General features: G+C 47.2%; 3 long non-coding RNA genes across 5 annotated transcripts; all 3 read left to right on the top strand.

Moving 5' to 3' along the window:
• The first annotated feature begins 30748 nt into the window (after positions 1–30748).
• Positions 30749–33670, top strand: LOC139831108 (uncharacterized). The gene is made up of 2 exons (XR_011745642.1): positions 30749–32162; positions 33435–33670. It is a non-coding gene; the product is annotated as an uncharacterized lncRNA (long non-coding RNA).
• Positions 33671–34779: 1109 nt separating this feature from the next.
• LOC127315630 (uncharacterized) lies at positions 34780–38476 on the top strand. 3 transcript variants are annotated; one of them, XR_011745632.1, is made up of 7 exons: positions 34780–35134; positions 35224–35460; positions 35551–35668; positions 35898–36015; positions 36246–36363; positions 36851–36935; positions 38240–38476. It is a non-coding gene; the product is annotated as an uncharacterized lncRNA (long non-coding RNA). The 3 variants fall into 3 exon arrangements; XR_007860146.2 differs by having other exon boundaries at positions 36872–38476; XR_007860145.2 differs by having other exon boundaries at positions 36851–38476.
• A 1408-nt stretch (positions 38477–39884) lies between these two features.
• On the top strand, positions 39885–42277 carry LOC139831107 (uncharacterized). Its single transcript, XR_011745625.1, has 2 exons — positions 39885–40736; positions 42042–42277. It is a non-coding gene; the product is annotated as an uncharacterized lncRNA (long non-coding RNA).
• Positions 42278–72089: the final 29812 nt, after the last annotated feature.

The following is a 72089-nucleotide window of genomic DNA, read 5'->3' as shown; positions in this document are numbered from 1 at the left end:
AAAGTAGGAGGCTGTGCTGAACTTCTGTAAATAGTTCATGTGTACTTCTATAGACATGCCTTGGACTCGCATATGTTTCTGTTGTACCACTCTGAGGGATGTAATACGAGTGGAACGGTGTTTCACTTGTGCTATGTCAATGATACGTCTCCGACGTATCGATAATTATTGATGATATCTACATGTTTTATGCACACTTTATGTCATATTTATGCATTTTCTGGAACTAACCTATTAACGAGATGCCGAAGAGCCAGTTGCTGTTTTCTGCTGTTTTTGGTTTCAGAAATCCTAGTAAGGAAATATTCTCGGAATTGGACGAAATCAACGCCCAGGGTCCTATTTTGCCACGAAGCTTCCAGAAGACCGAAGAGTCAACGAAGTGGGGCCATGAGGTGGCCAGGAGGGTGGCCGGCGCGGCCCCACCCTTGGCCGCGCCGACCTGTCTCCTGGGCCCCTCGCGACGCCCCCTGACCTACCCTTCCGCCTACAAATAGCCTTCGTCGCGAAACCCCCAGTACCGAGAGCCACGATACGGAAAACCTTCTAGAGACGCCGCCGCCGCCAATCCCATCTCGGGGGATTCAGGAGATCGCCTCCGGCACCCTGCCGGAGAGGGGAATCATCTCCCGGAGGACTCTACGCCGCCATGGTCGCCTCCGGAGTGATGAGTGAGTAGTCTACCCCTGGACTATGGGTCCATAGCAGTAGCTAGATGGTTGTCTTCTCCTCACTGTGCTTAATTTTTCGGGTCTTGTGAGCTGCCGAACATGATCAAGATCATCTATCTGTAATGCTATATGTTGTGTTTGTTGGGATCCGATGGATAGAGAATACTATGTTATGTTGATTATCAATTTATGTCTATGTGTTGTTTATGATCTTGCATGCTCTCCATTATTAGTAGATGCTCTGGCCAAGTTGATGCTAGTAACTCCAAGAGGGAGTATTTATGCTCGATAGTGGGTTCATGTCTCCGTGAATCTGGGGGAGTGAGAGAAACCTCTAAGATTATGGATGTGTTGTTGCCACTAGGGATAAAACATTGATGCTATGTCCGAGGATGTAGTTATTGATTACATTACGCGCAATACTTAATGCAATTGTCTGTTGTTAGAAACTTAATACTGGAAGGGGTTCGTGTCGTCGTGGCGAACGAGCAGATGCCATAGGATGGCTTAGATTGGGGCCGAATGGACGCTAGAGGATTCGGGGGAGGGTTTGCGACTAGATGGGACGAACTTCCGGATGCTTTCCTCAAGAACTCAACCAAGGGCCGGTATGCAAGAAGAGAGACAAGAGGAAGAACTCTTTACTAGATCGCTAGCTTCATTGATCTCAACATGGTTACAAGTGCTTGAATACGAGTTCTATCGTCTAATCCCTTCTGTGGAGGCGCGCCTGTATGAGGCAGTACCCCCTCTCCTTATATAGGGGAGAGGGTGGCTTACAGAACAAGGAACCCTAATGGCATCTTTGACTGGACAAACTACTTTACAAAGCTACTTTATTCATAGATGACGCCGGGGTCCTCTTTAATCAGGAACGCTGACGTCCTCCGGCTTCTTTCAGCGTCATCTCTCTCTTTGGCGCCAGGGCTCTGATTAAAGCTACTTTGCTTAGCTCATCCTTGTCGTCTTGCTCTGAAGAGAATCTTTGACCGGTCCTGCCGACAGGCCCTTCTTTCCGGTATCTTCTTTACCGGGTTCCGGCATACCCCCTTGGGGATGCCGGCTTAGCTTCACTTAGCCCAAACTCCTACCTTTGTTTCCGGTAAGAATATTAAACCGATATCTTGATGGCTCAAACCATCCGGTTTGGCATGCCTTTGGCATACCGGGGGTTATCCCCCCAACATTAGTCCCCGAAGCTGGTATAGTCTGGCGGATTCTATCCTACAGACCATGCCAGGTTTTCATCTTTTTAGGATACCGGTTTAATCTCTCCGGCCTGAGCTTGGATCCGGCATCTTTGCCCTTTTATGTCTTTTCTCTCTTTGCAAGGCATCTTCCGGCATCTCTTTTCTCCGGTATCATTCGTATTTACTCTTTCCTCGGCGAAGTCGAGAATATTTTGGGCCCCGCGCCTGTCAGTGACATGCGCACTGTTAACTGTCGCGCCAGTGTCAGTTGTCACTTCGCTTCGACTCCCGCGCGCTCATTAAATGCACCACTACGGATCCCACTGGCCATTTTGGATCCCGTGTGTGCCTCCGTGTGGCTTCCCATTTTCTCGCGTGTACCTCCTCGCCACGTGGCGGCCCGTGGTGCGAACCGTCGCGGGCCGTGAGGCGAACCGCCGCGGCCCAGCGGTTTTCAGCCCACCTCCTCTCTTCTTTATAAGTACAACTGCCCTTTCTTCTTCCTCTTCTCGCATTCCCCAACCTTCGCGCACAGTGCTCCTCGCCTCTGCGCCTTCGCCGCTCTCCGTCCGCCGTCGTTTGCTCGAGCTCCGCCGCCCGGCGAACTCACGCCGTGCTTCCGCCGGACCCCGTCGTGCGGGAATCTTCTGCAGCACCTTCACCGCGCCCGCTGCATTCTTGCTTCTTCGCAACCTTCTTCGCCTCGCCGTCGACAGTGCTCGTCGGCGACCGTAGGTCCGCTCCCTCACCGGCGAACATCTTCCTCAGCGACTTCGCCGCTCAAGGTTAGTGTCAATCTCACTTTGCTCACCATCTGCTCACTTTCTAGATCTTGGGTCTACGGTGTTCTTATTTCCTCTTTTTCTTTGATTTTCTTCTTACTCGTAGATCTTCGCGCGGGGTTCAAGTGTGGGATTTCTGTTTTTTCGCCTCCCAAACCAATGTCTGGCGAGGAATCTTCCTCTGCTTCTTCTTCTTCCCTTTCCATTAGCCGTCGTAGACAATCCCCCGGTGAATCTACGGCTTCAGATCCGATGGATACCGATTCCGGCAACCAGCAGGAATCCGGTAGCCACCAAGAGTCCGGTGGCCATCTAGAATCCGGTAGCTTTAGCCAAGCATCCGGTAGCCACCTAGAAGCGAGTAGCTCTGGCCAAGCATCTAGTAGCTCTAGCCAATCATCCAGCGCGGAGCCTTCCCCAATCACTCGTGGAGCCTGGATGGGCTCCAATGTCACTGAATACGAGATCGATTGGTTATACCGGTCCCGCAGGATTCCGGAAGGAGTAACCTGCCGGATTCCCGATGACGAAATCGAACCGGATCCCCAGCCCGGTGAACATGTTGTTTTCCTTGCTCATTTTTAGCGTGGCTTCGGCCTTCCTGCCTCGCCTTTTTTCCGGGAGTTCTTAAATTTTTATGAACTCCAACCTCACCACCTTCCTGGCAATGCCATCTTCTACCTCTCTTGCTTTGCCACCTTCATGGAGGCCTACATTGGCATTCGTCCCACTCGTGAGACGTTTGCCCGCTTCTTTTGTCTGCGGATTAATTCCGTCCAGGGCAAGGAAATCCCTAAGCCCAAGCTGCCCGTGGAGTGCGGATCTTGCATCGTTGGCTCCCGCCAAGGGAGCACTTTCTTTAAGTTCAGCGGCCTTGAGTCTTGCCGTGCCTGGCAAGGAACTTTCTTCTACGTGAAGAACAATGGCCGCGCAAATCTTATTGATCTTCCTCCATTCCAAGTGGGGCCACCCAGTAGAGCCAATTGGAGCTATAACCCGAAGACGGATCATGCCGAAACCAACCGGGTGGTACGCTTCATGGCCTCTTTGAAGAAGGAGACCAACATCTGCTCGGATGATATCATCCGCACCTTTATTTCGCGCCGGGTGCTTCCTCTGAAGCGCCGTGTGCATAGGATGAGCGAGATGTACGGCCCTGGCGATCCTACCAAGATCACAGGCCGTCCCCTTAGCAAGAAGGATGTTGTTCGCAAGGCTAAGCAGATTTGCCAAACTGCTATGCCGTTTGAATGGGAATGGGGCCTCCTTCCCCTCAGCACTACTAACCCTCCGACCCAAGAAGTAAGAGATTACGCAATTGGGGTTGTTTTTGCCGGTAACTTTCTGCTCTTGTTAACCCTCTTTTTCCGTGTTTCAGGCCAAGGACCGCTTCCCCCTCATCCAAGCAGAGCGACGTGGGATTTGCGTGAAGCGCGCCCTTGATTCCTTCGACCCAGATCCTTACATCTTTTGGAAAGATCTGAAGATGGGCAAGACTCCGGCTGCGCGCCTTGGCCGGTCTCCACCGAAGCCAACCGGGTCCTCCGATGACCTGACCATGCTTGAGGTATTTTCTTTTCCGGTTTCTTATACTTACGTTATCGCCTTCTTGCGAATTTTTCCTTAGCTATGTTTAACTTATAGATCCACGAGCGCGCGCCGCCCCTGCGCGCTGAGGCCGGCCATGAGTTTGTGGACAAACTCATGGCCCAAGGCCAAAAGAACAAGCTGCCGTCATCTGATGCCGGTCCAAGCCAGGGCCCTCCCTCCAAGCGCTTCCGGACTGAGCCCTTGGGGGAGAAGGAAGTGGGCGTGCGCCGCTACGGGCGCAAGCAGATGCCGACTGCCTCCGGGTGAGTTTCTTACTTTCTTGCCTCTTTTCGCCAAGTTCTTTTTCCGGTTGCTTTTTTCCAACTATCCTTCTTTCTTTCTTTCAGCCCCGCGCTCAAGCTTGGCTCAAGGCCATCGGGCTCTGAAGGTTCCGCAAGGACCTCAACCCCTCCTCTTCGCTCAAGCCCGGCACCATCTGGTGCCGGCAACACCTCTGCCTCCCTTTCGGGGGGCACAACAAGTTCGGGGCGTGCGGCCCCTTCATCATCAGATCACCGCACGGAGGAGGATCTTTCCTTCCTCCCAGAGAACCAGGATATCGGCGCCAGCAACATCGGCGCCGAGGAAGAAGCTGCCGGGCGGGCGGAGCCTTCGGCTCCTCCCGTCCTCGAAAAGAAGACGACTTCCGCGCCGGAAACTTCCAACCCGGGTGACGCGCCCAGCGCTCCCCCTTCTCCACGAACCATCCTGATGCCACCGCCAGATGCTCCTCGCACCAAGCCCTCCAGGGCTGCTCCAACTGCGCCGCCTCCCAAGATCTCCAAGCTCATCAAGGGGAAGGCGACGGCCTCCAGCGCCCCTTCCGGCGGCCAGCAGCCTCTGGTGCTGCACGTCTCCAAGGCCGCCAGGGATACCGCCACGAAGGCCACCGGCCTGCTTGGCCGTATCACTGAGTTCCAGCGCAGGGGCCGGGACCTGGGGCATCTTCTGCCCTACGCCTAGAAGTGGAACGCCGCGGACATGACTCCGGCGACCCGCGGTTTGGGCAAGGACAGGCTGCCGGCGCCCGACCCTGTTGGGGACCGGTCTTCCGAGGAGCACTTCATGCGGCTCCGCAGCGCCGTGAAGGAGCTCGACAGCGCGTGGTACGATGCCACGAACAACTTGATGGTACGCTTTACTGACTCTTTCCAACTTTTACCGGTTTCCTTGCTTCCGGATTTTTTCTTTAGTTTCATGCCGGTTTCTCTCTTGTCTATCTTCCCAGACCCCGAGTTTTGTGGTGAGAGCGCAGCTTTTAGCACAAAACTTTAACTTTAAAACTTAGCGCGAAACCGGCACTGCCAGTCCCCGAGTTTCGGGTTAAGAACTCTGTTCTTAGCGCAAAACTTAACTTAGAAACGCTCGAAACTGGCACTGCCAGTCCCCGAGTTTCGGGTTAAGAACTCTGTTCTTAGCGCAAAACTTAACTTAGAAACGCGTGAAACCGGCACTGCCAGTCCCCGAGTTTCGGGTTAAGAACTCTGTTCTTAGCGCAAAACTTAACTTAGAAACGCGCGAAACCGGTACTGCTAGTCCCCGAGTTTCGGGTTAAGAACTCTGTTCTTAGCGCAAAACTTAACTTAGAAACGCGCGAAACCGGCACTGCCAGTCCCCGAGTTTCGGGTTAAGAACTCTGTTCTTAGCGCAAAACTTAACTTAGAAACGCGCGAAACCGGCACTGCCAGTCCCCGAGTTTCGGGTTAAGAACTCTGTTCTTAGCGCAAAGCTTAACTTACTTCTTTTTCTTGAACAGCTCACGGCTGACGCTCGGAAGGCCCTCTTTGAGGAGCTCCTATGGGAACACCGGGACCTCGCTGAGGCACACGACAAGTGCCAAGGTAATTTTGTACCACCGGCATCTTTTTACCGGAAACCTTTTTTCCTTCTAACACTTATAACTTTTGCTTAACAGTGATCCCGGAAGCTTCCATTGAGGCTCTCAAGGAGCAGCTCGCTGCTGCCCAACGTACAATTCTTTCCCTTCTCTTGTTAACTTGGTTTTCTTTTCATCTTTACCAGCACAATCTTGTTAACATCTTCTTTTCCGGGTTGCAGGGGAGAAGGACCAGCTCATCCGGCGGCATCAGGAAGAGCTGAGCGCCCAGAAAACCAGCTACCAGGAGCTCAAGTCCCAGCTCATCCAGCTGGGGCTTGATCATGCCAAGGCCCTCAAAGCCACTGAAGCTGATGCAGCGGCCAAGATGGATGAGGCGCTGGAAGATGCCGGCAACGCCAACTCGGTGTTGCTAGCTGAGCTGGAGGAGCTGGCCAAGGCCCAGAAGGTTGCCGAGGAGAAAGCTGCGCGGCTGGAGGAGGAGCAGAAGGAGTGCAACAGGCTGGTGTTGCAAACCGACACGCTTGCCTATCGTAAGTCCCTTGCCTTTGCGCTTTCTGACTACTGCCCGCAAGCCTTTTTTCTTCCGATCGCATTTTCTTCCAGTTGCATTTTTCCTTCCGGTTGCATTTTCTTCCGGATTCCTTTCCTTAGCCTTTTTCTTTCTTTGCACAGGCCTCTTTCTGGACTCTCAGAAGTATGCTGTCAAGAAGGTTGATGAGCGCCGCACTGCCCAGGGCCAAGCGAATCTTGCCGTGCCATGGACGCCCTATGACCATCTGGTCGCGCTGAATGCGCGGGTGTCTCACATGCGCGCCATAGATCGCAATTTATCTGACATTCCTGATGTAGCTACCCAGCTCTTCAGGACTCTGTGGCCTAGCGAGGAGGTGCCGGATACTTTCTCCCTTATCAGCGATCGTCTCAAGGGCGCCGGCAAGAGGATCCGCGAGTGGAGCTGAATCTGGATGCCCTTACCGGAGTGCGCGAAGGCGCGGAAACCGATCTGGACCCGATTCTCACCGCTAAGCGGCAGGATCGTGCGTACCACATCGCGGAGTACGCCGACATGCGCACCTTCATCCCTCCCCCTCCTGACGTCAAAGATTATCTTGATGAGGAGGAGGATGAAGCCGAGGAGGAGCCTCTGGACGACGCTGGTGCTGGCGATGCCCCTCCTGAAGCCCCCGCTGCCTGATTACCTGCTTTAAGATTTACCTTTGTCATGCTGTTTGGTCCTGCGCGTCTCGAGACAATGTTCTGTTAAATTCTGCCCCGGTATGCCGGGACTTATGATGTAAAACTTAAAGTCCGCTTTTGGTTGCTGCACAACATTTTATGCCGGTAAGTTATACCGGTAGCTAATTATTTTAAGTTTGTCTTAGCATATTTGCTTTTGGTTTTGCTTTTATCCTGCACTGCAAAGATTTCCAAATTGTTTCCGCATCCAATTCGATGCACACTTGGTTCTTTTACCTTGGCTCTGCCTGCCTTCTCTGGGCGTTCTTTGGCGTATGAGCACAAGGTTCTTTCACCAAACAAGCATTTTCTTGAACTTAGAAATAACTTCGAAATTTTGCAAAAAACCGGTTTAACCGGGGTTAGTTAAATTTTCCGGATTGTTCTTTCCTGTTCTCCCTCTTCGTAGTTCATGTGCTTATCCCCTACCGGTTTATCTTGCTTGCCATGAAGCCGGGTTGCGGACAGCAGCAGAGTCGAAGACTCCGGTAGGATTTAGCACACTACTAAACCGGAAAGAAAAAACGTTCAATAAGCAACCGGTGAACTGAAAAAATAAACAAGTTACATGCAACTTAAGTTGGGGTAGTCCCCGAGATTTATTCAAGGTTCCAACATCTTTTATTCATAGCATGTAAGGTACAAAAAGGAACTTCTTACACCACAACTTCAAGAGTAGAAAGGACGCAACAGAGCTACGTTCCATGGACGCTTGCTCTCCTCTCCGGACCTGTCCGCCTTTCCTTTTTTCCACTCTTGTGCATCAATCAAGTAGTATGCATCATTGTGAAGCACCTTGCTTACAATGAAGGGACCTTCCCATGGTGGTAAGAGCTTATGCCGGCCTTCAGTGCGCTGCACTAGTCGTAGCACCAGATCTCCTTCCCGGAAAACTCTCGGGTTAACCTTCCGGCTATGATAGCGTCTGAGGTTTTGCTGGTAAATGGCTGTTCTTGCCAAAGCCAGCTCTCTTGCTTCTTCTAGCAAGTCCACATCATTTTCTCTGGCCTCTTTGACCTCTTGCTCGGTATAGAGTTGTACCCTTGGTGAATCATGAATGATGTCAGTTGGTATGACCGCTTCTGCTCCATAAACCATGAAGAACGGAGTGTATCCGGTAGACCGGTTTGGAGTTGTTCTTATACTCCACAGTACTGATGGTAGCTCATCGAGCCAACATCCCGGTGATTTTTCCACCGCATCAAGGAGTCTTGGTTTGATACCGGAAAGTACCAAAGCGTTCATTCTTTCCACTTGGCCATTGCCTTGTGGGTGTGCCACTGAGCACAAATCCAACCGGATGTTGTTGTCCTCACAGAACCTTTTGAACTCACCTTGAGCAAAATTGGTTCCATTGTCAGTGATGATGTTGTGCGGGTATCCATACCGCAAAATGACATCTTTCAAGAACTTCACCGCTGTGCGCCCATCACATTTTGCGATAGGTTTCACTTCTAGCCATTTGGTGAATTTGTCCACCATAACCAAGATGTGAGTCATGCTGCTCCTTGCAGTTTTGAATGGGCCAACCATATCGAGGCACCAAACGGCAAACGGCCATGTTAATGGTATTGTTTTTAAACCAGACGCTGGGGTATGATTTTGCTTGGCGTACCTCTGGCACCCGTTGCACTTTCTTACCAAATCCTCAGCGTTTTCCAAAGCAGTGGGCCAATAAAACCCATGCCGGAATACTTTTGCTACCAGCGCCCTTGATGAAGCATGATGCCCACATTCTCCTTGGTGAATCTCCTCAAGCATTTCTTTCCCTTCTTCCGGTTCCACACATCTTTGAAGGATACCGGTAACGCTTCTTTTGTACACCTCACCATTGATGAATGTATATGCTTTGGACCTTCTTTGTATTCTCCTTGATTCATTTTCGTCATCTGGCAAGGTGCCGTTGATCAGGAATTCCTTAATAGGTTTAACCCACGACGGTGCCTCTCGAACTAAAAACACCGGTGCATCTATCTCCATGCTATCTACCAACATCGTTTCTTCCGGTATGGGTACAGCAGTCCCCGAGTTTGCCGGAGCAGTCCCCGAGTTTAACGGTGCAGTCCCCGGGTTTCCTTCATCAATATCCATGGGTACTACATGCGATTCCGGTACAAAAATTGATTCTGACTCCGGGCTTGGTTTGATCGATGGTGCTCTTAAGTGAGCTAGAGCTATTCCGGGAGGAATTTCTTGCCTGGATGAGCCCAGCTTGGACAAAGCATCCGCGGCTTCATTTTCTGCGCGCGGCACATGGTGAAACTCACACCCTTCGAAGAATCCGGCAATCTTTTGCACGTGAAACCGATACGAGGCCATGTTGGCATCTTTCGCATCCCAATCCCCGGAACACTGCTGTACCACAAGATCTGAGTCTCCATAGCAAATGATCCGGTGTGCACCGATTTCTTTTGCGACCTTAAGCCCATGGATCAAAGCTTCGTATTCAGCGACATTATTCGATGCCCTGAAATGTACTTGCAAAACGTACCGGAGGTAATCTCCTTTTGGTGAGGTGAGCACCACACCGAGGCACCTAGACCCTCTTTGAGTTTGGATCCATCAAAGTGCATTTTCCAATATTCCATCCTCTGATCTGGCAGTTTGTATTGCATCTCCGCCCAATCAACGAGGAAATCAGCCAGAGCCTGTGATTTTATGGCGTCCCTTCTTTCGTACGCTGGTACATATGGTGATATCTGGATTGCCCATTTTGCAATCCTTCCGCTAGCGTCCTTGTTGCACATGATATCGGAGATTGGTGCATCACTTACCACCTTCATAGGATGTTCTTCAAAGTAGTGCTTGAGTTTTGTGGTGGCCATGTACACGCCATAAGTCATCTTTTGGAAATGAGGGTAGTTTTGTTTTGAGAGGGAGAGCACCTCGCTCAGGTAGTATACCGGCCTCTGGACGGTTTTTCCTTCCTCTTCTCTTTCAACCACAACCACTACGCTCACAACCCGGTTTGTTGCTGCTATGTATAATAGCATAGGTTCTCTTTCTAGAGGTGAAGCCAGTATGGGTGCTGTGGCTAGCATTGTTTTCAGTTCTTTAAACGCTGCGTCTGCCTGAGGGGTCCAGACGAACGTGTCAGATTTTTTCATCAGAGCATAGAGTGGCAGAGCTTTTTCTCCCAACCTGCTCACGAACCGGCTTAGCGATGCCAAGCTTCCGGTAAACTTTTGCACATCTTTTAGCTCTCGAGGGACAGTCATTCTTTCTATTGCCCGGATTTTTACCGGATTGACTTCAATGCCCCGGCTTGACACAAGGAAACCAAGCAACTTGCCGGCAGGGACACTGAAAGTACATTTTGCCGGATTAAGCTTCATCCGGAACCGCCTTAGGTTATCGAATGTTTGCCGGATGTCATCGATTAAGGTGTTCTTTACCTTAGTTTTTATCACAATGTTGTCTACATAGACTTGCACATTCTTTCCAATTTGATCGAACAACCATTTTTGCATACAGCGCTGGTACGTTGCACCAGCGTTGCGCAAACCAAAAGGCATAGTGACATAGCAATAAGCCCCGTGCGGGGTAATGAACGCAGTTTTTATTTGATCTTCCTTCTTCAAGGGAATTTGGTGGAAACCGGAATACGCATCCAGGAAGGACAACAACTCACACCCAGCAGTTGAATCAATCACTTGATCGATCCGTGGTAAAGGAAAAGGGTCTCTTGGGCAAGCCTTGTTTAGGTTGGTGTAGTCAATGCACATGCGCCACACCTTTGGAGCTTTTGCCTCCAGGTTCTCATCTTTTTTCTTTTCGACCATCACCGGATTGGCCAGCCACTCTGTGTGCGTGACCTCCACAATGAATCCGGCAACAAGCAGTTTGGTTACCTCCTCTCCAATAATCTTCCTCCTATCTTCAGCGAACCGGCGCAAGGGCTGCCGCACCGGCTTGGCGTCTTTGCGGACATTTAAGGAGTGCTCAGCCAGCTCCCTCGGAACACCTACCAAGTCATCAGTTGACCAGGCAAAGATATTCCGATTCTCACGGAGGAAGCTGACGAGCGCGCTTTCCTATGCTTGATCGAGTCCGGCACCGATGCGAACGGTGCGCTCTGGGTAAGCCGGATCCAGCACAATGTCCTTTGTTTCATTTGTCGGCTTGAATGCCGGTGAGCCCAAGTTTCCACTCATTGCCGCTAAACTCAACTGTGAGGACTGAGCCAGCGCAACCGCTGTTTGCATCCTTTTCTTTTCCTCCGCGATCACCAACGATTCCGCTAGGTTTGATCCGGCAGATGCAGTTTCCAGTGAGACTTCGTAGTTCCCCACCACAGTCAAGGGTCCACGAGGTGCCGGCATCTTCATTTTGAGGTAAGCTGTGTGAGTGGTAGCCATGAAAGCCGCCAACGCCGGTCTTCCTAGCAGCGCATGGTAAGGACTGTCTAGGTCCACCACCTCAAACTCAACATTTTCGACCCGGCAATTGTCACGTCCTCCAAATGCTACATCCACCCGAACTTTTCCTACCGGAGCACAGGACAAGCCCGGAACGATTCCGTGAAACGTTGTACGCGTGGGCTGAAGCATGTTTTCTGTTATGCCCAGCGTATGCATGGTGTGCTTGTACATGATGTTTATGCTGCTGCCGTTGTCTATCAGCACCTTGCTGAATTTTACTCGAGTTTGCGGCCCTTTCATGATTGGGTCCACAACAAGAGCGTATCCACCCGGATTCGGCATGATCTTAGGGTGATCCTTAAATGACCAGGTAATTTCCTGATCTGACCACAGCATGTATTTGGGGACTGCCGGCATCACAGCATTGACCTCCATGGAGCGGCGGTGCACACTTTGCCTGTCCGTTGGCTCAGTGACAAAGACAACACAGCACATATGCGGGCCCTCGTAAACATTCCGGCCTAAAGGTGCCGGTGGAGGTGGTTGATCATCGTTTTTCTCCACCCGGTTAACTTGCTGGTACTGCTGCCTATTTGGCTGTTGCTGTACCAGTAAAGCATTTGCTCCAGTGAGTGGTGGCGGTGGTGGTAGTTGTTGCTGACGCAGCATATCTTGCGATGGTGGCAACACTGTTGAGCACCCTTGTGCTTGTGCGTCCTTTACCACTCCCTTTTGCATCAAGTACTTGGTCCAAGAACAATCTTTCGTCAGGTGGTTTGACGGGTGATCCGGGTTCGGCGTGTGCCACCGGCAAGGTTGATCCATGGCGGCTTCCATGGTGTATTTTACGGGTTCCTGCCAGTTCTTTTTCTGGCCCCAGGGTTTCTTTTCGACCCACTGCTTTTTTGGACCCGCCCATGGCTGCGATCCGGTTTTTTGCCTTTGGCTGCCGCCGGCGTCATAGTTTTCTTGCACGGCAGCAACGTGCTGTGGGGCGTACCTTCGATCCGGGAATTCTTCCCTTCTCTTGTGGTTCCGGTTGTCCCGGTATTGTTCCTGTCGCTGCTCCGGCTCAGCTTGTTCTGCTGGTTGCAATGGGTCTCCCAATGCATAGCTGTCCACCACACGTATCATCTCTACCAAGGTTGTTGGCATGCTTCTCTGTAGCTTTTGCCACAGCGGTGATCCTCTCCGGCATCCTTGACTGAACCAAGCAATCGCTTGTGCTTCAATCACTCCTTCACACGTGTTTCTTGTTGAGTTCCACCGGGTGAGATAATCTCTGTCTGTCTCACCGGCACGTTGCTGGCATAAAGCGAGCTGCTGGGGCCGGTTTGGCCTCTTGTAAGTGCTACTGAAGTTGTTCACGAAGGCTTCCTCAAAGTCCAGCCATCCGTTGATGCTTCCTGCCGGCAAGTTGTTAAGCCAAATCCGTGCAGGGCCTACCAGGTAGGATGGTATGATTCTCACTGCCCAACGCCGGTTTACTCCACCACCAGCTACATAAACAGCTGTGACATAGTCTGCCAGCCAATCTTCCGGCTTGGTCGTGCCATCATATGTTTTTGTGTCTCGAGGCAGCTGGAAATTGCGTACCGGTGGCTCCTCTCCCATGATCCGTGGGCCAAAACATTTCGGGCCAGGAGGACCCTCAGATTCGATCATTTCGGAAAGATGTACTCTGTCCAGCCTGTGCCTCGCATCCTGGTCTGGCAAACATCTTTCCCCCAGGCGATCTCCCAAGGGGTTCCGGTAGACTCTTGTTCGCTCTACCTCAGAATCTCCCTCTCCGTATCTTTCCGGTTCCACGGCTCTTGCCTGCCAGTACCTAGGTGGTGGCATCTCCTCATACGTTGCCCTTGCAGCTCGATAATTTTTCCCGGTCTCGTGTCTACCGGCATGATTGTTTCCGGCATAGCCTCCTCTGGCGTAGCCTCGTTCTGCCCCTTGGCTTTTTCTTCTGGCATCGTGTTGCCCGGCTTGTTGTTTTCCGGCAAGAACCGGATCGTACACAGTCATCTGCTGTGCGTTCATCTCTTTTTCTCTTCTTCTGTCCGGATGGGGGGACGATGCCTGCCCATGGGACTTGCTTCCGGCATTCTTTGTTGAACGCGCGGATTTTGATAGTTTTATCCGGGCTGCTGTACTTAGGTTTTTCCACGATGCTAACAGATGCAGAGGTACTTTTGCCGGCAAGAATTTCTTTGCGCAAATCCTGATCTAGGTTGCGAGCTTTTAGCCGGTTCTCCGGTATCCTAGCAGCATGCGCGCTAACAGAAGCAAAGCCATGGGCAGCGTTATACTCACGTAGGGTTAGGTTCAGCTCGAGCTACGCCCGGATGATGTCCTTGCCGCTCTCGAGCACCTTCTGGCGCTGCGCCTCCAGCTCCGCCTGAGCCGCTGCCGGGTCGATGTTCTGCGCGATGGGGGTGGCGAGGACGTTCATCGCCGCTTGAAGCGGTGTTTCCGGTGGCGCGGATGACGCTCCCGCTGCGCCTGCGTCGCGCTCCAGCGGTGGCTTGGCCGCACGGGTCGAAGCCGCACGACCAGCACCTTCACCCACAGCTTCTTTTCCTGCACCAACCACGCCGGTCATCATTACCTCGACGCTGCCGGCGGCGCGGCCAGCACAGAGCCATCTTGGCGGGTCCGGTGCCACCAGCACCGGCGAGAGGCGCTGGCGCACAGGGACGGTGCCGAAGTAGACGTGGTGGCTGCCAAACTCGATGATGCGGCCGTTCTTGGGGAAGATGCCGCCGTTGGCGAAGCAGCCTGCGTTGTCGTTGATGAAGTCCATGGCGTAGATGTGCTGCACGAGCGCGGACACCGTACGCTCGCCGGAGATCTCGAGGATGCCCGCCCGAATGTGAACTCCTTCAAGCGCCACTTCATGCCCCACGGTGGGCGCCAACTGTCGTCGTGGCGAACGAGTAGATGCCATAGGATGGCTTAGATTGGGGCCGAATGGACGCTAGACGATTCGGGGGAGGGTTTGCGACTAGATGGGACGAACTTCCGGATGCTTTCCTCAAGAACTCAACCAAGGGCCGGTATGCAAGAAGAGAGACAAGAGGAAGAACTATTTACTAGATCGCTAGCTTCATTGATCTCAACATGGTTACAAGTGCTTGAATACGAGTTCTATCGTCTAATCCCTTCTGTGGAGGCGCGCCTGTATGAGGCAGTACCCCCTCTCCTTATATAGGGGAGAGGGTGGCTTACAGAACAAGGAACCCTAATGGCATCTTTGACTGGACAAACTACTTTACAAAGCTACTTTAATCATAGATGACGCCGGGGTCCTCTTTAATCAGGAACGCTGACGTCCTCCGGCTTCTTTCAGCGTCATCTCTCTCTTTGGCGCCAGGGCTCTGATTAAAGGTACTTTGCTTAGCTCATCCTTGTCTTCTTGCTCTGAAGAGAATCTTTGACCGGTCCTGCCGACAGGCCCTTCTTTCCGGTATCTTCTTTACCGGGTTCCGGCATACCCCCTTGGGGATGCCGGCTTAGCTTCACTTAGCCCAAACTCCTACCTTTGTTTCCGGTAAGAATATTAAACCGGTATCTTGATGGCTCAAACCATCCGGTTTGGCATGCCTTTGGCATACCGGGGGTTATCCCCCCAACAGTTCGGATGATAACCTGAAGGTGGACTTTTTAGGCATAGATGCATGCTGGATAGCGGTCTATGTACTTTGTCGTAATGCCCAATTAAATCTCACAATACTCATCATAATATGTATGTGCATGGTCATGCCCTCTCTATTTGTCAATTGCCCAACTGTAATTTGTTCACCCAACATGCTATTTATCTTATGGGAGAGACACCTCTAGTGAACTGTGGACCCCAGTCCAATTTTCTATACTAAAATACAATCTACTGCAATACTTATTCTACTGTTTTCTGCAAACAATCATCATCCACACTATACATCTAATCCTTTGTTACAGCAAGCCGGTGAGATTGACAACCTCACTGTTTCGTTGGGGCAAAGTATTTGGTTTGTGTTGTGCAGGTTCCACGTTGGCGCCGGAATCCCTGGTGTTGCGCCGCACTACATCTCGCCGCCATCAACCTTCAACGTGCTTCTTGGCTCCTACTGGTTCGATTAAACCTTGGTTTCATACTGAGGGAAAACTTGCCGCTGTACGCATCACACCTTCCTCTTGGGGTTCCCAACGGACGCGTGTTGTACGCGTATCAAGCTCTTTTTCTGGCGCCGTTGCCGGGGAGATCAAGACACGCTGCAAGGGGAGTCTCCACATCTCAATCTCTTTACTTTGTTTTTGTCTTGCTTAGTTTTATTTACTACTTTGTTTGCTGCACTAAATCAAAATACAAAAAAATTAGTTGCTAGTTTTACTTTATTTGCTATCTAGTTTGCTATATTAAAAACACAAAAAAATTAGTTACTTGCATTTACTTTATCTAGTTTGCTTTATTTACTATTGCTAAAATGGGTACTCCTGAAAATACTAAGTTGTGTGACTTCACAACCACAAATAATAATGATTTCTTATGCACACCTATTGCTCCACCTGCTACTACAGCAGAATTCTTTGAAATTAAACCTGCTTTACTAAATCTTGTTATGCGAGAGCAATTTTCTGGTGTTAGTTCTGATGATGCTGCTGCCCATCTTAATAATTTTGTTGAACTTTGTGAAATGCAAAAGTATAAAGATGTAGATGGTGACATTATAAAATTAAAGTTGTTCCCTTTCTCATTAAGAGGAAGAGCTAAAGATTGGTTGCTATCTCTGCCTAAGAATAGTATTGATTCATGGACTAAATGCAAGGATGCTTTTATTGGTAGATATTATCCCCCTGCTAAAATTATATCTTTGAGGAGTAGCATAATGAATTTTAAACAATTGGATACTGAGCATGTTGCACAAGCATGGGAAAGAATGAAATCTTTGGTTAAAAATTGTCCAACCCATGGACTGACTACTTGGATGATCATCCAAACCTTTTATGCAGGACTGAATTTTTCTTCGCGGAACCTATTGGATTCAGCTGCTGGAGGTACCTTTATGTCCATCACTCTTGGTGAAGCAACAAAGCTTCTTGATAATATGATGATTAATTACTCTGAATGGCACACGGAAAGAGCTCCACAAGGTAAGAAGGTAAATTCTGTCGAAACCTCCTCCTTGAGTGATAAGATTGATGCTATTATGTCTATGCTTGCGAATGATAGGACAAATGTTGATCCTAATAATGTTCCGTTAGCTTCATTGGTTGCCCAAGAAGAACATGTTGATGTCAACTTCATTAAAAATAATAATTTCAACAACAATGCTTACCGAAACAATTCTAGTAACAACTATAGGCCATATCCTTATAATAATGGCAACGGCTATGGTAATTCTTATGGGAATTTTTCTTACAATAATAGGAACACACCCCCTGGACTTGAAGCCATGCTTAAAGAATTTATTAGTACACAAACTGCTTTCAACAAATCTGTTGAAGAAAAGCTTGGGAAAATTGATATACTTGCTTCTAAAGTCGATAGTCTTACTGCTGATGTTGATCTTTTGAAATCGAAAGTTATGCCTCATGAAAATCATAATCATAAAATTGTTACTACAGCAAATTACATCCAAGTTAGAATTAATGAGAATATAAGATTGATGGCCGAATTGCGTGCTAGGTGGGAAAGAGAAGAAAATGAAAAAGAAGATAATATAGCTAAAGTTTGGACTATTACCACCACTAGTAATGCTAATGCTACACATGTAGCTGAACCTCCTACTATTAATGGTAAAATAATTGGTGTTGGCAATGTTTCCACTTCTAATGCAAAGCGCGAAAAACTGCCTGAAACTGCTAAAACTGCTGAAACTGCCTGTGATAAAACTGCTGAATTTTTTTCCAACATTGGGGATGATGATCCCATTGCTTTAGATTATAATGGTTTAAATTTTTATGATTGCCACATCTCTGAAGTTATAAAGTTCTTACAAAAACTTGCTAAGAGTCCTAATGCTAGTGCTATAAATTTGGCTTTCACGAAACATATTACAAATGCTCTCATAAAAGCTAGAGAAGAGAAATTAGAGCGCGAAGCTTCTATTCCTAGGAAGCTAGAGGATGGTTGGGAGCCCATCATTAAGATGAAGGTCAATGATTTTGATTGTAATGCTTTATGTGATCTTGGTGCAAGTATTTCCGTTATGCCTAAGAAAATTTATAATATGCTTGACTTGCCACCACTGAAAAATTGTTATTTGGATGTTAATCTTGCTGATCATTCTACAAAGAAACCTTTGGGGAGAGTTGATAATGTTCGCATTACCGTTAACAATAACCTTGTCCCCGTTGATTTTGTTGTCTTGGATATTGAATGCAATGCATCTTGTCCCGTTATATTGGGAAGACCTTTTCTTCGAACTGTTGGTGCTATCATTGATATGAAGGAAGGTAATATTAAATATCAATTTCCTCTCAAGAAAGGTATGGAACACTTCCCTAGAAAGAGAATGAAGTTACCTTTTGATTCTATCATTAGAACAAATTATGATGTTGACACTTCGTCTCTTGATAATACTTGATGCACACTTTCTGCGCCTAGCTGAAAGGCGTTAAAGAAAAGCGCTTATGGGAGACAACCCATGTTTTTTTACTACAGTACTTTGTTTTTATTTTGAGTCTTTGAAGTTGTTTACTACTGTAGCAACCTCTCCTTATCTTAGTTTAGTGTTTTGTTGTGCCAAGTAAAGTCGTTGATAGTAAGGTTCATACTAGATTTGGATTACTGCGCAGAAACAGATTTCTTTGCTGTCACGAATCTGGGCAAAATTCTCTGTAGGTAACTCAGACAATTATGCCAATTTACGTGAGTGATCCTCAGATATGTGCGCAACTTTCATTCAATTTGAGCATTTTCATTTGAGCAAGTATGGTGCCTCAATAAAATTAGTCTTTACGAACTGTTCTGTTTTGACAGATTCTGCCTTTTATTTCGCATTGCCTGTTTTGCTATGCTTGATGGATTTTTTGATTCCATTGACTTTCAGTAGCTTTGTGCAATGTCCAGAAGTGTTAAGAATGATTATGTCACCTCTGAACATGTATATTTTGATTGTGCACTAACTCTCTAATGAGTTGTTTTGAGTTTGGTGTGGAGGAAGTTTTCAAGGATCAAGAGAGGGAGATGATACAACATGATCAAGGAGAGTGAAAGCTGTAAGCTTGGGGATGCCCCGGTGGTTCACCCCTGCATATATCAAGAAGACTCAAGCGTCTAAGCTTGGGGATGCCCAAGGCATCCCCTTCTTCATCGACAACATTATCAGGTTCCTCCCCTGAAACTATATTTTTATTCCATCACATCTTATGTGCTTTGCTTGGAGCGTCGGTTTGTTTTTGTTTTTATTTTGTTTGAATAAAATGGATCCTAGCATTCTTTGTGTGGGAGAGAGACACGCTCCGTTGTAGCATATGGACAAGTATGTCCTTAGGCTTTACTCATAATATTCATGGCGAAGTTTCTTCTTCGTTAAATTGTTATATGGTTGGAATTGGAAAATGATACATGTAGTAATTGCTATAATGTCTTGGATAAATGTGATACTTGGCAATTGTTGTGCTCATGTTTAAGCTCTTGCATCATATACTTTACACCTATTAATGAAGAAATACATAGAGCATGCTAAAATTTGGTTTGCATAATTGGTCTCTCTAAAGTCTAGATAATTTCTAGTATTGAGTTTGAACAACAAGGAAGACGGTGCAGAGTCTTATAATGTTTACAATATGTCTTTTATGTGAGTTTTGCTGCACCGCTTCATCCTTGTGTTTGTTTCAAATAGCCTTGCTAGCCTAAGCCTTGTATCGAGAGGGAATACTTCTCATGCATCCAAATACTTGAGCCAACCACTATGCCATTTGTGTCCACCATACCTACCTACTACATGGTATTTCTCCGCCATTCCAAAGTAAATTGCTTGAGTGCTACCTTTAAACAATTCAAAATTTATTACCTCTGATTTGTGTCAATGTTTTATAGCTCATGAGGAAGTATGTGGTGTTTATCTTTCAATCTTGTTGGGCAACTTTCACCAATGGACTAGTGGCTTCATCCGCTTATCCAATAATTTTGCAAAAAGAGCTGGCAATGGGATTCCCAGTCCCAAATTAATTAATAAAAATAGACACTCCTCCATGGTATATGATTGTTGGACGGCACCCGAAGGATTCGGTTAGCCATGGCTTGAGAAAGCAAAGGTGGGGAGGAGTGTCATCATAATAAAACTAAAATAAAAAGGCACTCCTTCATGGTATGAGATTGTTGGCAGGCACCCGAAGGATTCAGTTAGCCATGGTTTGTGAAAGAAAGGTTGGAAGGAGTGCCACACAAAAATAAAATAAAATGGGAGCCGCTCTTTGAAGGTTTGTCTGGCAAGGGGGTTAGAGTGCCCACTACCATTCGTTGACAACAACAAACACCTCTCAAAATTTTACTTTTATGCTCTCTACATGTTTTCAAAATCAAAGCTCTAGCACAAATATAGCAATCGATGCTTTCCTCTTTGAAGGACCATTCTTTTACTTTTATTGTTGAGTCAGTTCACCTATTTCTCTCCACCTCAAGAAGCAAACACTTGTGTGAACTGTGCATTGATTCCTACATATTTGCATATTGCACTTGTTATATTACTTTGCATTGACAACTATCCATGAGATATACATGTTACAAGTTGAAAGCAACCGCTGAAACTTCATCTTCCATTATGTTGTTTCAATATCTTTACTATCAATTATTGCTTTATGAGTTAACTCTTATGCAAGACTTATTGATGCTTGTCTTGAAGTACTATTCATGAAAAGTCTTTGCTATATGATTCAGTTGTTTACTCATGTCATTTACATTGTTTTGATCGCTGCATTCATTACATATGCTTACAATAGTATGATCAAGGTTATGATGGCATGTCACTCCAGAAATTATCTTTGTTTATCGTTTACCTGCTCGGGACGAGCAGAAACTAAGCTTGGGGATGCTGATACGTCTCCGACGTATCGATAATTTCTTATGTTCCATGCCACATTATTGATGATATCTACATGTTTTATGCACACTTTATGTCATATTTATGCATTTTCTGGAACTAACCTATTAACGAGATGCCGAAGAGCCAGTTGCTGTTTTCTGCTGTTTTTGGTTTCAGAAATCCTAGTAAGGAAATATTCTCGGAATTGGACGAAATCAACACCCAGGGTCCTATTTTGCCACGAAGCTTCCAGAAGACCGAAGAGTCAACGAAGTGGGGCCACGAGGTGGCCAGGAGGGTGGCCGGCGCGGCCCCACCCTTGGCCGCGCCGACCTGTCTCCTGGGCCCCTCGCGACGCCCCCTGACCTACCCTTCCGCCTACAAATAGCCTTCGTCGCGAAACCCCCAGTACCGAGAGCCACGATACGGAAAACCTTCCAGAGACGCCGCCGCCGCCAATCCCATCTCGGGGGATTCAGGAGATCGCCTCCGGCACCCTGCCGGAGAGGGGAATCATCTCCCGGAGGACTCTACGCCGCCATGGTCGCCTCCGGAGTGATGAGTGAGTAGTCTACCCCTGGACTATGGGTCCATAGCAGTAGCTAGATGGTTATCTTCTCCTCATTGTGCTTAATTGTCGGGTCTTGTGAGCTGCCGAACATGATCAAGATCATCTATCTGTAATGCTATATGTTGTGTTTGTTGGGATCCGATGGATAGAGAATACTATGTTATGTTGATTATCAATTTATGTCTATGTGTTGTTTATGATCTTGCATGCTCTCCGTTATTAGTAGATGCTCTGGCCAAGTTGATGCTAGTAACTCCAAGAGGGAGTATTTATGCTCGATAGTGGGTTCATGTCTCCGTGAATCTGGGGGAGTGAGAGAAACCTCTAAGATTATGGATGTGTTGTTGCCACTAGGGATAAAACATTGACGCTATGTCCGAGGATGTAGTTATTGATTACATTACGCGCAATACTTAATGCAATTGTCTGTTGTTAGCAACTTAATACTGGAAGGGGTTCGGATGATAACCTGAAGGTGGACTTTTTAGGCATAGATGCATGCTGGATAGCGGTCTATGTACTTTGTCGTAATGCCCAATTAAATCTCACAATACTCATCATAATATGTATGTGCATGGTCATGCCCTCTCTATTTGTCAATTGCCCAACTGTAATTTGTTCACCCAACATGCTATTTATCTTATGGGAGAGACACCTCTAGTGAACTGTGGACCCTGGTCCAATTTTCTATACTAAAATACAATCTACTGCAATACTTGTTCTACTGTTTTCTGCAAACAATCATCATCCACACTATACATCTAATCCTTTGCTACAGCAAGCCGGTGAGATTGACAACCTCACTATTTCGTTGGGGCAAAGTACTTGGTTTGTGTTGTGCAGGTTCCACGTTGGCGCCGGAATCCCTGGTGTTGCGCCGCACTACATCTCGCCGCCATCAACCTTCAACGTGCTTCTTGGCTCCTACTGGTTCGATTAAACCTTGGTTTCATACTGAGGGAAAACTTGCCGCTGTACGCATCACACCTTCCTCTTGGGGTTCCCAACGGACGCGTGATGTACGCGTGCTGTACGCGTATCAGTCAACGACTTGCGTACTACACCATGCAGTGGTATGCTGGGTCACCGCAGTGGTGGTGGCACAGTTCATCACTGCGTAGGTGGTCTGTATGCGACGAGGGATGTGCTTGCGGTGGAGAAAGGGGTGCCGGAAGCTGTGGTGCCTACCATTGAGCGGGGGAGGCCTTTTATAGCGTCGGCGTCGCGAGAAGGGGCGGGAAGAAAGCGCGGGAAGAGCCCAGAAGCAGCGGGAAGAAAGAGCGGGACCGCGCGGTGGCGTGTGAATGTCGGTGACGCGTGGAGGTTGCGCAGCGCCGACGAGACGTCTCGCCTGCCCCTTCCGCGACGCTTTGTTCGTGTGTCGCTGACGTGTCGGGCCCGCGTCTCCTCGCCTCGCTTCTAGTTGTGTCCGGTGCGCCCGGAGCGTCCCCTATGGACCGGAGATGAGCTCGAGGCGCCGAACACCGTATTGACCCATGTCGGACGGAACTGAAACGAAAAAAATACCCGGCGCACCTCAAAATACCTTTAGACAACGTGACTAAGGGCATCTCCAGCGGCGCGACGCAAACGGTCGCTGAGCGACCGTTTTCGTCCGCCGTGACCGGAAATGCGTCTGGGGCCTGTTCCAGCGGGGTGACGCAAAGTGACCGGGCCGTCCGCGGAAACGCAAACCTGGCCCAAATATGCGCCAGGTTTGCGTCGCGGCGGACGCTCGGCGGTCGCTCCGAGGGTCCGCCGAAAAAGACGTAGGACCCGCGCGTCAGTGGCTGGAGGGCGATATTATTCCCGCCACTGGCCATTCCCCCGCGCCAAATTGGAAACTAGACCGGCGCGAGTAGGCCAGAAGCGATGGACGTCCTCGCCGCCGCAGCTACCGCCATGGATGCGGAGCAAACCCTTGCACCCGCCGCCGCCCCACACTCCCCCGTAGCCACGGCCATAGCCACAATGGACACTGCAGCTCCGGCAGAAGCAAAGCGGGCCGCCGACGGCGGCGGCCGGGAGGCCAAGCCGAAGGCGGCAAAGAAGGTGCTCTCCACGGAGGAGAAAGTCCTGGAGGCCGCGAAGCGTCGCGGGCGGCGCAAGAACCAGAAGATCAAGACTGCCGCGGCCGCCAACCAGCAGGCCTGGCAGATGCAGATCAAAGCCGGCGTCGCGCAAATAGCCCTCCATCCGACCTTAGCGGAGGGCTACATGATCGTCAAGAGAGAGGGGATCGCCGGCATTGACGTGGGCATTACCCTTCGGGTAACCGACATTGCCCTATCCTGTATTGACTAATTGGAGGTCCATGAAGACACCTGGAGGCAAGATGGGCCACCTGGACGGCGCACCAGAGGAATCCTTGACGAGCAAGACAAGGAAGCAGCCGAACGAGGAAAGATTAGATCCAAAACTACTGTAAACCTAGTCGTACTCGGTTAGACCTCTTGAGACCTGGCCTCCTATATAAAGGCCAGGAGAGGGGCTACCGAGGGACAGAATCAATCATAGCAACCGTAGCCACCAGAAAATCTAGAGCTAGGTCGCCGTAACACTTAGCCTCTCGACGAGATCTCAGCCGAACTATTCGGCACCCCATTGTAACCCATTATCATCATAATCAAGAACAGACAGGCAGGACCTAAGGGTTTTACCTCATCGAGGGCCCCGAACCTGGGTAAATCGCTCTCCCCGCTTGTCTGTGAACCGATGTCTCGTGTCAGCTTGCAGGATTCCGCTAACCCTAAGCCCCAAACGGAGGGCATTGCCGAGGAGTACCCTCGACAATTGGTGCCGTCTGTGGGAAGCCTGTCAGCACTAGGCAAGTCATCGGCAGTACCAGTCACGTCCGCGGCGTTCGTACTCGAGTCGCCAACGGCAGCGGAACCAAGGGATCCGATCCGTTGTGGATCCTTCGAATTCGTGCCGCACCGCGAAGCGCCTCACTTGATCCCTACAGGATCGACTGGCGATATGGATGCTACTTTCGGTAGCGTTCACTTCATCATCGATTCTGGAGGTTTCCTTCGCCTCCCCGGGGCCAGCGTATCTGGTCTGAAGGCCGCAGTTCCTGAAAACACTCCTCCAATGGCAACCCTAAGGATCCCATCCAGGAGCATACAAGAGAACCACCAAGGGAGTTTCGACGTTACAGCAGGGCGAAGGAAAAGACGAAGAGACTCACACCACGGGGAGGAAGGACGAACAGCACCTCACCTTCGGCAGGTCGAGCAAGGATACCACGACAGGCTGTCAATTAAGGGACGCGCCCGCTCGCCGTACCTATCGGCTATAGAGCAGCTCGAGGCACCATGTTACCTCCACTCTTACATCGACCCAAAGGATGGTCGGGAGAAGTCTAGTCACCTGCTAAGGAACTGTCGACACTTTTTGGAGATTCGGCAGTTCTACGATGACCTTAGAACCGAGGCCATATCAAGAGTTCATGCAATTGAGAGAAGGGCGAGATCCTACAGTTATGCACCGGAGCCGTACGTACCAGAACCATACGTACCAGCGGGAAAAAAATGAGCTTCGGGACGAGCGTACATCGGCAGAGGTGTTTCCGGAACCGTGCGGGCAAGTCAATATGATCCACAAAACCAGCTTTTTGAAGAGAGAAATCAAGAAATTCTCCCGAGAAGTAAAATACGCGGAGGTCGCCATGGTCGACACACCCGACTTCATCGACTGGTCAGATCAGAGTATTTCCTTCAACAGGGCGGATCACCCGAAAGCTGTTCCTAGGCCTGGCCACACTGCCCTTGTTCTTGAGGCACAGATCGGAGGATACAACATGAGCAAAGTATTCATGGATGGAGGAAGTGGCTTGAACTTATTGTTTGCCAACACCATGAGAGCAATGGGTTTAATAGTCGATATGTTAAGAGAATCTGATACAGGATTTCACGGCATTATACCGACTCGACCCGCTTATTCTCTTGGAAAAACGTCATTGGATGTGGTCTTTGGCACGCCTAGCAATTTCAGGAAAGAGAAGATCGAGTTCAAAGTAGTCGACTGGGAGTCTCAGTATCACGCCATCCTCGGCAGGCCCACGTTTGCCAAATTCATGGCCGTACCCCATTATGCATACTTGAAGCTGAAGATGCCAGGCAACAACGGGACCCCAATAACTGTCCATGGAAGCTTTGCTCGATCGGACAACTGCGACCGGGAGTTCCAGAAGATAGCCTCGAAGTTCGGAGTCAAGGAAGAGCTCAACGCAATTGACACCGTTACAGATCACACACAACCACCAGCCGACAATCGAAGCGAGAGATCCGATGAGTTTGACGCTGCAAAGGAAACCAAGAAGTTACAGGTGCATCCTACAGACCCGAAGAAAACGGTCAACACGTCGGCTGATCTTACTGGCGCATAGGAAGGCACGCTCATCGAGTTCCTCCGTGAGCGCTGGGAGATATTTGCATGGGAACCATCCGACATGCCAGGTATCCCCAGGGAACTCGCTGAGCACGCCCTTAATGTTGACCCGATAGCCAAACCGGTGCAGCAGTCAATGTGCCGGTTTTTCGAACCAAAGAGAAGAGCAATTGGCGAGGAAATCAGTCGACTCCGCAAGGCAGGATTTATTCGGGAGCTCAAGGACGCCAAGTGGGTGGCTAACCCCGTCATGGTACCTAAAAAAGACACCACCGCTCTACGCATGTGCATCGACTACACCAGCCTTAATAAGCACTGCCCAAAAGACCACTTCCCGCTGCCTTGCATTGATCAGATAGTCGACTCTACAGCTGGATGCGATCGCCTCTCCTTCCTTGACGCGTACTCCGGGTATAATAATATCAAGCTGAGGAAGGAAGACCAGGAGCTAACCGCGTTCATCATCCCGCACGGCGTTTTCTGTTACAACGTCATGACTTTCGGGTTGAAAAACGCGGGAGCAACGTATCAACGTTGCATGCAGGCTTGCCTTGGAGATCAGATTGGGAGAAACATCGAGGTTTACATCGACGACATTGTGGTGAAGACGAAGCACGTCGCCACTCTCATCGATGATTTACGGGAAACCTTCGACAACTTGGACAAGTATAAAATTAAGCTGAACCCCAAAAAATGTTTCTTCGGGGTACCAGGGGCACAAGTACTTGGGTACTTCATCTCGGCCAGGGGGATTAAAGCTAACCCTTTAAAGATCAAAGCTATTCTCGACATGGAGCCGCCAAAGAACCTGCACCAAGTGCAGCAGTTGGCAGGAAGATTGGCAGCGCTTAGCAGATTCATCGCCAAGCTGGGAGAAAAAGCTTTGCCTTTCTATAACCTGATGAAAAAGTCAGAAAAGTTCGAGTGGACCAAAGAAGCGCAAGAGTCTTTCGATAAACTGAAGAAAATCCTGTCGACATCCCCAGTCCTCATCACTCCGCGTGAAAAGGAAAAGCTGCTTATGTATATAGCCGCAACAGCACAAGTCTTTAGCAGCGTTCTGGTTGTCGAGCGGGAAGAGGCAGGACATGTCCACGGTGTTCAAAGGCCCGTCTACTACCTCAGTGAAGTACTCACGCCCGCAAAGCAGAGATATCCTCATCATCAGAAGCTGGCATATGCAGTTTGGAAATCAGCTCGTAAACTGCGTCATTATTTCACGGAGCACCCAATCCTGGTCGTAAGCGAAGCGGCGTTGAAGAACATAATGACTAACCCAGAAGCCACAGGATGGGTGTCCCAATGGGCCATAGAGATAGCGCCACACGACATAACTTACGTTAACAGAACGGCGATAAAATCCCAAGTCCTCCCGGATTTTGTGGCAGATTGGATCCAGTCGCAGATACCAGCAACACCCGACATGTCGGGATCATGGACAATGTACTTCGACGGGTCGAAACGGAGTACAGGCGCAGGAGCAGGGGTAATATTGATACCACCGCAGGGAGACAAGATGAAATACATACTACGTATGTGATGTCTACGCACGCTTCTATTCCTGTAGACAGTGTTGGGCCTCCAAGAGCAGAGGTTTGTAGAACAGCAGCAAGTTTTCCCTTAAGTGGATCACCCAAGGTTTATCGAACTCAGGGAGGAAGAGGTCAAAGATATCCCTCTCAAGCAACCCTGCGATCACAATGCAAGAAGTCTCTTGTGTCCCCAACACACCTAATACACTTGTCAGATGTATAGGTGCACTAGTTCGGCGAAGAGATAGTGAGATGCAAATGATATGGATAAATATGAGTGGCAATAGCAATCTGAATAAAATATGGCAGCGAGTAAACATGCAACGGAACAGTAAACAAACGGAGATTCGATGTTTGGAAACAAGGCCTAGGGATCCTACTTTCACTAGTGGACACTCTCAACATTGATCACATAATAAAACCACTCTACACTCTCTTGTTGGATGATGAACACCACTAATTGCGTAGGGCTACAAGAGCACCTCAATGCCGGAGTTAACAAGCTCCACAACATTCGATGTTCATATTTAATTAACCTTAGAGTGCATGATAGATCAACACAATTATACCAAGTACTAACATAGCATGCACACTGTCAACGACAAGCTATGAAAGGAGGAATAGATCACATCAATACCATCATAGTAATAGTTAACTTCATAATCTACAAGAGATCACAATCATAGCATATACCAAGTACTTCATGATGCACACACTGTCAACATTACATCATGGAGGAGGAATAGACTACTTTAATAACATCACTAGAGTAGCACATAGATGATATTCAACTAGATCACAAAGAGAGAGATGAACCACATAGCTACAGCAGAGCCCTCAGCCCCGGGGGTGAACTACTCCCTCCTCATCATGGAGGCAGTGATGGCGGTGTATATGGCGGTGGAGACGGCTTCCGGGGGCAATTCCCCGTCCCGGCAGGGTGCCGGAACAGGGACTTCTGTCCCACGAATTCGAGTTTCGCGATTGCGGTAGCTCTGGAAGGTTTTCTTGGGTTTCGTCAATCGGTGTCGATGTTTTAGGTCAGGGAGCTTCTTATAGGCGATGAGGCGGAGTCGGAGGGGCTACGGAGCCACCACACAGTAGGGGGGCGCCCCCCCTTGGGCCGCGCCGCCCACACGTGTGGGGCCCCCAGGGCTCCCCTCTGGTCCCCCTTTGACTTTCTGGAAGGTTCCGGGAAAAATAAGATGTTGGGCATTGATTTCGTCCGATTCCGAGAATATTTCCTTTGTAGGATTTCTGAAACCAGAAACAGCAGAAAACAGCAACTGGCACTTCGGCATCTCATCAATAGGTTAGTTCCGGAAAACGCATAAAATCATCATAAAGTGTGAACAAAACATGTAGGTATTGTCATAAAACAAGCATGGAACATCAGAAATTATAGATACGTTGGAGACGTATCAGCATCCCCAAGTTTAGTTCCTACTCGTCCTCGAGTAGGTAAACGATAAAAGATAATTTCTAAAGTGACATGCTACCAACATAATCTTGATCATACTATTGTAAAGCATATGAGATGAATGAAGTGATTCAAAGCAATGATAAAGACAATGATTAAACAACTGAATCATATAGCAAAGACTTTTCATGAAGAGTACTTTCAAGACAAGCATCAATAAGTCTTGCATAAGAGTTAACTCATGAAGCAATAGATTCAGAGTAAAGGCATTGAAGCAACACAAAGGAAGATTAAGTTTCAGCGGTTGCTTTCAACTTGAAACATGTATATCTCATGGATATTGTCAACATAAAGTAATATAACAAGTGCAATATGCAAGTATGTAGGAATCAATGCACAGTTAACACAAGTGTTTGCTTCTAGGATAGAAGGAAATAGGTAAACTGACTCAACATAAAAGTAGAAGAATGGCCCTTTGCAGAGGGAAGCATTGATTGCTATGTTTGTGCTAGAGCTTTTATTTTGAAAACAAGAAACAATTTTATCAACGGTAGTAATAAAGCATATGCATTTAGCAACAAATAATATTCTCATAAGAGATTGAGGATTGTTGTCCAAAACTGAAACTTCCACCATGGATCATGGCTTTAGTTAGCGGCCCAATGTTCTTCTCTAACAATATGCATACTCAAACCATTCAACTCATGGTAAATCGCCCTTACTTCAGACAAGACGAACGTGCATAGCAACTCACATGATATTCAACAAAGTGTTGATGGCATCCCCAGGAACATTGTTATCGCTCAACAAGCAACTTAATAAGAAATAAGATACATAAGTACATATTCAATACCACAATAGTTTTTAGGCTATTTGTCCCATGAGCTATATATTGTAAAGACAAAGAATAGAAATTTAAAGGTAGCACTCAAGCAATTTACTTTGGAATGGCGGAGAAATACCATGTAGTAGGTAGGTATGGTGGACACAAGTGGCATAGTGTTTGGCTCAAGGATTTTCGATGCATGAGAAGTATTCCCTCTCGATACAAGGTTTAGGCTAGCAAGGTTATTTAAAGCAAACACAAGTATGAACCGGTACAGCAAAACTCACATAAAAGACATATTGTAAGCATTATAAGACTCTACACCGTCTTCCTTGTTGTTCGACCCTTACTAGAAATTATCTAAACCTTAGAGAGACCAATCATGCAAACCAAATTTTAAAAAGCTCTATGTATTTCTTCACTAATAGGTGCAAAGTATATGATGCAAGAGCTTAAACATGAGCACAACAATTGCCAAGTATCACATTATTCAAGATATTATACCAATTACCACATGTAGCATTTCCCGTTTTCAACCATATAACAATTTAACGAAGCAGTTCAACCTTCGCCATGAACATTATGAGTAAAGCCTAAGGAAATATTTGTCCATATGCAACAGAGGAGCGTTTCTCTCTCCCACACAATGAATGCTAGGATCCACTTTATTCAAACAAAACAAAAATAAAAATATACATACGCTCCAAGTAAAGTACATAAGATGTGACCGAATAAAAATATAGTTTCAAGGGAGGAACCTGATAATTTGTCGATGAAGAAGGGGATGCCTGTAACGACCCGGAAAAAGAAAACCCTAAATAGATTTTTTTTTCTCGTTGCTTGTTTTTCCGTGTCGTTCCAAGTTCACCATGGCATCTTGCATATTTTTAGCATCACAAAATTATTTTTATTAAAACATTATTTTGTTGCCAAAATTATTCCCTCTTTATCCCCAAACTAAAAATATATATTTTTCTGGTATTTTTGTGGTCCTAAAACTATTTTTAAAGTGGCTCTAAAGCAACCAGGAAATAAAAACTGAAAACTGTTTTATTAAATTAAAAAAAAGGGGGGGAAGAAAGCCCCAGCCAACCGGCCATGCCTGCGAGGCCCAAGTTGGCCCAACCGGCGGCCCAAGGCCCCCCTGGCCGAAACCCTAGCTCCACCACCGGCTCCCTGGCATTTTTGCCTCTCCACCCCCCCGCCGCCGCTCCAGCCATTTTCCGAAAAACCCCCTCCTCCTTTTCTTTTTCCGTCGCAGTCCTTCCACCTCTCTCTGCTCCTAGCTCGACCCCGAGCATCTCTCCTCCCCGCACGCGACCCGACCCCGTCTTCCCCTGCCTTGCTCGCGTCGACGCCTCGCCGTCCTCTTAGGCCACCGCGGCGGCGTGGTCCTCCACCTCGTCGCGGCTAGCTCCTCCGGCCGCGCCCCTTCCCCATCCTCTCAGCGCCACCGCCTACCGCCGCATCCACCTCGGAAAGCACATCGCCGCGGCCTCCCGTGTCGCCTTCTTCTAGCGCGACACGCAACGCCTCCGGCCATCTCTGCGACCACCGGCGCCACCTCCCGTCGCCTCTGCTGCGCGCCGCCATGAGCCCCACGGGTACACGCCGCCAGGAACCGCGTCTGATGCATCCCGTCGACCCCGCCTCCTCCTCTTCGGGCCTGGCGTCCGCTCCTCCACGCCCTTCTGCTCTGGCTCCGGCAGCTGCTGCGTAGCGCTCGCCGTCGCCCTCGCGCGCAGACGCCTCGTCACCACGGTCTCCTCGGCCGCTCCATGGTGCCTTCCGTGGCCAGGGATGGTGACCGGCAGTACGTGCTGTCCCCGTTTCAACTCCGATGGTCGTCTCCTCCTTCGTGTCTGCTCCTTGGCATGTACATAAGCTGTTTGTCCTATTGCCTGAAGATTGAATCACTTCTCACAGGAAATAAACCATCGCAGTATCTCTGCACTTTGCTATGCTGCTGCTACTGTTGAAGATGTGATGTTGTTGTGGTCTGGGGTGTGTTACTGCAGCGAGAGCTACTGCGTGAAGATGCTACGAGTTCACTCCAGCCAGCGAACGCAAGGAACTCGTGGTGCCGCCAAGGTCTACTTCTTTTCCGTGCCGCCAAGTTCGTCACTTCGTCTTCGATTGAAGCATCCCGATGCATCCCTAGAACCCCGGCGTGGATCCAAGTCCACCATTAGCAAACGAAGCCGAAATCGAAGACCACCGCCATCGAATCAAGTTCTCCTTCCCGGATCCGAAGATCGAGACCCCGGCTTCATCCTCTTCCTCTTCAATCCGGCGACCCTCTTTGTTTCGTGAGAACCAAACCCTAACCTATACCTATTTTATAAATGAGCCATCTACAACTTGTTGCATTCATCATATCAACATGTCTCGCATTGCATTGCATATCTTGTGGGTTCGGATAAATAGTGAATCACCTAAATAAATATGGGATTGTGCGGGACTACTTATCTCTTATCCCGGTTCCATTTAAATTTGTGTAGCGCACCCATGCCATGTCTTGCCATGCTAATCAACAATTAACTTTGCCGGTAGATATGCAACTTCAACTGTAATTGTTTGTCCGGTGTTCCGACTCCGATTAATTTGGATAAGTTGCATCGCACCATCGTTGCCATGTCATGCATGCCTGCATCTGCTCATGCTGATTCTTCCTTCGCAGTAGTAAGACTTAAGTGTTGTTGTGAGATACGACGAGTTCTCCGACAAGTTCTTCTGCAGCTTTCCACAGGCGAGCCCTCTCTCTTCACCTATTATACACTCTCCCTCGCATTGCTATCCTTATGTTGCGCTTCTTTATCGAGTCACGTGTCCTATTCCACTTGTTTACCATATTAATCCTATATGCACCATTCCTTATCCATAGCCGTTGCTTGATGTTTGAGCCTTGCGAGTCGTAGGCGTGTTTAGGATCTGTTGTTTATCTCGATCTGTTATCGGGATATGTTGGGTTGTTGGAGATACACATGCTTTACTTATTTGTTAACAACTAAAATTGTAAGCAGAGGCATCTGTGAGCCCCTTTGCGAAAGCATCGGAACTTTGACTTGCTAATGTCCCCTAGGACCCGAGTTCTTGTTATCTGTTCCGAGATTGAGCGCTCGACCCATGCGTGGGGATTCACTGGGACCCCCCTCACCCATTACCTTTTCTCGAGTTAGTTGAAAAGGGGGCCACAACCTTGGTTTTATTTGGTGCACGCATATTTATTACTGTTGCCTTCGGGTGTTTACTTCCTGTTGCCTTCGGGTGGTTTATTTCTGTACTGCACAGCATAATTGCTAGACGACTTATCTAGTGCTTGGCCGTTAGTGCCCGCCTAGACGCCTACGCAACCTCTGGGTCCGTCTCGGAGTGGCCGAACTTCGTCACGGGTAGCTTAGTTGGGTGCCCCCCTAGACTTTCTTGTTGAACTGGGAACGGTCTTGTTGTGAGACATCGCCTGTAAGAAGCGGGTCGAGCATGCGTATGGTTACATTTGGGCAACCCCTGCAGGGTGTACATCTTATCGATAAGCCGTGTCCGCGGTTATGGACGACTTGGAATTGTATAGCTTGATCATAGAACAACTTACACCGTTATCTTGTTGCTAATAATCTGATAATAACTTGCATAGTAATATAGCCTTACTACAACCGTTACCCAATAAAATTTGTCCACCGTTGAGTGCCTTTTACATTGCCTCTTCGCAGTTGTTGGAGGGGATATGTGTAATCGGCTGGGTTATGTTTGTGTAGTATTTTATCTGTCACCTTGTATGCTCTCTTATCTTATCTGATTAGACGGATGTTGTAGCGTGTCTCTATTGGTTATAGTTTTGCTGCCGCTAAACCTACCATATAGCCCCCGGCGATATATATATTATACTCGCCCGGCGAGCATAGCCATTTCTAGTCTCGCTAAGTACGTGCCGGAGTTCGTTCCTTGGTACTTACTCTCGCCTTTTCCCCTTTCTCTTTTGCTTCCTCCCTCTTGTCGGCAACCGATGGCCCGACTTTGACAGGTACAAGATGACGACGTTAGCAAGGTTACCCTTCCGGCTTGGCCTGGGCAGGGTTATGGATGCCACTGGTTATCTTCAGGACTCTTAGTCCAATTTGTATCTTGTCCGTACTCGGACGTAATCGATCTTCTGTATGATTTGGATCTTTGTATTGTATATTTGTATCTTGACTCGTTGGAGTCGTTGTTGTAATATATGTATCTTGTGGGCTCTATTGTAATCCTGTTGTAATGTTACCGCTCGTGTTAATTCCTCTGGCATCACGTGTGTGATTCGTCGCGCACGTCGTGTCGGAGGGCGTCTCAGAATCGATATCGTGCGGATTTTGGCGGGATCGCTGGAATCCTCATGGTACCGGTTCTGGGGCGTCACAAGTTGGTATCAGAGCCTCAGGTTGACGGTACCCCACTAGTCCAGCCTTTAGGATAACCTTGCCAACGGTCGTTGAGTTTAGAGTGTCAAAAACTATTTCCTGAAAATTCGTTGGATAGTTCTGATTAGCTATGAATTTTCTCCTTACCTAAATTCGTTCTCCTCTTACCTTTGCGCGTTTTGAGTCTTCTCTCTTACCTGAGTTTTGAGTCTTAGGTCTCTACGCGGGTTGGATGATCTTTGCCCCTCACCTATTAGGTTCGTTCTTCGGAGGATCTCGACAGCAGCGCATCATCAACAGCGGAACAATGACTTCTTGTTAGTGGTGTCGCCCGATCAGCATGGAGCAAGAATTCTTGTTAGTGGTGTCGAGAAGATCAACACTTCGCCAGAAGAAGGTTCCACCTCAAGGTCGGCTGTTTGTCAACATGGTACAAGAAGAATCGATAGTTTAACCAACTCCCCCTTGGCTTGACGTGAAACCTCGGGGCGAGGTTCCTTGTTAGTGGTGTCGATTGTAACGGCCCCGGGTAGAGCCCCTAATAGATTTTGTTTGTTCTTTTCTTTTATGCATCATCATGCATCATGCATCATATCATCCTTATTTTGATCAAACAAAATTATTTTATAAACCCAAATTATTTTGTTTTCCCTCACATATGATTTTCATATGGTTCCTATATCAAATCTCCTCTTCCTTTCCTCGTAAAAGAAAATCTAACCAGGCCTCTCTCTCCATAGGCCCATCCCTCTCCCTTTTCCCTCTTCCCACCGGAGGCCCAGCTCTCACACTCTTCCCCGGCCCACTTCCTTCTCTCCACCTCTGGCCCGTACCGGTTCGGAGACAAGACCGAGTCTCCCTTCCTCGTGGTTTTCCACCTGCACGCAGAAGGCGTGACCCCTTTTTTTCCCATGGCCGTGCGTGGTCCTCCCTCCCCTCACCTGCTCCCTCACACGCCTCCTCCGACCTCCGTCTCTCTGTTTTATCTGGCAGGCTGGAGCCTCACGCAAACCCCATCTCCACTCACCTCTCCCTTCCCTTTTCCCCTCCTTTTCTTCACTCCCACGAAAGGAAACGAGATGGAGAAACCCCCACTGCCACCACCATCCTCACCATGGCTCCGCCTCCACAGACCATCCCCCGCCGTTCCGAGGGCACCGGCGGATGCGCCTCGTCCTCCTCTTCAACCTGGTTCAAGGAATCGAGCCGGGGCTGGCTCAATCAACGGCAAAATCACCGTTCCCTTCTCCAACTCCGGCGAGTTCATCGTTGATTCCGGCGGCCGTGAAGCGTCCCCGGCCTCCTCGTCCGCGCCATGAGCATCAGGGTGAGCAGGCGCATCTCCCTGACCCCTTTCCGCTCCTCCTCCCTCTCTGGTTTGTTCACTCCGACGGTGACCTCCATTTTTCTCCGCAGAAATCCATCTCCGGCGAGCTATGGTTGTTCCCCGACGCCAAGGCTGCCACTTCTGGACTTCACATGTTCTTCCGCACCAAACGCAACATGCTCCTCGTCCCGGTTCTCCCTTCCTTGACAGATCAGAGCTCGCCTGCGTTGTTTCCGGCCACCATGGTCGCAGCTTCAAGTCCTGCACGTGGTACATCAAGTAGTACTGCGACTGTTACTGTTCAACGATCAGCATCTAGCCCAGTGGTTGGTTCCTTGACCACGACCAAGAGATCCCGGGTTCAAATCCTTGTTAATGCAAATTTAATCCCAACCTTTTTACTCTTCACTGCTCAGATCCGGCGCCTGATGGGCCTAGCCCAGATCTTCTTCTTTGCTCCGCGCGCCCAGCACCTATCCGCCGCCGCTCCTGCCTAGTAGCAGGCCAACACCAGATCCAGCCCAGACATCGCAGGTTCAGCCCAGTTCATCTGTCTCTGTTTTGTTTTTTTACAGGAAATATGTTTTTCTTGCATAAATCATATCTCTAAATATATAACTCGAAATAAAAAGTGTTATGTATGAAAATCGATATATCAGCATCTAGCCCAGTGGTTGGTTCCTTGACCACGACCAAGAGATCCCGGGTTCAAATCCTTGTTAATGCAAATTTAATCCCAACCTTTTTACTCTTCACTGCTCAGATCCGGCGCCTGATGGGCCTAGCCCAGATCTTCTTCTTTGCTCCGCGCGCCCAGCACCTATCCGCCGCCGCTCCTGCCTAGTAGCAGGCCAACACCAGATCCAGCCCAGACATCGCAGGTTCAGCCCAGTTCATCTGTCTCTGTTTTGTTTTTTTTACAGGAAATATGTTTTTCTTGCATAAATCATATCTCTAAATATATAACTCGAAATAAAAAGTGTTATATATGAAAATCGATATATCAGCATCTAGCCCAGTGGTTGGTTCCTTGACCACGACCAAGAGATCCCGGGTTCAAATCCTTGTTAATGCAAATTTAATCCCAACCTTTTTACTCTTCACTGCTCAGATCCGGCGCCTGATGGGCCTAGCCCAGATCTTCTTCTTTGCTCCGCGCGCCCAGCACCTATCCGCCGCTGCTCCTGCCTAGTAGCAGGCCAACACCAGATCCAGCCCAGACATCGCAGGTTCAGCCCAGTTCATCTGTCTCTGTTTTGTTTTTTTACAGGAAATATGTTTTTCTTGCATAAATCATATCTCTAAATATATAACTCAAAATAAAAAGTGTTATATATGAAAATCGATCAGAAAAATGTGCTAAACATGAATATGTCATCCATATGCTTGTTTGCATCTTGCATCATGTCGTGACGTGATAGTTTGTGCATTTCACCTCACATAATATGCGGAGTATTTCGGACACCGACTAAGGTTTTCCCCGCTCCGTTTAATTTTGAAGTAGCGCACCCTTGCCATGTTATGCCATGCTAACAAGCACTTAATTTTGGCGGTAGCAAATGCAACTCCAAACTAATTTGTTTGTCCGGGGTTTCGACTCCGATTAATTTGGATAAGATGCATTGCACCATCTTTGTCATATCATGCATATCATCATGACCATGCTGAATCTTCTTTATCCGTAGTAGTAAGATTTGCATCCGTTGATTGTTCTAGCATTTGCTTCTTCCCGGATAGGATCACGAAGTGGTGTTGTGAGATGCGACAAGTTCCCCGGATGTTCCTCGGCAAGCTTTAACAGGCAAGCATTTCCCTTATACTCCTGTCCCTGCAGGAGTCGCTCACCCATTTTATTTTGCCTTCTCCCTCATGCTATCCTTAAGTTGCGTTCTTGTCACGTGTCCTTTCCACTTGTTACCTCAAGCAGCCCATATTGCCACCATCACCTCCTACATCTATTGTTTGGTTATCGGGTCTGCCTTGCGAGTCGTAGTGCATGCTAGTGCTGTTTTATCTCGTTACCGTTATTGTTATCTTATTGGGTTATACGTTGGGAAGAATCATGGTTACTTTAGTTGTTGATAATTGTTTAGCGGAGGCATCGGTGGGTCAGCTGCTTGTTTTGTGACGGCTCACTTGTGTTTCCTAAATATCTTAGGACCCCGAGTTCTTGTTATCTGTTCCGAGACTGAGCGCTCTAACCACACGTGGGTATGCTTACCGGGTCTCCCCTCGACCACTGCCGGAACCTACATCTTTGTCCGGTGGCCACAACTAGTTTGGATGTTTGTTTTGTTTCTCCCGGGCGTGCAAGCTTGTTTCTTTGTGGTCAGATGATATGATGTTACTCTTGGGGAAGCCACGTTGCCTTGTAACCCCGTTGTCTCTTGCACGCTCGTAGGTGCGGTCCGCATTGTTAAGAGGTCATCCTCTAGTGGGCTCTGGTCCTCTTAGCCGTTCTCGCAACAGCTAGGTCCGTCTCGGAGAGTCGGCCGGACTCTGATTCGGGTTTAACTTAGTTAGGTGGCTTCCTGGACATTGTTGTAGTGAAGGAGAGTGCGTGTCGTGATATCCACCTGTCGTAAGTGGGTTGATCATGCGTGTGGGCACATTTGGGCACCCCTGCAGGGTTACAATCTTATCGATAAGCCGCGTCCGCGGTTATGGACGACTTGGAGCTGTATGACTCGACCATAGACAACTTACACCTGTTGTTTCAATCATAATTACTTGTGTAGTAAGTTAGCACAACTTCAATAATAAATGGTTAAAACTTGACAACAGTGTGAGTGCCTTTGCTAGTACTTCTTTGCGAAGGGGGAACACATCGGCTGTGTTATGTTTGCAGAGTATAGAACTGTTAGTTGTGCGCTCTCTCACCTTCTCTGATAGACGACTGTTGTAGAGTGTCTCTATAGGTTTTTAGTGCTTGCGCGCTGCCGCTTAACCCCACCATATTGTCCATGACGTTCCTCTTGCGTCCTCTAAGTCCCCTGCGTGCCTCAAGTACAAAGGACGACTGGTTGACGAATGCTTATACGTCTTGAAGTCTTGTTAAGTACGAACCCGTACTTATTGCTGCTTCTACGGGATATAACCGGGCAGGTATGAAGATATGTTCGATGAAGACGACGTTAGCAAGGTTACCCTTCCGGCTTGGCCTGGGCAGGGTTATGGACGCCACTGGTTATCTTCAGGACTCTTAGTCCAAATTTGTATCTTGTCCGTACTCGGATGTATTTGATCTTCTGTATGATTTGGATCTTTGTATGTTGTACATTTGTATCTTGACTCGTTGGAGTCGTTGTTGTAATATATGTATCTTGTGGGCTCTATTGTAAACCTGTTGTAATGTTACTACTCGTGGTAATTCCTCTGGCATCACGTGTGCTTTGTCGCGCACGTCGTGTCGGAGGGCGTCTCTGGATCGATATCGTGCGGATTTTGGCGGGATCGCTGGAATCCTCATGGTACCGGTTCGCCACAAGAAGGTCCCACGTTGAAGATCAACGATGCGCCAGAAGATCCGGTAGTTCGCCTCTCTCCCCCTTAGGTTGACGTGGAATCTCGGGGCGAGATTCCTTGTTAGTGGTGTCGTTTGTAACGACCCGGAAAAAGAAAACCCTAAATAGATTTTTTTTTCTCGTTGCTTGTTTTTCCGTGTCGTTCCAAGTTCACCATGGCATCTTGCATATTTTTAGCATCACAAAATTATTTTTATTAAAACATTATTTTGTTGCCAAAATTATTCCCTCTTTATCCCCAAACTAAAAAAAATATATTTTTCTGGTTTTGTGGTCCTAAAACTATTTTTAAAGTGGCTCTAAAGCAACCAGGAAATAAAAACTGAAAACTGTTTTATTAAATTAAAAAAAGGGGGAAGAAAGCCCCAGCCAACCGGCCATGCCTGCGAGGCCCAAGTTGGCCCAACCGGCGGCCCAAGGCCCCCCTGGCCGAAACCCTAGCTCCACCACCGGCTCCCTGGCATTTTTGCCTCTCCACCCCCCCGCCGCCGCTCCAGCCATTTTCCGAAAAACCCCCTCCTCCTTTTCTTTTTCCGTCGCAGTCCTTCCACCTCTCTCTGCTCCCAGCTCGACCCCGAGCATCTCTCCTCCCCGCACGCGACCCGACCCCGTCTTCCCCTACCTTGCTCGCGTCGACGCCTCGCCGTCCTCTTAGGCCACCGCGGCGGCGTGGTCCTCCACCTCGTCGCGGCTAGCTCCTCCGGCCGCGCCCCTTCCCCATCCTCTCAGCGCCACCGCCTGCCGCCGCATCCACCTCGGAAAGCACATCGCCGCGGCCTCCCGTGTCGCCTTCTTCTAGCGCGACACGCAACGCCTCCGGCCATCTCTGCGACCACCGGCGCCACCTCCCGTCGCCTCTGCTGCGCGCCGCCATGAGCCCCACGGGTACACGCCGCCAGGAACCGCGTCTGATGCATCCCGTCGACCCCGCCTCCTCCTCTTCGGGCCTGGCGTCCGCTCCTCCACGCCCTTCTGCTCTGGCTCCGGCAGCTGCTGCGCAGCGCTCGCCGTCGCCCTCGCGCGCAGACGCCTCATCACCACGGTCTCCTCGGCCGCTCCATGGTGCCTTCCGTGGCCAGGGATGGTGACCGGCAGTACGTGCTGTCCCCGTTTCAACTCCGATGGTCGTCTCCTCCTTCGTGTCTGCTCCTTGGCATGTACATAAGTTGTTTGTCCTATTGCCTGAAGATTGAATCACTTCTCACAGGAAATAAACCATCGCAGTATCTCTGCACTTTGCTATGCTGCTGCTACTGTTGAAGATGTGATGTTGTTGTGGTCTGGGGTGTGTTACTGCAGCGAGAGCTACTGCGTGAAGATGCTACGAGTTCACTCCAGCCAGCGAACGCAAGGAACTCGTGGTGCCGCCAAGGTCTACTTCTTTTCCGTGCCGCCAAGTTCGTCACTTCGTCTTCGATTGAAGCATCCCGATGCATCCCTAGAACCCCGGCGTGGATCCAAGTCCACCATTAGCAAACGAAGCCGAAATCGAAGACCACCGCCATCGAATCAAGTTCTCCTTCCCGGATCCGAAGATCGAGACCCCGGCTTCATCCTCTTCCTCTTCAATCCGGCGACCCTCTTTGTTTCGTGAGAACCAAACCCTAACCTATACCTATTTTATAAATGAGCCATCTACAACTTGTTGCATTCATCATATCAACATGTCTCGCATTGCATTGCATATCTTGTGGGTTCGGATAAATAGTGAATCACCTAAATAAATATGGGATTGTGCGGGACTACTTATCTCTTATCCCGGTTCCATTTAAATTTGTGTAGCGCACCCATGCCATGTCTTGCCATGCTAATCAACAATTAACTTTGCCGGTAGATATGCAACTTCAACTGTAATTGTTTGTCCGGTGTTCCGACTCCGATTAATTTGGATAAGTTGCATCGCACCATCGTTGCCATGTCATGCATGCCTGCATCTACTCATGCTGATTCTTCCTTCGCAGTAGTAAGACTTGCACCCGTTGTTTGTTCCAGCATTTGCTTCTTCCCGAATAGGATCGCGAAGTGTTGTTGTGAGATACGACGAGTTCTCCGACAAGTTCTTCTGCAGCTTTCCACAGGCGAGCCCTCTCTCTTCACCTATTATACACTCTCCCTCGCATTGCTATCCTTATGTTGCGCTTCTTTATCGAGTCACGTGTCCTATTCCACTTGTTTACCATATTAATCCTATATGCACCATTCCTTATCCATAGCCGTTGCTTGATGTTTGAGCCTTGCGAGTCGTAGGCGTGTTTAGGATCTGTTGTTTATCTCGATCTGTTATCGGGATATGTTGGGTTGTTGGGAGGTTATCACATGCTATATCAGTTGTTGGAGATACACATGCTTTACTTATTTGTTAACAACTAAAATTGTAAGCAGAGGCATCTGTGAGCCCCTTTGCGAAAGCATCGGAACTTTGACTTGCTAATGTCCCCTAGGACCCAAGTTCTTGTTATCTGTTCCGAGATTGAGCGCTCTACCCATGCGTGGGGATTCACTGGGACCCCCCTCACCCATTACCTTTTCTCGAGTTAGTTGAAAAGGGGGCCACAACCTTGGTTTTATTTGGTGCACGCATATTTATTACTGTTGCCTTCGGGTGTTTACTTCCTGTTGCCTTCGGGTGGTTTATTTCTGTACTGCACTGCATAATTGCTAGACGACTTATCTAGTGCTTGGATGTTAGTGCCCGCCTAGACGCCTACGCAACCTCTGGGTCCATCTCGGAGTACGGCCGAACTTCGTCACGGGTAGCTTAGTTGGGTGGCCCCCCTAGACTTTCTTGTTGAACTGGGAACGGTCTTGTTGTGAGACATCGCCTGTAAGAAGCGGGTCGAGCATGTGTATGGTTACATTTGGGCAACCCCTGCAGGGTGTACATCTTATCGATAAGCCGTGTCCGCGGTTATGGACGACTTGGAATTGTATAGCTTGATCATAGAACAACTTACACCGTTATCTTGTTGCTAATAATCTGATAATAACTTGCGTAGTAATATAGCCTTACTACAACCGTTACCCAATAAAATTTGTCCACCGTTGAGTGCCTTTTACATTGCCTCTTCGCAGTTGTTGGAGGGGATATGTGTAATCGGCTGGGTTATGTTTGTGTAGTATTTTATCTGTCACCTTGTACGCTCTCTTATCTTATCTGATTAGACGGATGTTGTAGCGTGTCTCTATTGGTTATAGTTTTGCTGCCGCTAAACCTACCATATAGCCCCCGGCGATATATATATTATACTCGCCCGGCGAGCATAGCCATTTCTAGTCTCGCTAAGTACGTGCCGGAGTTCGTTCCTTGGTACTTACTCTCGCCTTTTCCCCTTTCTCTTTTGCTTCCTCCCTCTTGTCGGCAACCGATGGCCCGACTTTGACAGGTACAAGATGACGACGTTAGCAAGGTTACCCTTCCGGCTTGGCCTGGGTAGGGTTATGGACGCCACTGGTTATCTTCAGGACTCTTAGTCCAATTTGTATCTTGTCCGTACTCGGACGTAATCGATCTTCTGTATGATTTGGATCTTTGTATTGTATATTTGTATCTTGACTCGTTGGAGTCGTTGTTGTAATATATGTATCTTGTGGGCTCTATTGTAATCCTGTTGTAATGTTACCGCTCGTGTTAATTCCTCTGGCATCACGTGTGTGATTCGTCGCGCACGTCGTGTCGGAGGGCGTCTCAGAATCGATATCGTGCGGATTTTGGCGGGATCGCTGGAATCCTCATGGTACCGGTTCTGGGGCGTCACAATGCCTTGGGCATCCCCAAGCTTAGATGCTTGAGTCTTCTTGAAATATGCAGGGATGAACCACCGGGGCATCCCCAAGCTTAGAGCTTTCACTCTTCTTGATCATATTGTATCATCCTCCTCTCTTGACCCTTGAAAACTTCCTCCACACCAAACTCGAAACAAACTCATTAGAGGGTTAGTGCATAATCAAAATTTCACATGTTCAGAGGTGACACAATCATTCTTAACACTTCTGGACATTGCTCAAAGCTACTGGAAGTTAATGGAACAAAGAAATCCATCCAACATAGCAAAAGAAGCAATGCGAAATAAAAGATAGAATCTGTCAAAACAGAACAGTCCGTAAAGACAAATTTTATAGAGGCACTAGACTTGCTCAGATGAAAATGCTCAAGTTGAATGAAAGTTGCGTACATATCCGAGGATCACACACAAAAATTGGCAGATTTTTCTGAGTTACCTACAGAGAACCATGCCCAAATTCGTGACAGACAGAAATCTGTTTCTGCGCAGTAATCCAAATCTAGTATCAACCTTTCTATCAAAGACTTCACTTGGCACAACAATGCAATAAAATAAAGATATGGAGAGGTTGCTACAGTAGTAACAACTTCCAAGACACAAATATAAAATAAAATTACTGTAGTAAAACAAAAACATGGGTTATCTCCCAAGAAGTGCTTTCTTTATAGCCATTAAGATGGGCTCAGTAATTTTAATGATGCACTCCCAAGAAATAAGAGTTGAAGCAAAAGAGAGCATCAAGAAGCGAATTCAAAACACATTTAAGTCTAACCCACTTCCTATGCAAAGGAATCTTGTGCACAAATGAATTCATGAAGAACAAAGTGACAAGCATAGGAGGATAAAACACGAGTAACTTCAAGATTCTCAACATAAAGAGGGGAAACTTAATATTATTAAGATGCATATAACCATGTTTCCCTCTCTCATAATAACTTTCAGTAGCATCATTGATGAAATCCACAATATACCCATCACTTAAAACATTCTTATCATGGTTCATATGCATAGAAGTATCATTAATTTTGGCATAAGAAGAGTTCTTCTCATTAATAGTAATTGGAGCAGGATTATTATCAAGAATTTGAACATGGTAAACAAGTTGCATATTAAGGGAATTGTTTTTGGCAATCCAATCATAACTATGACAAGTTTCATAAGGATAGTTATAACTTACATCATAGCATTCTTTATAATAATCATCAAAGATTGGAGGCATAGTGTCATCATAAGAAATAGAATAGTTATCCTTCACAGTATGTTCATCTGCAACCTTACCATCGTTGTTACTAGAAGGAGATGTATCAAACATATAATGATCAGTAGCAAAAGGATTTTCAAACACCTCATCACCAAGCTTAGAGCTTTCTATATCATTATGGGAAGAAGCATGGATAGTACTGATACTATGGCAATTATTAACATCATCATTTTCGGAATTAGTTTCCCAGAGATTTGCAATATCAAAAGTAGTGTGCTCTTTCAAATCATGATCACTAATGTATGTAAAGGGCATAGGAAGATCATTGTATTCAGATTCATTATCATAATAATCATTAGGAGCAACATACTTACAGTTACCTATCGTTATCTCTTTCACGCGGGGATATGCCGTTACCACTTTCTCTTTATCCCCCTTCTTCTTCTTCTTCTTCTTCTTCTTCTTCTTCTTCTTATTCTTCGTTCCCTTCTTCTTTGTCCCCTTCTTCTTTTTATTCTTCTCTTCCTTCTCCTCGTTCCCTTCTTTAGGAGGAATAGGCTTGAAGGGAGGCTTCTCCACATAACCTGATTTATTTCTAGAAACAATAGAAGAAACTTGGGAGGATTCCTCCTTTTCATTAATAAGTTCAAAACACACAGCGGTCCTATCATATTTTGGCAAGGTGTCATCTTCTAAACTATTTTGTATGTAAGTATTTGTATGACAATTATCAATGCAATAAGAAAAACACCCATGCAGGACATCATCAATATCAAGATCACTCATATGTAACAAAGAGATTTTTCTTGATAACTCTTCACACCAAAAAAATAAAGTAAGTTCATCATGCTGATTAGGAGTAATTTCATCATCACAATACAAACTTGCAGCACTAATGGGGTTCAAATTATCATTGGATGAGCATTGAAAATTAAAATGACCCACTCTATGGCAAAGTTCACAAATAAAAGGATAGAGGGCACAAACTTTTTTACCAAGATCATCTAGAGCCCTAAACCACTTTCTAGTTTTTTCATTAATATGATGGATACAATATTCATCTTTGATTTGATTAATTCCACAAGGTTATGCATTCCACAAAAATTAACATGCTTATAGGAAATAGCATTCTTAGGAGTTTGAGCATGTTTATTGCAATCATTAACAACAATTTCATCATTCATGCAAGCATCTTTAAAAGGTTCATGATACTTATCAAAATTCTTCTTAGGCAATTCAAAATGGGAAGCAAAGGCTTTATAAAGATTTGCAGCAACTTGAGAGTCAAGACCATAAGTAGCGCTCATATTTCGAAATTTATCAGTATCCATAAAAGCTTCAATGCATTCATAATCATAATTTATACCTGACTTTTTACCTTTGTCGTTCTCCCAATCTTCAGCATTCTCCTCAATCCGATCAAGGAGATCCCACCTAGCTTCAACCTCCTTGCTTGTGAAAGATCCCTCCGAACAGGCATCTAGATAGTCCTTGTGATGTCCCGAAAGCCTCGCATAAAAATTGTTAATAATAACATTACGGGGGAGCTCATGAATGGGACATTTGAGCATTAGTGACTTTAATCTCCCCCATGCTTGAGAAATACTCTCTCCATCACAAGGATGAAAGTTATAAATGTAATTCCTATCAATATGCACTTCATGAGGAGGATAAAATTTAGAATAAAAGAGAGATACAATTTCCTCCCAACCAAGAGAATGACTATTCTTCAGCAATTTATACCAATGCGCCGCTTTACCAGACAGCGAAATAGAGAATAGTTTCTTCCTCACTTCATCCATAGAGATACCTGCACACTTGAATAACCCGCATAATTCATGCAAAACAGTAAATGATCTCCAGGATGGACAGTTCCATCCCCTTCATAATGGTTATCCATAACACGTTCAATAATTTTCATGGGTATCTTGAAAGTAGTACTTGCAGTAGGTGGATTTAAAATATCACAAGCATCATTAGAGTTATCGCATATGGGAGATAAAGAATTATTAGAGCAAATTTTCTCCCCTAAAGATGGGAAGCTAAAAAGATCATAAAAACTAGCTTCCCCAAGCTTAGACTTCTCCATAGCATTAGCAGTGATTGCGTTCATACTAATAACATTGCTACTAGCATGCAAATGAGGTTCCATAGGTTCTTTAATTTTCGCATCACACAATTCATGTCTTAACTTAGGAAATAAATTAAAAAGCTCACAGTTGTTTTCCATTATGCCTTACTAGTGTAAAACAAGAAACAAAAAGATGCAATTGCAGGATCTAAAGGAAATAGCTTCGAGCACTTACAACGGTACCGGAAAATAGCTTAGTTGCCGAGATCCGGAGTGTGAGTACCTTTTACCTTTCCTCTCCGGCAACGGTGCCAGAAAATACTTGATGCTGTCCAGGACTGGCGCGTGGTTGACGAGGGAGGAAATCTCTGTTGTGTAGCTTTTCGTTCCCCGGCAACGGCGCCAGAAAATAGCTTGATGTCTACACACGCTTCTATTCCTGTAGACAGTGTTGGGCCTCCAAGAGCAGAGGTTTGTAGAACAGCAGCAAGTTTTCCCTTAAGTGGGTCACCCAAGGTTTATCGAACTCAGGGAGGAAGAGGTCAAAGATATCCCTCTCAAGCAACCCTGCGATCACAGTGCAAGAAGTCTCTTGTGTCCCCAACACACCTAATACACTTGTCAGATGTATAGGTGCACTAGTTCGGCGAAGAGATAGTGAGATGCAAATGATATGGATGAATATGAGTGGCAATAGCAATCTGAATAAAATATGGCAGCGAGTAAACATGCAACAGAACAGTAAACAAACGGAGATTCGATGTTTGGAAACAAGGCCTAGGGATCCTACTTTCACTAGTGAACACTCTCAACATTGATCACATAATAAAACCACTCTACACTCTCTTGTTGGATGATGAACACCGCTAATTGCGTAGGGCTACAAGAGCACCTCAATGCCGGAGTTAACAAGCTCCACAACATTCGATGTTCGTATTTAATTAACCTTAGAGTGCATGATAGATCAACACAATTATACCAAGTACTAACATAGCATGCACACTGTCAACGACAAGCTATGAAAGGAGGAATAGATCACATCAATACCATCATAGTAATAGTTAACTTCATAATCTACAAGAGATCACAATCATAGCATATACCAAGTACTTCATGATGCACACACTGTCAACATTACATCATGGAGGAGGAATATACTACTTTAATAACATCACTAGAGTAGCACATAGATGATATTCAACTAGATCACAAAGAGAGAGATGAACCACATAGCTACAGCAGAGCCCTCAGCCCCGGGGGTGAACTACTCCCTCCTCATCATGGAGGCAGCGATGGCGGTGTAGATGGCGGTGGAGACGGCTTCCGGGGGCAATTCCCCGTACCGGCAGGGTGCCGGAACAGAGACTTCTGTCCCCCGAATTGGAGTTTCGCGATGGCGGCGGCTCTGGAAGGTTTTCTCGGGTTTCGTCAATCGGTGTCGATGTTTTAGGTCAGGGAGCTTCTTATAGGCGAAGAGGCAGAGTCGGAGGGGCCACGGAGCCACCACACAGTAGGGGGGCGCCCCCCCTTGGGCCGTGCCGCCCACACGTGTGGGGCCCCCAGGGCTCCCCTCTGGTCCCCCTTTGACTTTCTGGAAGGTTCCGGGAAAAATAAGATGTTGGGCATTGATTTCGTCCGATTCCGAGAATATTTCCTTTGTAGGATTTCTGAAACCAAAAATAGCAGAAAACAGCAACTGGCACTTCGGCATCTCGTCAATAGGTTAGTTCCGGAAAACGCATAAAATCATCATAAAGTGTGAACAAAACATGTAGGTATTGTCATAAAACAAGCATGGAACATCAGAAATTATAGGTACATTGGAGACGTATCAGTATGAACTTCCCCCTGCCGACGAACAATGAAGCAGAATATGAAGCGCTGCTGCATGGAATGAGGATGGCGAAAGCATGCGGGGCAACTCGCCTAGAAATCTACGGAGATTCAAACTTAGTGGTGCAGCAGTCGATGAACTTATGCGACGCGGTCATCGACAACATGATTGCTTATCGACAGTTGTACCAAAATATGGAAGCCAAGTTTGAGGGATGCGAGCTCAAACATATCGGCAGAGCCAGCAATGAAGAAGCCGATACTCTGGCAAATATAGGGTCACGTGCTCCCCCATTCCAGACGGAGTGTTTTACGAAGTCATTGCCCAGCGATCGATAAAGGAGAAAACTCCAGCATCTTCAAAACCATCTATTGATGAATCAGCGGCGGACCAGCAGCAAACTGCCGAAGAACCTTCACCATCATCAGCAGAGCAAGTCCTCCTCCTTGAGCCGCTATGGGCCAAACCTTTACTAGCATACCTAACGAAGCAAGAGTTGCCAGAAGATTCTGTGGAAGCAAGGCGGATCGTCGGGCGGTCAAAGGCCTTCACCGTGATCAATGGCGAGCTTTACAAGCGCAGCATCTCGGGCATCCTCCAAAGGTGTATCGCCATTGACGATGGAAAAGCACTACTACGCGAGATACATGAAGGAACCTGCGGACACCACGCAGGAAGTAGGGCCCTCGTAGCAAAAGCCTTCAGGGCAGGATTTTACTGGCCAACAGCAGCATCGGATGCTCGAGACCTAGTCATGAAATGTGACCCCTGCTAGCGCTTTTCCCCAAAACCGCATGCCCCCGCAACAGATCTAATGACAATACCTCTACCTGGCCCTTCGCCCAGTGGGGACTCGACCAAGTTGGACCATTGTCGAGGTCGTCGCCTGGGGGGCACACGTATTTACTGGTCGCAGTCGACAAGTTCACCAAGTGGATCGAGGCAGTGCCCGTTCGAAACCAAAAGGCCGAAACAACTATTCAGTTTTTCAGAGGAATAACCTGTCGGTTCGGTATGCCCCACAGTATTGTCACAGACAATGGATCTAACTTCGACTCCAAGGAGTTTCGGAAGTTCTGCGACGACGGAGGAATCAAACTAAAGTTTGCATCAGTTAGCCACCCACAGACCAATGGGCAGGTAGAGAGGATCAACGGTCTAATAGGGGATGGCCTCAAGAAACGCCTTACAGGCGCGGATGGAGCCTGGGAAGAGGAGCTACCATCTGTGTTATGGAGCTTGCGCACTACGCCTAACAAGTCAACTCAGTACACTCCATTCTTTTTGGTGCACGGAGCCGAAGCAGTTCTACCAGCCGACGTTCGGTTCGAAGCTCCTCGGGTGACAGCATACACAGAATCTTCTTCCAACATCGCGCTGCAGGACACTGTGGACCTTCTCGACGAAGCACGAGACATTGCCTTGGCAAGAACGACGGTGTACCAACAGGCGTTGAGGAACTATCACAGCCGACGAATACGCAGCCGAAGCTTCAATGTTGGGGATATGGTGCTTCGGCTGAAGCAAGAAAGACCCCTGAAACTTGAATCCCCGTGGGAAGGACCATACATTGTCACTGAAGTGATACCAGGAGGAGCATATCGGCTCAAAAATCCATCTTCAGGAAAAGATGTTGGGAATCCATGGAACATCGCATAGCTGCGACGGTTCTACACCTAGGATACAATTGTTTTTATTTACTCGACAACCTTTAAGGTTAATGTTGCATTATGAATAAAGTTCTAATCAGGTTTTCTACCTCTTTTCTTAATTCAGGCCCTATCACCCGACCATATCGTTTGGGGCCCTAAACAATCGGCTCTTACTCCCATCAGGAGCGTTGGCCTGAAGAATAAGCTTACATAGCGTCATTGATTAAATACTCTCAACGAGAGCTAAGATTAATGACGCACCAAAACAACCAATCCAGGCCTCGAAAAAGCTTCGAGTGCTGCAGTCGATGGTTACATTATCCTAAACTAAGGCTCAAACCGGTGCACCGCGTGACGAAGCCAAGCGTATAATTCCCTCGACTAAGTCGATGGGTCTCGCTCTTACAAAAACTTACATATCGGCTTCGCAATAACATTGCAAAAATTCAACGAAGTCGTCGAGAGAGCAAGTTGAACTGATCACTCAGCCGCCCTCGACAATAAATTATCAATCCAACTAGTATAGCGTGTAGCGCACGCAGTAAACTTGTACAAAAACAATTTCATGCAGGTACAAGGATGTTACATTTAGGGCTAGGCTCCCTGGCTCCCTTCACCCCTCATTTCCTTTTCAAGACAAGACTCCATTCGAGAGACAATGGTATATGCGAGGCCTCTAGCAATATCATAATATTGGCCCAAGCTCCTATCAGTGTTTGCTACGACCCTTAAATCTAGTGATGGATGACATGCCAATACCGAAGCAAAAGCAAGTTCGGCGCCAGCTAGAAGCTCCTTCCGCACCAACTGCCGAATCTTTTTTGGCGATTTGAATCGGGTAAACAGGGCAGATAAAGTTTCTGGAGCCTCATCCAGAGGAAACAAAGTACCCCAGACCATCTTGAGATGAGCATGGAATTTATCGAAGTAGTAATGTGCTTTCTCCACACGGTACTCGAACTTCTCCATAGCAACAGCCTTCCGACGATGCAGCCACAGATCGTGCTTCGGGTGAGCAGCATCAATCATCGCCTCGACCTTCTCATGAATCCTCATGTCTTCCTTGGATTTATCAGAAGATACAACTGGAAAGGAACGAATATCAGTTAAAAAGAGCATCCGAGCTACGCCAGGAGTCAGGAGATGGGATAAACACTCACAGCCCAAACTTTCGGTGGCAACTTGAAGACCATCGAGAGCATACTGCTCGATAGCAGTTGCTATTTCTCCTTTTTTCTTCACCAACGCTGCCATGGCCCGAATAGAAGCAATGTCTTTATTTAAACGAGACACTTGGTCACGTAAGCGGCGAACGAGGTCAGATTCATCGTTAGCCGAAGGATTCGAGAAAAGTTCGGCACGAGAAGAAGATGAAGGAATCTGCAGCACAATCTTTGATTCAGAAAGACGTTAACACAAAACTCCCATCGGGAGCGTCGGCATTTATATTACATCCAAAAGGTTGTTTGAACTTGGCAACAGAGCCGAAATAAATAGGACTAAGTCAAGTTACGATTGGCCTTGATTACAACTAACGAAGCAACAAAATCAAGGAGGCGCTGACGACGAGCCAGGGGCAGCTTCAGGAGTGGGCTTGGCTTGTGCTTCGTCTACCAACTTCAGCAGTTGATTGGCACAAGTCACTGCCGATCTTTTAAAAGGTTCAAGGTCGACTAAGTGGTTGTCATCATCCACAGGCAATGCCTTAGACAACTTCTCCAAGTCAGACCCCAGCCCATGACCCATTAGCAGCTGGAAAGTAAGAACCGCCCCGAATAATCGAGAACGGCGTTTCAATACCTCCACTGGCTCTGAAGAGTCGACAAGAAAAGCATCCGCCATCTCGCCAAGGGTCTTGTCCTGCTTCACCTTCGGGAAGATCATCGAGTACAATTTGGTTGTGTTGTTGCAGAAGGCCAAGGACTTGGACATTTGACTCAGCGGCAAGCGATAAGGCATCGGATGTGGAGTCCTCCCGGAGCTGATCGCGTCGAGTAACGGTTATATTGGCGGCCTCTGAAAGAAAGACAGGTCGGCAGCCAGTACAGAAATACCAAAAAAGAAATTATGTGTCGAGAATCTTACCCAATAAGTCTTTGATGGACTCGCGGAGGATGCCTTCCTTCTTATCGACTGCAATCGCTGCCGCATGCCTGGCCTCCTGTTCATCCTTCATCTGCTGCTTCAGCTTCGATAGCTCCCTCTTCAGCGAGACGTTTTCATTCTTGGCATCGGTGGCAAGCCTGTTGGCCTCCAGCACCTGATCAGCCGAAGATTTGATGATCTTCCGAAGCTGGGCGTTTTCAGCCTCCAGTCGGGTAAACTGCTCGGCGAAATCTACCACAGCATCGACTGTGGCATAAATCGGCTGTGATACGCGTACAGCACACGTCCGTTGGGAACCCCAAGAGGAAGGTGTGATGCGTACAGCGGCAAGTTTTCCCTCAGTAAGAAACCAAGGTTTATCGAACCAGTAGGAGCCAAGAAGCACGTTGAAGGTTGATGGCGGCGGAGTGTAGTGCGGCGCAACACCAGGGATTCTGGAGCCAGCGTGGAACCTGCACAACACAACCAAATTACTTTGCCCCAACGTGACAATGAGGTTGTCAATCTCACCGGTTAGATGTATAGTGTGGATGATGATGTTTGCAGAGAACAATAGAACGAGTATTGCAGTAGATTGTATTCGATGTAAAAGAATGGACCGGGGTCCACAGTTCACTAGTGGTGTCTCTCCCATAAGATAAATAGCATGTTGGGTGAACAAATTACAGTTGGGCAATTGACAAATAAAGAGGGCATGACCATGCACATACATGTTATGATGAGTAGTGTGAGATTTAATCGGGCATTACGACAAAGTACATAGACCGCTATCCAGCATGCATCTATGCCTAAAAAGTCCACCTTCAGGTTATCATCTGAACACCCTCCAGTATTAAGTTGCAAACAACAGACAATTGCATTAAGTATGGTGCGTAATGTAATCAACAAATATATCCTTAGACATAGCATTGATGTTTTATCCCTAGTGGCAACAACACATCCACAACCTTAGAACTTTATGTCACTGTCCCAGATTTAATGGAGGCATGAACCCACTATTGAGCATAAATACTCCCTCTTGGAGTTACAAGCAAAAACTTGGCCAGAGCCTCTACTAGCAACGGAGAGCATGCAAGATCATAAACAACACATAGATGATAGATTGATAATCAATATAACATAGCATTCACTATTCATCGGATCCCAACAAACGCAACATGTAGCATTACAAATAGATGATCTTGATCATGTTAGGAAGCTCACAAGATCCAACAATGATAGCACAATTAGGAGAAGACGACCATCTAGCTACTGCTATGGACCCATAGTCCAGGGGTGAACTACTCACACATCACTCCGGAGGCGACCATGGCGGTGAAGAGTCCTCCGGGAGATGATTCCCCTCTCCGGCAGGGTGCCGGAGGCGATCTCCTGAATCCCCCGAGATGGGATTGGCGGCGGCGTCTCTGGAAGGTTTTCCGTATCGTGGCTCTCGGTACTGGAACTATTATCGACGACGGCTTATGCAGGCGGAAGGGTAGGTCAGGGGGCGCCACGAGGGCCCCACACGCCTGGGCCGCGCGGCCAGCACCTGGGCCGCGCCGCCCTGTTGTGTGGGCGCCTCGTCGCCCCACTTCGTTTCCTCTCCGGACTTCTGGAAGCTTCGTGGAAAAATAAGATCCTGGGCGTTGATTTCGTCCAATTCCGAGAATATTTCCTTACTAGGATTTCTGAAACCAAAAACAGCAGAAAACAAGAATCGGCTCTTCGGCATCTCGTTAATAGGTTAGTGCCGGAAAATGCATAAATATGACATAAAGTATGTATAAAACATGTGAGTATCATCATAAAAGTAGCATGGAACATAAGAAATTATCGATACGTTGGAGACGTATCAGCATCCCCAAGCTTAGTTCCTACTCGTCCCGAGTAGGTAAACGATAACAAAGATAGTTTCTGAAGTGACATGCCATCATAATCTTGATCAATACTATTGTAAGCACATGTAATGAATGCAGCGATTCGAAGCAATGTAAATGCAATGAGTAAACAATTGAATCATATAGCAAAGACTTTTCATGAATAGTACTTTCAAGACAAGCATCAATAAGTCTTGCATAAGAGTTAACTCATAAAGCAATAAATTCATAGTAGAGGCATTGAAGCAACACAAAGGAAGATTAAGTTTCAGCGGTTGCTTTCAACTTGTAACATGTATATCTCATGGATATTGTCAACATAAAGTAATATAATAAGTGCAATATGCAAGTATGTAAGAATCAATGCACAGTTCACACAAGTGTTTGCTTCTTGAGATGGAGAGAAATGGGTGAACTGACTCAACATAAAAGTAGAAGAAAGGCCCTTCACAGAGGGAAGCATTGATTGCTATGTTTGTGCTAGAGCTTTTATTTTGAAAACAAGAAACAATTTTGTCAACGGTAGTAATAAAGCATATGTATCATGTAAATTATATCCTACAAGTTGCAAGCCTCATGCATAGTATACCAATAGTGCCCGCACCTTGTCCTAATTAGCTCGGATTACCTGGATTATCATCGCAATACATATGTTTTAACCAAGTGTCACAAAGGGGTACCTCTATGCCGCCTGTACAAAGGTCTAAGGAGAAAGCTCGCATTGGATTTCTTGCTTTTGATTATTCTCAACTTAGACATCCATACCGGGACAACATAGACAACAGATAATGGGCTCCTCTTTAATGCATAAGCATTTAGCAACAATTAATATTCTCATAAGAGATTGAGGATTGTCGTCCAAAACTGAAACTTCCACCATGGATCATGGCTTTAGTTAGCGGCCCAATGTTCTTCTCTAACAATATGCATACTCAAACCATTCAACTCATGGTAAATCGCCCTTACTTCAGACAAGACGAAGATGCATAGCAACTCACATGATATTCAACAAAGGGTAGTTGATGGCGTCCCCAGGAACATGGTTATCGCTCAACAAGCAACTTATAAGAGATAAGATGCGTAAGTACATATTCAATACCACAATAGTTTTTAGGCTATTTGTCCCATGAGCTATATATTGCAAAGGCGAAGAATGGAAATCTAAAGGTAGCACTCAAGCAATTTACTTTGGAATGGCGGAGAAATACCATGTAGTAGGTAGGTATGGTGGACACAAGTGGCATAGTGTTTGGCTCAAGGATTTTGGATGCATGAGAAGTATTCCCTCTCGATACAAGGTTTAGGCTAGCAAGGTTGTTTAAAGCAAACACAAGTATGAACCGGTACAGCAAAACTCACATAAAAGACATATTGTAAACATTATAAGACTCTACACCGTCTTTCTTGTTGTTCGACCCTTACTAGAAAATATCTAGACCTTAGAGAGACCAATCATGCAAACCAAATTCTAGCAAGCTCTATGTATTTCTTCACTAATAGGTGCAAAGTATATGATGCAAGAGCTTAAACATGAGCACAACAATTGCCAAGTATCAAATTATTGAAGATATTATACCAATTACCACATGTAGCATTTCCCGTTTCCAACCATATAACAATTTAACGAAGCAGTTCAACCTTCGCCATGAACATTATGAGTAAAGCCTAAGGACATATTTGTCCATATGCAACAGCGGAGCGTGTCTCTCTGCCACACAATGAATGCTAGGATCCAACTTTATTCAAACAAAACAAAAACAAAAACATACAGACGCTCCAAGTAAAGCACATAAGATGTGATGGAATAAAAATATAGTTTCACTAGAGGAACCTGATAATGTTGTCGATGAAGAAGGGGATGCCTTGGGCATCCCCAAGCTTAGACGCTTGAGTCTTCTTGAAATATGCAGGGATGAACCACGGGGGCATCCCCAAGCTTAGAGCTTTCACTCTCCTTAATCATATTGTATCATCCTCCTCTCTTGATCCTTGAAAACTTCCTCCACACCAAACTCAAAACAACTCATTAGAGGGTTAGTGCATAATCAAAATTCACATGTTCAGAGGTGACATAATCATTCTTAACACTTCTGGACATTGCACAAATCTACTGAAAGTTAATGGAACAAAGAAATCCATCAAGCATAGCAAAACAGACAATGTGAAATAAAAGGCAGAATTTGTCAAAACAGAACAGTCCGTAAAGAAGAATTTCTAAGAGGCACCAGACTTGCTCAAATGAAAATGTTCAAATTGAATGAAAGTTGCGTACATATCTGAGGATCACTCACGTAAATTGGCAGAATTTTCTGGGTTACCTACAGAGAATTCAACCCAGATTTGTGACAGCAAGAAATCTGTTTCTGCGCAGTAATCCAAATCTAGTATGAACCTTACTATCAAAGACTTTACTTGGCACAACAATGCAACAAAACTAAGATAAGGAGAGGTTGCTACAGTAGTAACAACTTCCAAGACTCAAATATAAAACAAAATTGCTGTAGTAAAATCATGGGTTGTCTCCCATAAGCGCTTTTCTTTAACGCCTTTCAGCTAGGCGCAGAAAGTGTGTATCAAGTAACATCAAGAGACGAAGCATCAACGTCATAATTTGTTCTAATGATAGAATCAAAAGGTAACTTCATTCTCTTTCTAGGGAAGTGTTCCATACCTTTCTTGAGAGGAAATTGATATTTAATATTACCTTCCTTCATATCAATAATAGCACCTACAGTTCGAATAAAAGGTCTTCCCAATATAATGGGACAAGATGCATTGCATTCAATATCCAAGACAAAAAAATCAACGGGGACAAGGTTATTGTTAACCGTAATGTGAACATTATCAACTCTCCCCAAAGGTTTCTTTGTGGAGTTATCAGCAAGATTAACATCCAAATAACAATTTTTCAATGGTGGCAAGTCAAGCATATTATAGATTTTTCTAGGCATAACGGAAATACTTGAGCCAAGATCACATAAAGCATTACAATCAAAGTCATTGACCTTCATCTTAATGATGGGCTCCCAACCATCCTCTAACTTCCTAGGAATAGAAGCTTCGCGTTCTAATTTCTCTTCTCTAGCTTTTATGAGAGCATTTGTAATATGTTTTGTAAAGGCCAAATTTATAGCACTAGCATTAGGACTTTTAGCAAGTTTTTGTAAGAACTTTATAACTTCAGAGATGTGGCAATCATCAAAATCTAAACCATTATGATCTAAAGCAATGGGATCATTGTCCCCAATGTTGGAAACAATTTCAGCAGTTTTATCACAGGCAGTTTCAGCAGTTTCCGGCAGTTTTTCACGCTTTGCATTAGAAGTGGAAACATTGCCAACACCAATTCTTTTACCATTAATAGTAGGAGGTGCAGCAACATGTGAAGCATTAGCATTACTAGTGGTGGTAATAGTCCAAACTTTAGCTACATTGTTATCTTTAGCATTTTCTTTTTTTTTTCCCACCTAGCACGCAATTCGGCCATCAATCTTATATTCTCATCAATTCTAACTTGGATGGAGTTTGCTGTAGCAAATGACTTATTATCTTTATTTTCATTAGGCATAACTTTCGATTTCAAAAAGATCAACATCAGCAGCAAGACTATCGACTTTAGAAGCAAGTATATCAATTTTCCCAAGCTTTGCTTCAACAGATTTGTTAAAAGCAGTTTGTGTACTAATAAATTATTTAAGCATGGCTTCAAGTCCAGGGGGTGTATTCCTATTATTGTTGTAAGAATTTCCATAAGAATTACCATAACCGTTACCATTATTATAAGGATATGGCCTATAGTTGTTACTAGAATTGTTCCGATAAGCATTGTTGTTGAAATTATTATTTTTAATGAAGTTCACATCAACATGTTCTTCTTGAGCAACCAATGAAGCTAACGGAACATTATTAGGATCAACATTAGTCCTACCATTCACAAGCATAGACATAATAGCATCAATCTTATCACTCAAGGAGGAGGTTTCTTCAACAGAATTTACCTTCTTACCTTGTGGAGCTCTTTCCGTGTGCCATTCAGAGTAATTAATCATCATATTATCAAGAAGCTTTGTTGCGGCGCCTAAAGTGATGGACATAAAGGTACCTCCAGCAGCTGAATCCAATAGGTTCCGTGAAGAAAAATTCAGTCCTACATAAAAGGTTTGGATGATCATCCAAGTAGTCAGTCCATGGGTTGGGCAATTTTTAACCAAAGATTTCATTCTTTCCCAAGATTGGGCAACATGCTCAGTATCCAATTGCTTAAAATTCATTATGCTACTTCTCAAAGATATAATTTTAGCAGGAGGATAATATCTACCAATAAAAGCATCCTTACATTTAGTCCATGAATCAATACTATTCTTAGGCAAAGATAGCAACCAATCTTTAGCTCTTCCTGTTAATGAGAAAGGAAACAATTTTAATTTTATAATGTCACCATCTACATCCTTATACTTTTGCATTTCACATAGTTCAACAAAATTATTGAGATGGGCAGCAGCATCATCAGAACTAACACCAGAAAATTGCTCTCTCATAACAAGATTTAGTAAAGCAGGTTTAGTTTCAAAGAATTCTGCTGTAGTAGCAGGTGGAGCAATACGTGTGCATAAGAAATCATTATTATTTGTGTTTGTGAAGTCACAATTCTTAGTATTTTCTGGAGTACCCATTTTAGCAATAGTAAATAAAGCAAACTAGATAAAGTAAATGCAAGTAACTAATTTTTTTGTGTTTTTAATATGGCAAACAAGATAGTAAATAAAGTAAAACTAGCAACTAATTTTTTTGTGTTTTGTTTTAGTGCAGCAAACAAAGAAGTAAATAAAAGTAAAGCAAGACAAAAACAAAGTAAAGAGATTGGAGGTGGAGACTCCCCTTGCAGCGTGTCTTGATCTCCCCGGCAACGGCGCCAGAAAAAGAGCTTGATACGCGTACAGCACGCGTCCGTTGGGAACCCCAAGAGGAAGGTGTGATACGTACAGCGGCAAGTTTTCTCTCAGTAAGAAACCAAGGTTTATCGAACCAGTAGGAGCCAAGAAGCACGTTGAAGGTTGATGGCGACGGAGTGTAGTGCGGCGCAACACCAGGGATTCCGGCGCCAACGTGGAACCTGCACAACACAACCAAATTACTTTGCCGCAACGTGACAGTGAGGTTGTCAATCTCACCGGCTTGCTGTAACAAAGGATTAGATATATAGTGTGGATGATGATGTTTGCAGAGAACAGTAGAACGAGTATTGCAGTAGATTGTATTCGATGTAAAAGAATGGACCGGGGTCCACAGTTCGCTAGTGGTGTCTCTCCCATAAGATAAATAGCATGTTGGGTGAACAAATTACAGTTGGGCAATTGACAAATAAAGAGGACATGACCATGCACATACATGTTATGATGAGTAGTGTGAGATTTAATCGGGCATTACGACAAAGTACATAGACCGCTATCCAGCATGCATCTATGCCTAAAAAGTCCACCTTCAGGTTATCATCCGAACCCCCTCCAGTATTAAGTTGCAAACAACAGACAATTGCATTAAGTATGGTGCGTAATGTAATCAACAAATATATCCTTAGACATAGCATTGATGTTTTATCCCTAGTGGCAACAGCACATCCACAACCTTAGAACTTTCTGTCACTGTCCGAGATTTAATGGAGGCATGAACCCACTATCGAGCATAAATACTCCCTCTTGGAGTTACAAGCAAAAACTTGGCCAGAGCCTCTACTAGCAACGGAGAGCATGCAAGATCATAAACAACACATAGATGATAGATTGATAATCAACATAACATAGCATTCACTATTCATCGGATCCCAACAAACGCAACATGTAGCATTACAAATAGATGATCTTGATCATGTTAGGCAGCTCATGATAGCACAATTAGGAGAAGACGACCATCTAGCTACTGCTATGGACCCATAGTCCAGGGGTGAACTACTCAAACATCACTCTGGAGGCGACCATGGCGGTGAAGAGTCCTCCGGGAGATGATTCCCCTCTCTGGCAGGGTGCCGGAGGCGATCTCCTGAATCCCCCGAGATGGGATTGGCGGCGGCGGCGTCTCTGGAAGGTTTTTCGTATCGTGGCTCTCGGTACTGGAACTATTATCGACGAAGGCTTATGTAGGCGGAAGGGTAGGTCAGGGGGCGCCACGAGGGCCCCACACGCCAGGGCCGCGTGGCCAGCACCTGGGCCGCGCCGCCCTGCTGTGTGGGCGCCTCGTCGCCCCACTTCGTTTCCTCTCCGGACTTCTGGAAGCTTCGTGGAAAAATAAGATCCTGGGCGTTGATTTCGTCCAATTCCGAGAATATTTCCTTACTAGGATTTCTGAAACCAAAAACAGCAGAAAACAGCAACTGGCTCTTCGGCATCTCGTTAATAGGTTAGTGCCGGAAAATGCATAAATATGACATAAAGTATGTATAAAACATGTGAGTATCATCATCAAAGTAGCATGGAACGTAAGAAATTATCGATACGTTGGAGACGTATCAGGCTGTAGCAAGGAAGTCAGGGAGACTCAGTCGATAAGAAGAAAATTCAGCAAAACAAGGCAAAATAAATACTTACGTGATCACGAGAAGCCGACGAAGTAGGGGCATCGCCAGGAGGAATAACCTTCGACACTGGAATCTTCTCCACGGCCGTCCTAGCAGGAGGTGTCGGCTTGGCAGAAGAAGGGTTAGGCTCTTTAGCCGATGATGTTCTCTCGACAGTTAACTTAGCGCTCTTTGCGAGAGGGACGAGGTCATCGTCAGAGCTACTTCAGAAAATAAAATGATTAGCATACAAAAAAGAAACGAAGGTCAAATCACAAAGGAGTGAAGATGCTCACAGTTCCAAGTCATCCTCAGCAGCGAAAAAGCCTGATGGCCCCTTGTCAACAGGAGAAGGCGGAGGAGTTCCAACGGCATGATTATCTTGGTCGCTGGGACTAGATTCAGCCGTCGTGATGAAATCATCGTCTATCTACAAGCGGCGCTTGCTCCTGGTGAAAGCGGCATCCTCGGCAGTGTCGCCCTCTTGAACATCACTGTCCTCAAGGACCTGCTGGGCGTCCTCAGTCCCTTCAGAATCGTCATCATCATCCTCCGGCTCCACGCCGCTTGCTGGTGTAGGAGGGTAGCATCGAACGACGAAGGGGGCCTATCAAAGAGAGTAAAGAAGTTTGTAAAGCGCGACAAAGCAAAAAGAAGTGAAAGCAAACGAGGAGCAGTAAAGATTACCTCAGACGGAAGGTGGTCGAGATCGTAAGGAGGACGAGCCGATGTCAATACTATGGTGTCCTTCATACTGAGGCATGTCAGGCGACGAACCTCATCCCGAAGCTCATCTGCCGACAGGTCGGCAGAGTTGATCCTTGACTTGTTGCCTTTGCCAGTATAAAGCCATAACTGGTGAGGTCGAGACATTAGCGGCTGCACTCGATGTTGCAGGAACACTGAAACTACTTCAGTTCCCCACATCGTCAAGCCTCCCGTATTCTTCAAAGCGACAATCTGCTCAAACAGTTTGTCGGCTGTCGCCCTCTCTTCGGGAGAAAGGGCGTTTCGCCAAGACTTCTTCTTGTGAGCCACCAAGACGTCATCAAAGGAAGGGAGATTCGAACGCCGCCCAGGAACGACGGGATCTTGCAGGTAGAACCACTTGTTGCGCCAACCCTGGACGGATTCCTTCATTGGGTAGTCGAAGTAGTCGACCTCCTTCCTGACGACGAAGCCAACGCCACCGACGACGGGGGGACCATTGCTGTCGTTGTGACGCTTCACGTAGAAGATCTTCCTCCAAAGACCCCAGTGAGGTTCAATGCCAAGGAAGGCCTCGCAAACGGTAATGAAGATGGAGAGATGGAGAATAGAGTTTGGGGTTAGCTGCCAGAGCTGGATCCCATAGAAGAAAAGGAGGGAGCGAAGGAACTCGTGGGACGGAACAGAGAGGCCACGGAACAAGAAGGCAGCAAACATGACAGTGAAACCCTTCGGGGGCTTTGGGTGAGAGACTGAACCTGGAAGACGAATGTCCTCCTCAGATGCGGAGATGAAGCCGAGAGCGCGAAGCTTGTTGATGTCGCGGTTGGAAATGGCAGAGGCACTCCAATCACGGCTAACTTTGGCCGCCTCCGAGGTGCTGCCGCTCTTCTTCTTGCCCATGGTGAACGGAACTTCTGATGAAGAGGCAGAGGAGCATGAAGGCTTGAGAGAGACGATGAGCAGTAAACGGAGTGAAAGGTAAAAAAGAGAGGAGCCCCCTATTTATGTCGTAAGAATTTGTGCAAAATCGTGGCCATAACACCACAGGCGTCATGGGAGGTGGAGCAGATCTGACTGTACACGTGGAGCTTGAAGAAGGAGTGGAACCGGCGGCCCATTATTCCCACGTTGTGCGAAAATCAAGGAGATGCCTCGATCGCCGCGCGTGCACTGGTCAAGCCCTAAAAACTGCCCGCGCAGAGCTAGGGTGGGCCCGTCAGGTCAAGTCCTGTCAATTAACCCACAGCAGTTGCACGTCAACAGTGACGTCATAAAAAAGCTTAAGGCACTCAAAGGAATAAAAAGCTATCGGATGGTGAACTTGAGTATATGCACAGATTGCGAAGCATCTGCACTTAGACTCGGGGGCTAATCCCATCGGGAGCGCTGACGCGCACCCGATATATTGAGGACTCGAAGAAAAAGGATGAAGAAAAAGATGATTGCTTAGCTCGAGTCTGTGCCCAGTTGCAAGCACCCGTGCCCAGACTCGGGGGCTACTCCCATCGGGAGCGCTGGACGCGCACCCGATAAAAAATTTTGCGCTCCAGGATCATGCCCGGGGACCTGATTCTGTGTAGAGTAACGTTGTTTTGCCATCGGTAGTTAACCAACAAAAGTTGGGCACGTTACTCATTATCCCTTGCAAGAGGAAAATATATCGGATAGACCTGCGGAAAACTTCGGCAGAGAAGAATGTTTGAGTAGTACAACTTGAGTCTACGCACGAAGTGCAAGCATCCGTACCTAGACTCGGGGGCTACTCCCATCGGGAGCGCTGACGCGCACCCGACAAAAAAGACGATGCTGATTTAAGACGAACAAGGACAATCAAAGAGAAGAACATCAACAGAAGACATGCTTTAGTCTCTACCCGAACAACGTTCGGCTAGACACTCGTGGGCTACTGACGTGGGCATTACCCTTCGGGTAACCGACATTGCCCTATCCTGTATTGACTAATTGGAGGCCCATGAAGACACCTGGAGGCAAGATGGGCCACCTGGACGGCGCACCATAGGAATCCTTGACGAGCAAGACAAGGAAGCAGCCGAACGAGGAAAGATTAGATCCAAAACTACTGTAAACCTAGTCGTACTGATACGGGCTAAGCCCGTGTGGGTTGCCCGATCTCACGAATTGACCCGGGTGAGTGTGATTGCGGAGGGGGGATTTGCGGGGAAGTGGATGAACGCGAAGAACTCGATACAAACACACGCACACACACAAATCGGTTATCCTCGTTGGCCCGAACCACCAACCGATAGAATTGCGAGAGAAAGACCAAAGGTAGAATCTCTTGCAAAAGATCGACAAATCCAAATAGAATTCCCAAAGAGTAAAAGACCAACTAAGAATAGAGTTGCAAGGCAAGAGATTCTCAATTGATAGAATTACTAGAATGGAAAAAGATCCGGATAAGGAGGGATACAATAGATGGGTAATCTAAGGTGGGGGTTTCCCAAATCCACTAGGGGATAATAGAGGCATAAGCCAATTCATCTAAACATCATCTCTCCCTCATGAAGGTGGGGGTGGAGGTCTATTTATAGGGAACCACTAAGGAGGGGTAGTTTGGGGAAACTAAGATACAAGCACAGCCATACATGTGGCAACTTAGGGTTAGGTTTGGTAGTGGTCACGACCACAGCGGCAGTGCCGGCGTGGGGAGGGCGGCAGTGCTGGCCTGTGTAGGGCGGCAGTGCCGGCCCTGGAGCTTCCAGCTCCTCTTCCTCCTTCTCTTCCAAGCTTCCGTGACATCGGCCTTGCGTCCTCGGGTCTCCGTGCCATCCTTCCTTCTCCCCGTACTTGTCGTTGAGTTCCTATCATCAAGATATGACGGGGTATGAAGTAGTATATCGTCCCACATAGGCGATTCGAGGCACGCGTAAAAGAGAAGATTCACCTTAGTGTGCCGTTTTGGCGATGAAGCACATGATGCGGTGAAGACCGAAGGCCGCCCCGTATCATCTCCCCCCACTTGAAAAAGAGTCGTCCTCGACGATAAATCTTCATGAATGTGTAGAGGAGGTAGATGACACCAACGCTTGAATGTCGCTTCACTTTTCAAGAGCCCTATCAATAGCACAAGAAAAGCCAAACAACACTCAAAGCATAGCCAATGTTCCACGGGTTTAGCAAGATGGCGCAAGTAGAAGGAGGTCACCTTTGCATAATGTCGGTGTGCTCTCATCGATAGATCTTGGGTCGTCGAAGTATGTGGGTGGAACCACTCATTGACGCTCATCCACAAGTCACATGTACCTTCACAAAACAAAGACCAAGCAAAGTATATGTGTGCGTGATAGAGGAGCATATCATCAACGACATGTCCATTCATGTTCACAACACCGTTAGCACAACACAAATTTATCAAGAATAATGCATGTGCATGGTCAATGTGTAAGAACTCCGTATGAACATCTTCCAAGTGTGGGAACACAAAAACTCCAAAATGTGAGACGACTATGATGTCCATCTCATGTAGAAACTCATGTGCATTGTTGCACTCAAGGCATCGGAAAGAGAAATTGGTCAACATCCTTGACGCAACAAGAGGAGAATTTGGCCAAAACACATAAGTGGAAGTGTCCAAAATATCATCAACATGTGTGCACACAAACCATTGGAAAGAGAAATTGGTCCTCATATTTGGTGCAACACACAACATATCTTCCAAAAAGTTCATCAAGAAAACATTTGCACAACCGTGCGTGCCAACAAACCAAATGAAAGAGAAATTGGTCAACTTGTTTGAGGCAACACCAACGGTAAGAATCACATCATCATGCTTGGAAAAGAACCATGAGAAAGAGAAATTGTTCGGCATGTTCAATGCAAAGCATGGGAAAGGTATTAGAGCCGGGTTCGATCTTGAACTTACGTGTATTATGCTCTCTAGAGCTCTCTTTGTCAACTCGTGCTCAATCGAGGTTGACATTGGCATTCTTATACCTACACACACAATAGGCAAAGCAAAGAACGTGTGTGCATGGTATATGAACACATCATCCATCATGATGGTCCATCTCTTTTGCACATCACCATTAGCGTTAAGCAAAGCATCATAATAGATATGGTGAATATGCGGGGTAAACATGGGAACATGCTCAACATGGATATATGCAAAGTCTCCAAAATTTGAGAGAGCTATGGGGGCAATCTCATTTACAAGCACATTAACATTATTGCAAACCAAGCATTGGAAAGAGCAAGTATTCAACATTTTGGTTGCATTAATGGGAGAGTATTGCAAGCATCTAGCACAAAACATGTTCAACATTTTATCATGGTTGTCGACAAACCTAGGAAAAGAGCAATTGTTCATCAAGGTTGTCACAACACAAGCATTATCATCATCATTTTCATCATTGCAAGCAACACATGGGAAAGAGAAATTGTTCGACAAGTTGCATGCAATGGGAGATATATTGAAACATTCATCGCATGGCATGATCATATTTTCACAAGCAAGCAATTCCACATGATCAACAATGTTATCAAGCAAAGCATCACATGGAGGAATGAATGAAGCATATGAAATAGCAATTGTATCATCATCATCATGCATGAACTCACAAATCATCATGTCCACTAGTGGGATCATGGCATCATCAACACCCATATAGGTACCTTTGTAGTCCGACTCATTTGAAGTGGGTGTTGTGGAAGAGGTAGGCTCCATATGGCCTCCATGTTCATCTTCAATCAAGCATGGTGTGATAGCATCATCTTCATGCACCATGTACATCTTCTCCATGATCGGGAACTCGTCATCCATGGGACCTAATGAGACACAAGGAAACACACTAGAGGTAGAGGGTAAGTTGTTAGAATTCGAAATGGCCTCACATGACCTATCAACTACCACTCTCATCTCACATGGTGTATCACTCATGCTCTCGAAGTGTATGCACTCAAGCTCACATATAGTGGATGCACTCATCTCACATATAGTGGAGTTGCTCATCTCACATATAGTGGAGTCGCTCATCTCACATATAGTGGAGTCCCTCATCTCCATGGCAATGGCGTCGCCGATGTCCGAGCAACCTAGCAAAGAGGAAGACAACACAAGAGGAGTAGAGGTTAATGTGTTAGAAATCAAAGCGTCCTCACTCAACTCATGTGGTGTGTCACTCTTGCTCTCAAGGTGTTCGAAGTAGGATTTGCACTCGGCTTTATCTTGGGTGGTCATATTTGCTTCAAGAGCTTCTAGCTCGGCAAAGTAGGCTCTCATCTCGGCCTTTTCTTGTGGGGTCATATTGGATAGCTCTCACTAGGAAGGGTGTGTATGTATGTGGTGGAAGGAAAACTACCAAAAGGTCAAAACTAGCAAACCAAAATCGAGAAAATGGTTCAAGTTAGAGAATAACCGATATGTACTCACACACACACTCAAAGCACACGCAAAAGGCTAAGAACTCTATATGGTGGTAGGTGAGGAAGTGGATAGCAAACGAAAAGAACCAAAGAAAATGTCTATTGTCAAATGTGGGTAAGATCCAAAGACAAATGTCAAAAGCGGTGATCTATATCAAGAAAACACGGAAACACACACAAGGAAGAACAATGGGGTTAGCGCGACCAAGGAAGTGAGCAAGTAACAAGGATGGTCCTAACGAAGACTATTAGCTCGGTGTCGCGCCAACACAAGAGAGACCGTAGCTCGGTTGCATATGAGAGAAGCTACAAGATTTGCACAAATGTCACTCTTCTCTTTTCTCTCTTAGTGCTTACAAGCTTTGCACTCTTTTGTATCGGTGGACACACACTCTTTTTCTATTTCTTTTTCTTTTTCTCCCTTTTTTTCACTTTTTTTTCTATGCTTAGAAGCTTTATTTTTCTCTATGTCACACTTTTTCTTCTTTTGTGTATCTTTCTCACCGAGCTTGCTTTGGAGCTTTGCTCAACACAACGCACACACACACCCTCTCACGATCGTGACACTTGTGCAATGCTTCGCAACACTCGGAAAGCCACTCTCAATGGGATAGGTACACAAAGAAAGAAACGGGGCTACAAGGGGTGGGGCAAGTTATACCTATTGATGTTAGGCGGTGTCAAGCACACGAACTTGCGAAGTGGTGGTGTCGATGACGATGGCGAAGTTGCGCCAGAATCCGGGGTGCCAACGGTGTCGTCACGGTGTTGATGTAGGCGCGGAAGCGGGATAGACAACCGATGCACTCCAAATCGGAAACCGAGCAAAATATGTCAATGCCCGAAAAGTTGGGTCAAAACGAGCGGTCAAAAGTTTGGCTCCAAAAATCGTCAAAAATTTGTAGTGGGCTATGTGGGGTATTTGGAGAATGATGTTAAAATTTGGAGTCAAACGGGCGCCGGAAAGTTGTCAAAATTTGGGGCAAAAAGATGAGTCGGAATTAGGCGAGATTTGCACAGCATATGTATATGGCCGGCAGTGCCGCTGTGGTATGGCCGGCAGTGCCGGGGTGGGGTCGGCGACAGTGCCGCTAGAATTCGGCCGGCAGTGCCGGTTCAGGGAATTTCTGCGTGAGGAGATGAGCTTGGCTGGCGAGCGGCGCGGTGGCTTTCGTGGCACGCGCGTGAAGGAGCAGCTAGGCGCTGGTGTTTCTTGGCTGCGCGAGCTGGGGAATAGGGAGGCCGAGCTGGGGCGTGCGGCGGTTGCTGGCGTGGCCTGGCGCGTGGAGGGAGCGTAGCGGCCTGGCGTGTTTGGCGCGGCGGTCGAGCTGGGGGCTGCGCGATGCGTGGAGGCGCGTGGTGGCTGCAGCGTGGAGCGGAGCAGCGCTGGCGGGAGCTTGGTGCGGCGGTTGACCAGGGGATGAGCGAGGCGCGCGCGCGTGGTGCTGTACTGGATTGGTGGGGCGCACGCGCAGGAGATGGTGGCTGGCCGGGGGTCGTGCTGTGGCTGGCGGCGTGCTGCTGAGCAGCGGCGATTTGGGCGTGGCCGTGAGGAAGGAGGCGGCCTGGGCGCTGGTGGAGGTCAAGCAGGAGGCGTGGGCCGCCGGGAGGATGAAGATGATGGGGGCCGGCAGTGCCGCCAGGAATCGGCCGGCAGTGCCGGTGAGCACGAACAGAACGAACTGTTCTTCGTGAGCAGCGGAAAATTGGCCAGAAAATCGTCGATTCTGAGCGAGATACAAGGAATTTGACGGTGAAATTTGGAGGAGATGTAGATCAGCACTAGAGACAACAGATCTGTGGACCAAAACCATAAAAAACTCAACAAATCCAGAGATCCAAATTCGAGCTATTTTTTGGGGCAAAATTTTTTTTTTGGGAATTTTTTTGGCGAAATTGGTGAAATTGGAGGGTCAAATTCGTGACAACCTTTGCTCTGATACCATATGATACGGGCTAAGCCCGTGTGGGTTGCCCGATCTCACGAATTGACCCGGGTGAGTATGATTGCGGAGGGGGGATTCGCGGGGAAGTGGATGAACGCGAAGAACTCGATACAAACACACGTACACACACAAATCGGTTATCCTCGTTGGCCCGAACCACCAACCGATAGAATTGCGAGAGAAAGACCAAAGGTAGAATCTCTTGCAAAAGATCGACAAATCCAAATAGAATTCCCAAAGAGTAAAAGACCAACTAAGAATAGAGTTGCAAGGCAAGAGATTCTCTATTGATAGAATTACTAGAATGGAAAAAGATCCGGATAAGGAGGGATACAATAGATGGGTAATCTAAGGTGGGGGTTTCCCAAATCCACTAGGAGATAATAGAGGCATAAGCCAATTCATCTAAACATCATCTCTCCCTCATGAAGGTGGGGGTGGAGGTCTATTTATAGGGAACCACTAAGGAGGGGTAGTTTGGGGAAACTAAGATACAAGCACAGCCATACATGTGGCAACTTAGGGTTAGGTTTGGTAGTGGTCACGACCACAGCGGCAGTGCCGGCGTGGGGAGGGCGGCGATCTTTGTGTAGGGCGGCGAAGCGGCTGGAGCTTCAGCTCTCCTCTTCCTCCTTCTCTTCCAAGCTTCCGTGACATCGGCCTTGCGTCCTCGGGTCTCCGTGCCATCCTTCCTTCTCCCCGTACTTGTCGTCGAGTTCCTATCATCAAGATATGACGGGGTATGAAGTAGTATATCGTCCCACATAGGCGATTCGAGGCACGCGTAAAGGAGAAGATTCACCTTAGCGTGCCGTTTTGGCGATGAAGCACATGATGCGGTGAAGACCGAAGGTCGCCCCGTATCACGTACTCGGTTAGACCTCTTGAGACCTGGCCTCCTATATAAAGGCCAGGAGAGGGGCTGCCGAGGGACAGAATCAATCATAGCAACCGTAGCCACCAGAAAATCTAGAGCTAGGTCGCCGTAACACTTAGGCTCTCGACGAGATCTCAGCCGAACTATTCGGCACCCCATTGTAACCCATTATCATCATAATCAAGAACAGACAGGCAGGACGTAAGGGTTTTACCTCATCGAGGGCCCCGAACCTGGGTAAATCGCTCTCCCCGCTTGTCTGTGAACCGATGTCTCGTGTCAGCTTGCAGGATTCCGCTAACCCTAAGCCACAAACGGAGGGCATTGCCGAGGAGTACCCTCGATAGGCGTCGCTCCTCCGGCCTCTTCGGTCAGCTCGGTAAGTTCCCAGCTGCGCCCTGGAACTCCCGCTCCCTTGCAGGGCCACGCGGCGTCGTGGTTCGCCTCCGGCCTGCCGCCGGTGAAGTTGACCGGGGCGGCGGTTCCCGACCTCAACCGGACGCCTAGAAGCGGTGACTCCTGCCCGGGCGCGACATAGAAGACGCGCCAGGTGCCGGAGGAGAGCATGCCGCAGCCCCGCATCCTGTTCGACGAAATGGCGCCGCCTGCCCCGACGATGGACGACCCGGTACGTGAGCTCTGTCAATGTGTGCAAGTGCCCTGTATCATGCGTCTGATGTCCGGTCGTTCGTAGGACTATTGGAAGGACCGCCATGATTCAGACATCCAGGAAATTATCTACGGCGGCGGCTTCGTTCGCGATGATCGGGCCTGGACAGGCGCGCATGATGCGGAGGACATCGAGACCGCACGGCTGTTCGGCACCCAGCAGACGCAAGATGCGGAGGACATCGAGACCGCACGGCTATTCGGCACCCAGCAGACGCAGCCAACACCCGTGTGCGTGGACGACTTCGACGACGCGCCAACACAGCCTATCCCCACGGACATTGCCACCAAGAAGGGGGAGAGCCGCAGGACACAAGGCTTCGTCGACGACGAGGACAAGTGTTTGTGTGAAGCGTGGCTGGCAACGACCCAAGATTGTATCAATGGCGCCCAGCAAAAGGGCAAGGTCTATTGGGCCAAGGTCTTGCAACAGTACAACGAGACCAGGATGCACCCGCCCTACCATATCACAGGCCCTCGGACGGAAGAGTCCCTCCGGAAAAGATGGAACTACATCAAACAAGAGACTGCCAAGTTCTGCTCGGCGGTCGAACATGCTATTAACAACCCCGTAAGCGGCACTGGCGTCATGACAGCGGTAAACACGATACAACCAACATCATTCTACACAATTTGCGTCATTGCGTCAATTTGCGTCATTGTACATCATTGGCAGCTATGATTGCAGGTATCCCGCGCCTTGCAGAAGTTCAGGGCGACACACAAGAAGGGCTTCCATATGGTCCATTGTTCGAAGCTGCTCAAAGACAACAGCAAGTGGATGATAAGCTTTGCGGCCTACAACGAAGCTGTGAGGAATGGGACAACGATCAACCTCGACGGCGAAGACGACGATCAAGGTCGTCCAGTCCTTCCACCTCGTCCACGAGGCCACAAGGCTACCAAGGCCGATCTCGTCCGGGAGGCGCAGGCCATTGCTTTCACGCAGAGCATGGAGAAGATAATGGCCGACAACCGTGCCGCCATGGCTGCTAGGGACGAGAAGAGGCGTCTGGAAAAAGAGGCCGCAGCTGCCATCTACCAGAACCTCGCTAAGGAGGTCCTCGATGCCCAAAGGCTGGACATCGAGGCCAAAAAGGCAGACGCCAAGGCCAAATTGCGTGCAGAAGACACAAGGATCATGCTTGCCGACTTGAGCGGCGTCGAAGACGACACCAGGGCATGGTTCATGAAGAGGCGCGCCGAAATCCGCGCGCGAGACGTTTGATCGCCGGCGCCCAGCACCTTGGCCTCCTTTTGGACTTTTTTTTATTGATGTTCAGGCCTTGTTGTGCCCCTTTTGCTCCACTTTGCGCCGTACGAGCTGCAAAGTGTGATGAACTTGTTTCAGTCCTCAATTTGCGGCTGATTTCGTGCAAAGTCGACGCTATTTCATCGTTTTTTGAATTCTGGCATGCGCTCAAAATGCGTCGCCCCGCTGAAGCCAACCCCAGACGCAAACGGACACACGACCATTTCCCCGTCTGCCAGGCGACGCAAACGGACACCCGCGGACAATTTGGACGTCCGAAATGCGTCGTGCCGCTGGAGATGTCCTGTGGAAGGAGTTGACTCAACCACTAAAAGTAGGAAGTGTTTACTAGTATCTTTAATCTGCTGAGGATATTATATGGATGGGCCCATTTAACAGAGCATGTCAGGTTAAGATAACATGGGTTTTGTCATCTCTGTTGGTGAGATGGCATGCACCCTACACAACAACCCGCAACTAGGTGTATAGTTTTATGCGGATGATAGGCCAGTTGCAGGTGCACTTCACTTTTTAATATTTTTTAGTTTCTAAAATAATATAAACTAAAATTATGGATCTATATTATGTTGTATTTTATGTATCTCTGGAGTTTCATTGGAAAGTATGATAATATGTGATCTACACACACAAAAATGATGTGAAAATAGTACGTGATATATTTAAAACCTATGTAGATTTTCAACTAGAAATTTAATTCGGAAATCATTTGAATATTTGAGTTCCTAATGAAGGGTGCTTTAAAATGGGACCAATATTGAATATATTCTGATAATTTTCGAAAATCGACTTCCAAAACATGATAAAACTTGGTGAAACTTAATGATATTTCATCTGAAACAATTTGTTCCACTATGTTTCATATTTGGTTTATCTAAGCTAGAAATATTTTGGTAGTTATATTGGAGTCTAATTTGGAGACACAATTTGCTTTTTTTTCTTTTTTTTGAAATGGGGGAAATATCGCCCCAGCTTCTGCATCCAAAGGATGCACACGGCTTTTTTTATTAGATTATTCATGAAACCTTACAAGAAAAAATACAAAAGATCGAACTCGAAGCAACCTTACTATACCTACAGTGGGATGAAGAGGGTGACAATACACCAACTCAAATCATCCAAAACTAAATGCCTTCTCAGACCGCCCAATAGCAGGTGAGAAACGCATCCAGTCAAGCAGACTCTCAGCGCACGCCAACGCACACGCCACTGGAGTTTCTCCCGCCGTCTTCCTCGACTCCATCTTCAAGAGAGATCAACGCATTAACCTTGCAAGACCTGTCGTCGATGTCACCATGATGCCAGACTGCTCCACCCTCCTGCACGTATACATCATCCCGCATCTGTTGTCGATACCCTGCAGCACCATGCCACTGAGACTCAGCGCCAACAATGTGGTAGATGAACACCACTCCACCGAAGTCCGCCAACATCCAGCAGCTGCTCCAAAAACGATGCCCCAAGAGGTAGAACGACGCAGGACGCGCCGCCATCGTCCGATCCGGGAGACCCGGACCTAGG

This window comes from Lolium perenne, chromosome 1 (genome assembly GCF_019359855.2).
Source record: "Lolium perenne isolate Kyuss_39 chromosome 1, Kyuss_2.0, whole genome shotgun sequence".
Lineage (NCBI taxonomy): Eukaryota > Viridiplantae > Streptophyta > Magnoliopsida > Poales > Poaceae > Lolium > Lolium perenne.
The sequence above is the reverse complement of the archived record's forward strand: the minus strand, read 5'-3'. Positions and strand labels throughout refer to the sequence as shown.